General features: G+C 41.9%; 1 protein-coding gene and 1 long non-coding RNA gene across 4 annotated transcripts; one reads left to right on the top strand and one right to left on the bottom strand.

The window, feature by feature from the left end:
- Window positions 1–2,408: 2,408 nt before the first annotated feature.
- LOC123741670 (nuclear body protein SP140-like protein) lies at window positions 2,409–37,245 on the bottom strand. Of its 2 annotated transcripts, XM_045714955.1 has the most exons (16): window positions 36,707–37,244; window positions 16,133–16,307; window positions 15,666–15,902; window positions 15,339–15,458; window positions 13,838–13,971; window positions 8,482–8,529; window positions 8,212–8,268; window positions 7,471–7,519; window positions 7,072–7,275; window positions 6,215–6,354; window positions 5,952–6,020; window positions 4,042–4,172; window positions 3,670–3,787; window positions 3,438–3,512; window positions 3,093–3,236; window positions 2,409–2,873 (listed from the first exon to the last, which is right to left on the bottom strand). In XM_045714955.1, exons 1-16 carry the CDS (start codon window positions 36,848–36,850, stop codon window positions 2,760–2,762), a joined length of 1,959 nt encoding a protein of 652 aa, XP_045570911.1. In that variant the 5' UTR covers window positions 36,851–37,244; the 3' UTR covers window positions 2,409–2,759. The 2 variants fall into 2 exon arrangements, with proteins under 2 accessions (XP_045570911.1, XP_045570912.1); XM_045714956.1 differs by lacking the exons at window positions 8,212–8,268; window positions 8,482–8,529 and having other exon boundaries at window positions 36,707–37,245.
- LOC106600908 (uncharacterized) lies at window positions 18,393–26,223 on the top strand. 2 transcript variants are annotated; one of them, XR_001327914.2, is made up of 3 exons: window positions 18,407–18,583; window positions 18,677–18,802; window positions 25,324–26,223. It is a non-coding gene; the product is annotated as an uncharacterized lncRNA (long non-coding RNA). The 2 variants fall into 2 exon arrangements; XR_006769167.1 differs by having other exon boundaries at window positions 18,393–18,802.
- Window positions 37,246–57,559: the final 20,314 nt, after the last annotated feature.

A 57,559-nucleotide genomic window follows, 5' to 3' on the forward strand; every position in this document is an offset into this window, starting at 1 on the left:
TTAACCATAAACAACGCTCTCAATACAAAGTTTTCTGGAAAAAAAATAAACAGGAAAGAAAAGACTGCAGTTCCGCTTTTTGCCACAAGGTGGAAAGAGTACCTCAATGATGTAATTAGAGTCTCTAGAGCAGCAGCGCCGCGGTGATTGAGCTGACGTCGATCAACAATGAATCCGGGTCTAGAAGGCACCAATGTAACCAGTGCTGTACTACACCGCTGAAACTCTGCGTGGTGTGTGGTTGATTGAGACTATAGAAGTGGACTTTGGAGATCAGGTTGTTTTAATTAAGCAGAATTCACTCTCTGCATCCTGCATCTGCATCCAAAAGAAAATAAAACATTTGTAGAGCACATATGATCTGCGAATCGTCTCCTCTTTCTACAACAGATGCACAATACAAGGGACTGGGATCATTCGAAGAGCTAGCCATCGTTCACACATACAATAGCCTGCTAATACCTTAGCTAGCTATTAACCACATGTTGAATTCAGAATGTTAACATTTTCTTTGGGGTAGGGGGCAGTATTTTGACGTCCGGATGAAAAGCGTCCCCGTAGTAAACTGCCTGCTACTCAGGCCCAAAAGCTAAGATATGCATATTATTAGTAGATTTGGATAGAAAACACTCTGGAGTTTGTAAAACTGTTTGAATGATGTCTGTGAGTATAACAGAATTCATATGGCAGGCAAAAACCTGAGAAAAAATCCAACCAGGAAGTGTGGAAATCTGAGGTTTGTAGTTTTTCAAGTGATTGCCTATCTAATATATTGTGTCTGTGGGGTCATTTTGCACTTCCTAAGGCTTCCACTAGATGTCAACAGTCTTTAGAACATTGTTTCATGCTTCTACTGTGAATGGGGAGAGAATAAGAGCACTTGGAATCAGATGACTGAGAAAATTACATGAGCTCAATCACGTGCGCTCCCGTGAGAGTTAGGTGTGTTCCTTTTAATTTCTGAAGACAAAGGAATCGTCCGGTTGGAATATTATGGAAGATTTATGATAAAAACATCCTAAAGATTGATTCTATACATTGTTTGACATGTTTCTACGAACTGTAATAGAACTTTTTTGACTTTTCGTCTGAACTTACTGCGCGAGCACAGTGCATTTGGATTACTCGACTGAATGCGCAAACAAAAAGGAGGTATTTGGACATAAATATGGACTTAATCGAAACAAAACAAACATTTATTGTGGAACTGGGATTTCTGGGAGTGCATTCCGATGAAGATCATCAAAGGTAAATGAATATTTATAATGCTATTTGTGACTTCTGTTGACTCCAAAATGGCGGGTATCTGTATGGCTTGTTTTGATGTCTGAGCGCTGTACTCAGATTATTGCAGAGTTTGCTTTCGCCGTAAAGCTTTTTTGAAATCTGACACAGCGGTTGCATTAAGAAGTTTATCTATAATTCTGTGCATAACACTTGTATCTTTTAGCAAAGTTTATGATGAATATTTCTGTAAATTGATGTGCTCATTCATCGGAGGTTTTGGAGGCAAAACATTTCTGAACATTACACGCCAATGTAAAATGTTTTTTTTTTATATAAATATGAACTTTATCGAGCAAAACATACATGTATTGTGTAACATGAAGTCCTATGTGTGCCATCTGATGAAGATCATCAAAGGTTAGTGACTAATTTTAGCTGTATTTCTGGTTTTTGTGACGCCTCTCCTTGCTTGGAAAATGGCTGTGTGGTTTTTCTTGTCTAGGTGCTGTCCTAACATTATCTAATGCTATGCTTTCGCCGTAAAGCCTTTTTGAAATCGGACACTGTGGTTGAATTAACGAGAAGATTATCTTTAAAATGGTGTATAATACTTGTATGTGTAAGAAATTTGAATTATGAGATTTTTGTTGTTTTGAGTTTGGCGCTCTGCTATTTCACTGGCAGTTGGTGAGGTGGGACGCTACCGTCCCACATACCCTAGAGAGGTTTTACTATCATCCTAAAAAGTAGTTACAAGTGCATCTTAACAATACCATCCACTTATGAGTAACCTCTAAATATACAACATTATTCATGAACAAAACACTGTGTGTATGATTTTGTGCTTAAAATAATCAAACTTTTCTGAAGACAGAAAAAGCTTGCCTACCTCTCATAGTGCATCAAAATTATTTGAGCACGCAGGGCAAAACGTAAGTACACACTCCCCTACTCCCAGGATGCAGGCATGAATAATAACAAATCAACATGCCATATTAATATGTGAAGCTGGTGAAATTCACCAACTGTTACATTAGCAGCTTGTGCAGGTCCTGCATAAGGGCAGAGACCCAAAGCAGCCGCTGACCTAACTGCCCTGAAGAGGGCGCTGCTGCTCTGTCTGAGGATATTCTCCTCAACAGAACCACGTTCTGGTAAGCTACACAGTCAAACAAGTTGTACAATGTTTTAGAAATTCCTGAGTTTATTTTCGATAGAATCCCTGGACATGAATCTAGTGAGGCCGAACCAGAAGTAAGAACCTGGAAGGTGAGGAATTCTAAGGCTCTTGTATGAGAAGTTAGCAAAGCAACATTTACTGTGTGAAATGCAATGTTATCACCATCATTCTATTTCAATTATTATCACACACACATTTTGACTGCTAGAACAAATGAAAGAAATTCATGAAAGGACTAGATGGATAATAATGTACATGCAAGTCTGTATGAAGGCTGTATAGAAAGACCATTGCATGGTGAATATTCCCTGTTGTCTCATAGTGAGATAACAGTACAGACTTGATGAAGGCTCTACTGGCTGTTGGATGCAGTTGGATGCTGAAGTTGGATGCTGAATGTACTCTTGAACTCTCTCTCAAATAGAACCTTCAATCTTTCGCCCATCCCACGGAACTCTGCATTGTCCTTCATTAAAAAAAGACACAGACACATTTGTATAGAAAACATAATAAACTAGAAATGCAATAAACACAAGTCATTTAGCCTAATTCATATTTGTTATGGAATAAACAAAGACACATTGTTAAAGTGTTATTCATGCAGTAGCACAAGTAAAGTTGACTAGCATAATTCCAAGATTTTCTTGGAGTCTTCACATTGGATACTGCAGTAGTACAGTCTTACCCTGTTAAATGTGGCACAGTTGGTGAAGATAAGCAACACATCAGACACAAAGTGTTGCACTGTTTGGTAGAGATTCTGCTGCAGCTTCTCCACAACCCTGTCCAGCCATATAGGGGTCTTTATCACACTGGTGTAGTTTCTCACCTGGCAATGAAACATACAGATTGAGATATATGTGAAATTTGACACACACACACACACACACACACACACACACACACACACACACACACACACACACACACACACACACACACACACACACACACACACACACACACACACACACACACACACACACACACACACACACACGCACACACAGAGAGAACCAAGCAAACTTACATTGATGCAAGGATCTTTCACAAAGATGTGGTCCTCGTCCGCGTGGTAGAGACACAGCAGGAGGTACTGGCATTCCTATCAGAGTAATCACACCTTTATGTGACTGGTCAAAGCTTGTTTACACTTAATTCTGAATGATTATTTCATGTCAAGTATATAGTGATGCTTATAATGGACATGCAATTGGAAGCAGTTGGACCAATGGTAGAAGTCATTCATTCAGGCTCCTCACCAGTAGGTGGTCTGAGATTCGGCAGGTTAAGGCTTCCTGGTAGGTCATTTGTTTGGGGTAGCGCCACGACTGACTGGTCCTCTGTACACAGAATGTACACATCCACGGACAATCATCCCTGTGATTACACACACACACACACACACACACACACACACACACACACACACACACACACACACACACACACACACACACACACACACACACACACACACACACACACACACACACACACACACACACACACACACATTTCAATAGTGCACAAATAAGCTGACAGATAGGTTTACCTACACAGGACAAACAGACCTCTCTTCTATCAATCTCTTTCTCTCACTCTGTCTCTCATCAACCTTCAACTCTTCTCACCCCAGGATAGCATCATCCACATTAGGAAGATGACATCTCTGATGGAAGGAGCGAGGACACTCATCACAGCATATCAAGCTGCCCTGGCTTCTTCTACAGATGAAGCAGTCGTCATCGTTATCCTGATCATGCTGCCAAGACAGAAAAGAGAGGAAGTTGAGAAGGAATTGGTTAACAATCAAGCAACAACTGTCTGTTTGTGTTAATGAATATCGTACAGATTGGCTTCCCACACCCTAGGGTGTAAAACAAGGACATGCCTTATCACCAACTCTGTTTGCTATGTTTATTTTTGATTTGGCAAAAATAAACGAAACAGTTAAATACTGGAGTAAGATATGATGATGAAATGCTGATTTATATTATTTTAATGGCAGAAACTGAACAAAACCTGTGGAAAATGTTATTACGTGCAGTCAATTGGTTGTCAATTTTGTGGTGGTGAAGACATTCTTGAGTTTTCTAGCAATTATAAATATTTGTGTCTTATTTTGATTAATATAAGACCTTTCAATACAGCACATCTGCCCTGGCTGACTCAGCATGTAGAGCTTTTGGGGGATTTATAGGAAAAACAAAAACACTCAAAGATATTGGTTATGCCACATATTCCAAACTTTATCAGACGTGTGTGTCCTGTTGTGGATTATTCAGCAGGAGTGTGGGGTGCTAAGAGGTATCTCAAAGCAGTACTTATTTTTCAGGTGTCCACAAGTTTGCGCCTATACTGGCAATAACTGGGGACATGGACTGGGAACCCTGTGAAGTGAGATGGAAGGCGTGCATGGTGAGACTTTGGAATAGACTGTTGGATATGCCTATTGCCAGAAAGGTTTTTCAATGGGTTCTGTTCACAGGAGGAGCCTGGGAAACCAAAATGTTGGTTGGCCCTTTTCCAGCAGTCTGACTTTTAACATTTGCACAAAAAACAAATTAAGGGAGACAGACACTATTAAAAAACAACTGATGACGTAATATGAAAATAAATGGGTGGGGGAGATGAATCATAAACCCAAATTGAGAAACTTTTGTTTGATTAAGTGTGAATTTGTGTCTGAGAGATACAGTATATTATGTACAACCTACCTAAAAGCAAGAGATCGCTACGTGGAAGATCAGGGATATTGCCCCTGCGTATTGAAACAGGTCGGTAAAATGGATTAGAAAAAACTAGGTAACTATTGTGACCTCGAAGAAATAGAGAATAACATTCATTTGATCATCTATTGCACTTTCTACCGCGATATATATACTTTTCCTTATTCCAGAAAGCCCACCAGATTTACCCTGGCAATATGTGGCTGAGTGATGAGGAGAAACTGAAATGTTTTTTTGTACATTGTGTATTTCTGTTTTCTGAATTTTTTGACAAAGCCTGGAATAAAAGAAAAAGGGGCGACCAGTAATTACATTCTAAAAGTATTTAGCTCCTATATAGCAAAGTGCATGTATGTGTATAGATTGTCTGTAGGGCTGTCTCACAATCTTATCTATGATCTCTCACTTGAATCTTCTCTTTGTGCAAGATCAGGTTTAATTTTTCTGTATTTATGTATAATTTTTACCGATCTAGGGTTATTATTATTATTATTATTGCTTGGATAACCTTATCTACTATTATGTACTGATTTCCTTTTCATTATTTAGGCGGTGCACACTGCGCAGAACACCAGAAGAATTATCACTGTGAATCATTGTAATGTTTGTTTATGTGTCATTTAATCCTGTAAGGGATGGGTTGCCAACTGATGATTTGACACAAAAATGTCATTCATTCATTCCCTATACAGTGATGTTAAGAAACATCTTGGAATTTCATTATTAGAACTGAAGCATTCGTTTAACCAATGTGATTGGCTGATTGGTAAGTGGGTGCTACCATGTTCCTGAGGATCGAGGGGGAAACTTACCCTGTCTTTGGCCGTGGAGCTGCATAGGTTGCACTTACACAGGAGAGAGTGAATGACCAAGATCTTTCTCTGAAAATGAGAAACAAACAGAGACAGTAGAAGTACTAGTAAAACGTTTTTGAAGAAGGGAAATGTTTTCATCACAGGTCCTTAAAGACCTTGCAGACTATCTTAAACCATTCCTTGAACAGTAGGTTGGTAAGTGTCAAACACACATTTTTTTCTCTCTCATCTTTATCTCTCTGTTCTCTTTCCATCTGTACCTCGATGAGCACGCTGAGTGGTTTCCCGTCCCACTGGATGTCTTTCTTCCAGGAGGGATCTTCCAGAGCTGACCCCACCGTCACAAACTCCACCGGGGTCATCCAGCGCTGGTCCGTGCGGATGCTCTTTCCACACGACCCTGTGTGGAAACAGAGAAGATAGGGGCAAAAACTCAAATTAAACCCTATTATAAACTTAATATACATTTTATATGGCGCATTACAGCTGACCAGAGGGACATAGGGCTATGGTAAAATAACATGTGTATTGTCAACAATAGCTAAAAGTGTGTCATTTACTTTATATTATTACGTTTATTTTTGCAGGGACATTTTCAGTAAAAGTTCCAGTTTTAGACAGTCGGCAAACTTTCTACCGTAGTCCCTGGGCAGTACAGACAATGAGCACATACAGAGCAGAGAGCAACATATGACAACTAACTCTTAGTACGCAGACAGAGAGCAATAACACAATAAGCAACCACACAAAAGATAGATAATTAACAAACAATATCTACACACCTCAGAAACTACAGACAGGTTGTGTGTTGCACAGTTACGTGTGTCTGAAGGCAGTGAGTTCCAGACGTGGGAAGCTCTCAGAGTGAAAGTCGTCTGACTGAAGGTGCTTTTCCTGAAGGGAACTATACAGTCACCTCTCATGGCAGACCTTGTGGATCTGCTGAAATGGGTTTTCTGCTTGATAAAAGCACTAAGTGGGGGCAGTATTTGAGGTGCAGCCAGAGAAAGAGGGTTGCCAACACGTAAAAGTGTCTCCAGTACCTTCAATAGTTTCAAAGACATGACAATAGCTATAGAATGTTGTTTATTAAACCTTCTGAGAATAAAATTTGTACCTGATGCAAACCGATTATTATGTAGCATTCCACTGATGGCTCCACAGGTAACTTTGAAAACAGACTTTTTCACACCACAATGGCTGCGTCCTGTACTGCTCTCTCCAGCAGTGTTTGCCTGCTCTCCTCTCTCTCCTTCCTCTCTTTCCTGCTCAGCTTCTTCTTCCTCCTCTTCCTCATCATCATCGTCATCCTCCTCAGATTCTGAAGTAAAGATAAACAAAGAGGTTTAGGGAAAGATGGTTTATTCTATAAGTGTGAAGGGTCAGGCCTGTGTTATTCACAAAACCTTATAACAACAAAAACACTGAGTTAGAGAGACAACCCCATCCCCTTTACCAGATAGTCATGTCTAAAGGATTCAGAAAGATTCCATTGAGTTGTGATTGGTGTACATACCAGTGATTGAGCCTGCTGATTGGTTGAAGGGAAACAGTGCTCTCTTGGCCTAGATAGGAGAAAAGGGACAGATCAGTTTTCCATATATCAGTCACATAATAGACTCTTCTTTATCTAATATGGTAAGAACATGGACAAACAAAATTATCATTGGTCAAAGTATGATCACGCACAAGAAATATAAATTCATGCCCATATAAATGTCACAATATCAACGGCTAAGGCTAAGCTGTTGTCAAGTTCAGATGTTGCAATAAAACTAATTGATGACTAACATTCATAAACAACATGTACTCAGATGCTATGACGATGCAGCACTTTCTATGCATTTTCAATGGTCCCACATGTTCCCATGCCCAGTATGGTATATGCCCAGTTTGCACCCCAGTATTTCTACTTTGCACATTCATCCACTGCAAATCTACTATTCCAGTGTTTTACTTGCTATATTGTATTTACTTTGCCACCATGGCCTATTTATTGCCTTTACCTCCCTTATCTCACCTCATTTGCTCACATTGTATATAGACTTATTTTCCTACTCTATTAGTGACTGTATGTTTTGTTTATTCCATGTGTAACTCTGCGTTGTTGTATGTGTCGAACTGCTTTGCTTTATCTTGGCCAGGTCGCAGTTGTAAATGAGAACTTGTTCTCAACTTGCCTACCTGGTTAAATAAAGGTGAAATAAATAACTAAAAATAAGGTTGTTCTTACAGAAGCTGAATTACCATGTGTTACCTTTCTATTGATACGTAGGGACCTCCGAACAGTGGATGAGGAACCAGGGTGGTGATCCTGGATTATATTCAGTTGTTAAAGGCAAGGGTATATTTTTTAATTGAGTTATTACAAAGTCATTTTTACATAGAATGATGGTGAACTGTTATATAGATATACAGTATGATGTGGATGTACTAAGCATTTGAGAGCATTTGTTCAACTAAATAGTCAAATGAAGTTTGGCTGTTAATCCAGAGGATGTGGTATATTGAAAGATTGGTCTCCTACCTGTGTACTCTTTCTTCTTTTAAAGTCTGGTGAAGTTAAATGACCTTCCTGATGTTGGTGGGATGGTGATGGGAGGGGGTAGAGAAAGGGGGACAGACATTGCTTTTTAGTGTTGAGTGACTGAATGGCATATCAGTGAAATACCTGTACATTTAGTTTCTTTACAGAAAAACAAAAAGGGTATAATGTGTAGCTATAGTTCGTTGCTCTGTCTGGCCAAAATGTTCTGGTATACTATATGTAATGATAAACCGATATGCTGTGGTAAGAGTAGGGGAGACCGGGGTTGGTTGCCTCACGGGTTGGTTGTCACAGTGCTATTTACTACCAACCGAAATGGAGCTGTGTGAATTCTTCGAAATAACTCATCCACCTGGTCACTTCATGTCAGCATGACAAAAAACATTGAGGTGATCGGAATGTATTTTTTATAAGTACAAGTAAAACAATAAATGTGTGATATTTTCTATTTTCTTTGTTAATGTTTGAATTATGGGAGTATCCATGAACACGTACGTTTGTTGAAAAGAGGAAACGGAGAGCTATATTTCAAACCTATTTCTGAGTCCCTAGGTCAAGCCACGAGTTAACTATCATCTTAAATTATTCAGTCATATCCCAGTCTACCTATTTACTTATTTTTATTAAATGTTTTATTTTACCTTTATTTAACTAGGCAAGTCAGTTAAGAACACCGAACGACTTAAAAAAAATATTATATGAGCAAAAAAATATTCCACTTTATTTGGAATGGCAGGCAAAATTAAACAGGCATATTTATATAATAAATATGAATTCGGAGGGTGGACATGATTAAAGCCTTGAACCTCTCACTAAAGGCTTCAGTCATACAAACGTTGTGCTGAAATCCGGACTGGTTTTCCAGCAGATTAGTAAAAATGGCTCACCCCATGGTAAAAATTGCCTTTTTCCCTTTATTCAGATTACAACTTCTCACTTTCGGTTATTTGAAAATAAAATTATCTCCAGAATATCACTATTTTTAAAACAGGCTATAGAAAGCTGGTTGCAATTTCAGTTTTATGCATCAGAAAAGACAGAAAAAATATTACAACAAATATTATGGTTAATCTCAAATATACTAATGTATAAAACAATTTGTATAATCTTTGTTAATGATATCATAAATATGACTGTTGGAGTTGGCACACATGTGGCTAACAAAAATATTTGGAAATGTCTGCTATATCCAAATTTACAACCAACTGATTGCAGCATTATTACACAAATGGAAGAGGTGTGTGGAAGGGGAAGAAGGTAAGGAAGTTGTCTGTCGACCCTACATTAAAGACAAACATTTGTTAAAGAAAATTGTGATTACAATAAAGTATAGCAGTTTCCTTTAATCTTGCATCTAGCCATTCCGCTAGCGAAACCCCGTTCCGCCAGCGGGACCCCTAGCCAACAGCCAATGGGATCGCGTGGCGCGAAATACAAAACCAACTAAAATACCACAATTCAATTTTCTCAAACAATCAACTATTTTACACCATTTTAAAGATAAGACTCTAGTTAATCTAACCACATTGCCCGATTTCAAAAAGGCTTTACAGCGAAAGCAAAACATTAGATTATGTTAGGAGAGCACATAGACACAAATAATCACACAGCGATTTTCCAAGCAAGGGTATATGTCACAGAAACCAAAAACACAGCTAAATTATGCACTAACCTTTGACGATCTTCATCAGATGACACTCCTAGGACATTATGTTACACAATACATGTATGTTTTGTTCGATAAAGTTCATATTTATATACAAAAACAGCATTTTACATTGGCGCTTGATGTTCAGAAAATGTATTTCCCACCAAAAACTTCCGGTGAATTTACAAAAATACTCATCATAAACGTTGACAAAATACATAACAATTATTTTAAGAATTATAGATAGACTACTCCTTTATGCAACCGCTGTGTCAGATTTTAAAATAGCTTTACGGAGAAAGCACATTTTTCAATATTCTGAGTACATAGCTCAGCCATCACGGCTAGCTATTCAGACACCCGCCAACTTCGGGGTCACCTAAACTCAGAATTAGTATTAGAAATATTGTATTACCTTTGCTGATCTTCGTCAGAATGCACTCCCAGGACTGCTACTTCCACAAGAAATGTTGTTTTTGTTCGAAATAATCCATAGTTATGTCCAAATACCCGTTTTGTTCGTGCGTTCAGGTCACTATCCAAAGGGTAACGCGCGAGCGCATTTCGAGACCAAAAAAGTCAATGTTCCATTACTGTACTTAGAAGCATGTCAAACGCTGTTTAAAATCAATTTTTATGGTATTTTTCTCGTAGAAATGCGATAATATTCCAACTGGACAATAGTGTATTCATTCAAGGAGGAAAAGAAAAAACACCGTGCTCGCGTGAACGCACATATCCAATCTCTTTGTCCTCAGGCAGACCACTCAGTAACTGAGCTCCTATACTCTGCCCAGAGACAGGAGAAGGCTCAATCCACTTTCTGAAGGCTTTAGACAGCCAATGGAAGCTTTAGAAATTGACTAACCTTCATGTCTTAAAGTAATGATGGACTGTCGTTTCTCTTTGCTTATTTAAGCTGTTCTTGCCATAATATGGACTTGGTATTTGACCAAATAGGGTTATCTTCTGTACCTTGTCACAACACAGCTGATTGGCTCAAATACATTAACCTGTTAGGGCTAGGGGGCAGTATTGACACGGCTGGATAAAAAACGTACCCGATTTAATCTGGTTACTACTCCTGCCCAGTAACTAGAATATGCATATAATTATTGGCTTTGGATAGAAAACACTCCAAAGTTTCTAAAACTGTTTGAATGGTGTCTGTGAGTATAACAGAACTCAAATGGCAGGTCAAAACCTGAGAAGATTCTGTACAGGAAGTACCCTGTCTGACCATTTCTTGGCCTTCTTTGCCATCTCTATCCAAAACAAAGGATCTCTGCTGTTACGTGACACTTCCTACGGCTCACATGGGCTCTCAGAAGGCAGCAAAAAGCTGAATCGTGGCTTTGCAGGCTCTGGCTGAAAAAAAGTAGCGCGTTTGGGTAGTGGCTGGTTACAGTACTGTGAGACTCAGGCGCGTGCACGCGTCGACCGAATGCTTTGTTTTCTTTCCTCTGTTTACCTAAACGCAGATTCCTGGTCGGAATATTATCGCTTTTTTTACAAGAAAAATGGCATAAAAATGGATTTTAAACAGCGGTTGACATGCTTCGAAGTACGGTAATGGAATATTTAGAATTTTTTTGTCACGAATTGCGCCATTCTCGTGACCCTTATTTACACTTCGGATAGTGTCTGGAACGCACGAACAAAACGCCGCTATTTGGATATAACGATGGATTATTTTGGACCAAACCAACATTTGTTATTGAAGTAGCAGTCCTGGGAGTGCATTCTGACGAAGACAACAAAGGTAATCAAACTTTTGTAATAGTAAATCGGAGTTTGGTCAGGGCTAAACTTGGTGGGTGTCTAAATGGCTAGCCGTGATGGCTGGGCTATCTACTGAGAATATTGCAAAATGTGCTTTCACCGAAAAGCTATTTTAAAATCGGACACCTCGATTGCACAAAGGAGTTCTGTATCTATAATTCTTAAAATAATTGTTATGTTTTTTGTGAACGTTTATCATGAGTAATTTAGTAAATTCACCGGAGGTTTGCGGGGGGTATGCTAGTTCTGAACGTCACATGCTAATGTAAAAAGCTGGTTTTTGATATAAATATGAACTTGATTGAACAAAACATGCATGTATTGTATAACATAATGTCCTAGGTGTGTCATCTGATGAAGATCATCAAAGGTTAGTCCTGCATTTAGCTGTCTTCTGGGTTTTTGTGACATTATATGCTAGCTTGAAAAATGGGTGTCTGATTATTTCTGGCTGGGTACTCTGCTGACATAATCTAATGTTTTGCTTTCGTTGTAAAGCCTTTTTGAAATCGGACAGTGTGGTTAGATTAAAGAGAGTCTTGTCTTTAAAATGCTGTAAAATAGTCATATGTTTGAGAAATTGAAGTAATAGCATTTCTAAGGTATTTGAAAATCGCGCCACGGGATTCAACTGGCTGTTGCGTAGGTGGGACGAATTCGTCCCGCTTAGCCCAGAGAGGTTAAGAAGGAAAGAAATTCCACAAATGAACTTTTAACAAGGCTCACCTGTTGGTTTGAAATGCATTCCAGGTGACTACCTCATGAAGCTGGTTGAGTGTGTGCAAAGAGTGTGCAAAGTTGTCATCAAGGCAAATGGTGGCTACTTTGAAGAATGTCAAATATAAAATATATTTGGATTTGTTTCACACTTTTTTGGTTACTACATGATTCCATATGTGTTATTTCATAGTTTTGATGTCTTCGCTATTATTATACAATGTAGAATACAATGTAGAATAATAGTAAAAATAAATAAAAACCCTGGAATGAGTAGGTGATAAGAGAATTATCTAATGAAGGTAAATGAATCATTTACCTTCCTGTGGCCTCCCTGTGGCTCAGTTGGTAGAGCATGGTGTTTGCAACGCCAGGATTGTGGGTTCGATTCCCATGGGGGGCCAGTATGGGGGGGGGGAAATGTATGAATTGAAATGTATGCATTCACTACTGTAAGTCGCTCTGGATAAGAGCGTCTGCTAAATGACTAAAAAAAATAAAAAAATTAAAATAAAAATAATAATAATCCATTATGAATTAGTAGTTATGTAGCATGGATAAAAAACTGTAAGTCAATGTACTGAACGTTAATCCCATCAAGTCTAGACATGGGTGTGTGAGATACCGAGAGGAGCCTTCAAGGTTCTCCTAATCTATGGGGAAAGGAACAGGCAGTGCTGGAACAGTGGTAGCAGGTCAAGGAAGAGATACTGTTCACCTACTGTCTGTGCGTATGTGTGTGCATAGGTTATCTACTTTTGGGTGTGGATGTGTGTGCGTAAGCGGAGAGAGGATAAAATGTACATCTTTGTGTATGTTGGGCAGAACGTTCTCTGAATAAACTGTACAAGAACTTTGGCAGAAAGCTGAGTCCTTGCCTAATTATTAACCCAGTGTCTTACAAACTCTGGGGATTAGTCAAGGCTTATTGATTGTTAATTTATAGCATTAGGATAGAAAATTCCTTTGACAGTAGGTGTGACCAAACCTTTAACTATATATATCCCAGAGTGTAGTAGTGTATGGAAGCATTGTCCAAATGACATAGGCCTGATTAGAGTATGAAAAGTGACCAAGCTGTTCAACTTTTCTGTGTTTTATTTGCTGATTTTAAATGTATTGTATCCACGTCTGGTTGAATTGTGTTTTTAAATGGTCAAATAAATGTAATCAAAATATATGCTGTACCTGGATCAGTTCTGCCAGAGTGGTGTCTCTACAGCAGATACTGTACTTCCAGTTGTTACTGCTCTTCTTCCCCCCAAACTCCTCAAAGCCACTTGGGGTGAACCAGCGACCCTGGACCACAATGCACCTCTCCCCTGAAAAAAAACAATGAGGAAGTCAGACATCAACCAGCAACACTGGACCACAATGCACCTCTCCCCTGAGACAAAGCAATGATGAAGTCAGACATCAACCAGCAATACTGGACCACAATGCACCTCTCCCCTGAGACAAACCAATGATGAAGTCAGACATCATACACACCACCACAAATTAAAACCATGCAAAGTGAAATGGACCATAGTACACATGTGCCTGACTGTGATTGAAACATGGGTCTCCTGCACATCACAATACTGTGTTAACCCACTAAAGTCTATGCATTAGATCTGGGCCCGTATTCACAAAGGGTCTCAGAGTAGAACATTTATTGTGAGTGCTGATGGGTAAAAAACTATAGCTATCCTTGAAGCCTTTAGTCATAAGAGTCACACCAAGTCGACAGATATTTAGGACACCTCATGAGCTGACCTAACCAGTTAAGGGTTATTAGCAGGTGTCTTGGTAATAGAAAAATGCAGCGAGTCAGTGGTTTCTGCGCCACATGCAATTACTTAGGTGTGGTTAAAATAACGTTTAAATATTTCTATATGATCAATCCATAAATAATCTAGACCTACTGTACATGTAACAGTATGTCTTGAGCTTTTGACAATGATGTCACATGAGACCTATTTCACAACTATATGCCTAAATACTTATAACCACTAGGCTAATAAATAAACACGTTTTTCTTTTGATTATTTATTTACCTACATAACATCACATTGTTAAAATAATATGTCAAAATTGGGCATGCCTATAAATTGGGCAATTGAAGGCATCTAGGGCTTATGTTAACTTTGTGTTCGATGAAAATGATAGACCTTTAAAACGTTGCACGTTACTGGCAAGTGAATTGATGCCTACTGTGCCAAAGATTTTCAGAGTGGATATAATGGTAATATTAGCAAAATTCCACTTTTAAGAAGCATCAGAATTGGTTAAAAAAAGACATGCATGCCAACATATTAGAGTAGGCAAAGTGATCGTGCCGGCAAAAATAATATCCAACTTTTTACCATTGCAACATTTTATGTAGGCTACAGTCACATTCACCATGGTTGCATGTTACCTATAGAGTTCACAGCTGGTAATGCCTCCTCGCGATTGGTTATTCCCCATTTGCAATGTCAATGAGCCTCATCACTATCTTTCCTTTGCGGTACCTCAAACTGTAATGATTACCAGCTGAGATAAAAATGTATGAGTTGATTTTACTCCTGGCTCAGAATATGTGTCCAAAAATGGATGTAGCAACTGCAGATTGACCCTTTTAATGTCTCAGGCACGGTTATTCTAGCCGAACCACATCCACCAATACACACAAACATATCATATTAAGTCCATTGTTACAACGTACCTGTGGCCAGCTTGTTCCTGATGAGCATGCCTTCCTTATCCCCACAGGTGACTGGGAGCTGGATCTTGTAGATGGGCCAGGTCCAAATGTCAGATTTCTCCCCCTCCCAAAAAGGAGAATCTGCATTGGGACATGTTGGGGACAGTCATTAAGATGTGACTTGAAAATAAAAATGAAAATATTCCCTCCCCCCACTACTTCCTACGCTATGAATGCCGGAGTCAATATTTACTCAAGAAAATGTCTGTTTGAAGTTACAGAGGTACTTTAGACTTTCTGATTGAAGGCCTCCTCTTTCCCCCAGGGAACATGAAGCCTGGGACTCACAGTATTTTAACCTTCGGACTTTCCTCTTCTGACTGGGGGTGGACTGGGTGGACGTGCTGGGCTTGCCCTTCTCTGCACTCTCACTTCTCTTATTCCTCTTTTTCCTTCCTGTCTTCTTCTCCTCCTCCTCCTCTTCCTCTTCCTCTTCTCCATCCGCTGAAGCCTTCTTCTTCTTATCCTCCTCCTCCTCTTCCTTCTCCATCTTCTCTAGCAGTTTCTCATAAAATGTGAACGACCCTACAAGGGATTGGAGGCAAAATTGAGCCAACCATGCAACCTAATTAATGTACACCTAATAACAAATTATAATAAAAGGCCTTGAAACTCAACTTCAAAGTATCCACCATTGTGACTACATTTATATTATACTAGGAGTTAGAATTATATATAGATATTAGGCTATCCATACAAATGCCATAATAATGCCATAATAATACAATAATAAGAGTGAAGACTCCAGAACTGACCATCCAGCAGGCGGTTTCGTAGCAGGCGTAACGTGGGGTACTGCAGCAGGAGGTGGTCCTTGAACACACAGTTCCAGAACACCTTGATGCTGTCGGGCCTCTCTGCCTCCACCCAGTCCAACACCTGGTACACACCCTTCTCCCTCAGCTCCTTACTCCTACACCGAATCAGCTTCTGCAGGAGGGGTCAAATACAAAACCATAGTCAAATTTGTGGGGGTTAACAAATTGTGGCTGGAGTAGAGTGATACTTGATTTTCTAGAAGCAACTGCCATCCCAATCAGTTCATGTGACAGAGTGGAATTCATGGACACACGTCAGGCATTACTAATCAAAGATCATCAACTCCAATCTCCACTCCAATGTCCAGACCTGTTATTTATATTGTTTGTACCCAGCTACTAATAGGACAGTGAATGGTCTTAGTGTACACAGAACACTCTTAGAATTAGTGTTGACCCGATGAACCCTGGAGATCATCAAGGAACCTTTTGCGGATAAACCGGGAAATGGTTACAATCTTTTTTCCACCATTCATTTTTCCCATCATTTTTTACAATCACTTAAAATAAGGGTTGTGTTTCATGTAGGCTTACCCTGGCGTGACGTTTTGATAACTGTGTAAATCTCTCTAGTACAAGGTGACTTTTATCAATATATTTGCCTGTGTCCCCCCCCCCAAATGAAATGCTAATTAGCTACTAATGTGGTCATCATAAAGAACAACAAATGCCATGATGATCTGGATGAGTCTGCCGAATCGAGGCAAAGGTAAGAATCTCTGGATTAACTATCTAATGTTAGCTAAATGTAGTAATTAATAAATTATCTACATTTCTTTAAATTGACAATTCTGTGAAATGTATTGTGCAAGTTTAAAATTGACACATTACCTGTTAGCAAAGGTGTCAGCTAGAAATGACATGCAGGAGCTTGCAGGGATTTGTAGTCTTGCAGGATGTCTACTTTAATGCTAATTAGCACTTTAGAATCTGAGCATAAATAGAACCGAATATATTGATAAAAGTCACCTTCTCCGAGAGAGATTTACAGCAGTCCTCCAGAGGAATTAATGGAATTACTATACAGTAATACAGTATTTCGATTTAATGTTTCAAGGACAAAATTACATGTATTTAAGTATTTTTTGTTGTTATATTGGGGAAAGTAACATTAGTAGAAAAATAAAATAGTTTAAGGAATTTTTTTTCATTTATTTTATTTATGTTTAGCTCACATTCTATAATTTAAAAGTATGTATTAAGGTGTCTGTAATACAATCAACTCGTCAAAAATGTATGTATGGTGGCTTCAATACAGCACCCACTGTCAGTCATCCAGGGTTTATACACATCATTGACCTTGTAATGGGAATTTTAATGTTTGTGCTTTCCTTATAACTAATTTCTATGTTCTATTCATGCGCTGTTCTATAAACCTATTTCTGTGTTCTTGCAAGTGGTTGACTGAACCAATCCTCCTCTTATCAGTAGCTGCAATTTGGCAGTACACCCACACCTTGTTTTGAGAACAAACAAAAGATAGGTCTCAAGGTCTCAGCTTAGAGAGGAGAAGCCTCGTGAGGTGTTGGTCGGTCACATGTTATGAACCAGTATTGATCGGTCACATGAATGAAACAAAACGGTAATGATTAATTAAATATGCTAAATCATGCAAATATAACTTGTCTGTGTATAGCCATATATAAAGACAACTGCTGGGTCTGCCCAGGAGAGCTCCTGATTGACAAGTGTACTATGGTGGATTGAGTTGGTTGGAACCTCTCCAGCACGCTGACAATAAACAATGATTCATTTAAGATTGACTTTGAGTGATTGATTCTGCCGGCAGAGCTTTCCAGTGGGGGTCTGTGAGGAAACCCAGTGGCGCATTTTATGAAGTGTCAGGAGTTCACCTAGGGGTCATGATTGGGGCTGTACCAAATGATTGATGTATTAGAATAATTGATTATGCTTATGTTGTATTAATAGAAGGGGAGGGGTTATAAGACCTCTCCCTCCTTACATTCATAGGGTCCTAGACTACAGATTAACAATATATATAGATTATGAGGTTTAATATTGTTCCACAGTACTTTTCTAGGCTCTCTGCCTTTTATGAAGAAACTGTCTGAGAAATGTGTGACTGTGAAGACAGAACTCTGCAGGGGAGTGTAAGAGATAGGAGACTAGTCAGACATTCCACTATAAATCAACTTGGACATTTACTGATAAGCTTTTAGATAACACACTAAAAGCCTTGTTTATATAGCTGTGTAGGCATGGTTTTGGTTTCATGAGTAGTAGATAATGAAGTAGGCAGTGACATCAAGAGGACTGGACTTCGGGTTTGATAAAATAACATGGAACCTTTTTGATGCAGAACTTACTCAGAAACATGCGTGCTATGTTCCTGTTTGTCAACTTCTGTCTGCAATTGCATTAATAAAGGTTTTTGAATGATTTAATTAAAGATATTGTCATAATGCTAATTTCACCGATGAGCCAATGATTGACAAAGAACAATGAAACAAACCCCAACAGAAGCATGAGGGAAGTTCCTGCCTGATCAAAAGAGGACAAGAACCCGCTCAGACCAGACCCTTACTGTGTGCTGCCCAGGAGGAGACACATCATCCATGAAAAATTGAGGGACGGCACCTGATTTCCGTAAGTCAATTTAAATGAATCTGTATAAAAAGAAAAAGAAATTATACAAAATTAAATTAAGGTGAGAACGCATAAAAAGGTACCCATAGTCTTAGAGAGAAGGCTATTCACTAGTTATATTAAAAAAAAAAAATATCACATTTATTTAACTGCGACCTGGCCAAGATAAAGCAAAGCAGTTCGACACATACAACAACACAGAGTTACACATGGAATAAACAAGCATACAATCAATAATACAGTAGAAAAGTCTATATACAGCATGTGCAAATGAGGTAGGATAAGGGAGGTAAGGCAATAAATAGGCCATGGTGGCGAAGTAATTACAATATAGCATTTAAACACTGGAATGGTAGAATGTGCAGAAGATGAATGTGAAAGTAGAGATACTGGGGTGCAAAGGAGCAAGATAAATAAATAAATACAGTATGGGGATGAGGTAGATTCAATGGGATATTTACAGATGGGCTAGGTGCAGTGATCTGTGAGCTGCTCTGACAGCTGGTGCTTAAAGATAGTGAGGGAGGTAAGAGTTTCCAGCTTTAGTGATTTTTGCAGTTCGTTCCAGTCATCGGCAGCAGAGACCTGGAAGGAGAGGCGGCCAAAGGAAGAATTGGCTTTGGGGGTGACCAGTGAGATATACCTGCTGGAGAGCATGCTATGGGTGGGTGCTGCTATGGTGACCAGTGAGCTGAGATAAGGCGGGGCTTTACCTAGCAGAGACTTGTAGATTACCTGGAGCCAGTGGGTTTGGCGACGAGTATGAAGCGAGGGCCAGCCAACGAGAGCGTACAGGTCGCAGTGGTGAGTAGTATATGGGGATTTGGGGACAAAACGGATGGCACTGTGATAGACTGCATCCAATTTGTTGAGTAGAGTATTGGAGGCTATTTTGTAAATGACATCGCCGAAGTCGAGGATCGGTAGGATGGTCAGTTTTACGAGGGTATGTTTGGCAGCATGAGTGAAGGATGCTTTGTTGCGAAATAGGAAGCCGATTCTAGATTTAATTTTGGATTGGAGATGTTCAATGTGAGTCTGGAAGGAGAGTTTACAGTCTAACCAGACACCTAGGTATTTGTAGTGGTCCACATATTCTAAGTCAGAACCGTCCAGAGTAGTGATGCTGGACGGGCGGGCAGGTGCGGGCAGCGATCGGTTGAAGAGCATGCATTTAGTTTTAGTTGCATTTAGGAGCAGTTGGAGGCCACGGAAGGAGAGTTGTATGGCATTGAAGCTCGTCTGGAGGTTAGTTAACACAGTGTCCAAAGAGGGGCCAGAGGTATACCAAAATGGGGTCGTCTGCATAGAGGTGGATCAAAGAATCACCAGCAGCAAGAGCGACATCATTGATGAATACAGAGAAGAGAGTCGGCCTGAGAATTGAACCCTGAGGCACCCCCATAGAGACTGCCAGAGGTCCGGACAACAGGCCCTCCGATTTGACACACTGAACTCTATCAGAGAAGTAGTTGGTGAAACAGGCGAGGCAATCATTTGAGAAACCAAGGCTGTTGAGTCTGACAATAAGAATGTTGTGATTGACAGAGTCGAATGCCTTAGCCAGGTCGATGAATACGGCTGCACAGTAATGTCTCTTATCGATGGCGGTTATGATATCGTTTAGGACCTTGAGCGTGGCTGAGGTGCACCCATGACCAGCTCTGAAACCAGATTGCATAGCGGAGAAGGTACGGTGGATTCGAAATGGTTTGTTGACTTGGCTTTCAAAGACCTTAGAAAGGCAGGGTAGAATAGATATAGGTCTGCAGCAGTTTGGGTCTAGAGTGTCTCCCCCTTTGAAGAGGGCGATGACCGTGGCAGCTTTCCAATCTATGGGAATCTCAGACGATACGAAAGAGAGGTTGAACAGGCTAGTAATAGGGGTTGCAACAATTTCGGCAGATAATTTTAGAAAGAGAGCGTCCAGATTGTCTAGCCCGACTGATTTGTAGGGGTCCAGATTTTTCAGCTCTTTCAGAACATCAGCTATCTGGATATGGGTGAAGTAGAAGTGGGGGAGGCTTGGGCGAGTTGTTGTGGGGGGTGGAGGGCTGGTGGGGTAGGGGTAGGGGTAGCCAGGTGGAAAGCATGGCCAGCCGTAGAGAAATGCTTATTGAAATTCTCAATTATAGTGGATTTATTGGTGGTGATAGTGTTTCCTAGCCTCAGTGCAGTGGGCAGCTGGGAGGAGGTACTCTTATTCTCCATGGACTTTACAGTGTCCCAGAACTTTTTTGAGTCAGTGCTACAGGATGCAAATTTCTGCTTGAAAAAGCTAGCCTTAGCTTTCCTAACTGCCTGTGTATATATATGTTCCTAACTTCCCTGAAAAGTTGCATATCACGGGGGCTGTTCAATGCTAATGCAGAACGCCACAGGATGTTTTTGTGCTGGTCAAGGGTAGTCAGGTCTGGAGAGAACCAAGGGCTATATCTGTTCCTGGTTCTACATTTTTTTAATGGGGCATGCTTATTTAAGATGGTGAGGAAGGCACTTTTAAAGAATAACTAGGCATCCTCTACTGACGGGATGAGGTCAATATCCTTCCAGGATACCCGGGCCAGGTTGGTTAGAAAGGCCTGCTCGCTGAAGTGTTTTAGGGAGCGTTTGACAGTGATGAGGGGTGGTCGTTGACCGCAGACCCATTACGGATGCAGGCAATGAGGCAGTGATCGCTGAGATCTTGGTTGGAAACAGCAGAGGTGTATTTGGAGGGCAAGTTGGTTAAGCTGATAGCTATGAGGGTGCCCGTGTTTACGGATTTGGGGTTGTACCTGGTGGGTTCATTGATAATTTCTGTGAGATTGAGGGCATCAAGCTTAGATTGTAGGGTGGCCGGGGTGTTAAGCATGTCACAGTTTAGGTCACCTAGCAGCACGAGCTCTGAAGATAGATGGGGGGCAATCAATTCACATATGGTGTCCAGGGCACAGCGGGGGACAGAGGATGGTCTATAACAGTGAGAGACTTGTTTCTGGAAAGGTGGATTTTTAAAAGTAGAAGCTCGAATTGTTTGGGAACAGACCTGGATAGTAAGACAGAACTCTGCAGTAGATTGCAACACCGACCCCTTTGGCAGTTCTATCTTGTCGGAAAATGTTATAGTTAGGGATGGACATTTCAGGGTTTTTGGTGGTTTTCCTAAACCAGGATTCAGACACGGCTAGGACATCCGGGTTGGCAGAGTGTGCTAAAGCAGTGAATAAAACAAACTTAGGGAGGAGGCTTCTAATGTTAACATGCATGAAACCAAGGCTTTTACGGTTACAGAAGTAAACAAATGAGAGCACCTGGGGAGTGGGAGTGGAGATAGGCACTGCAGGGCCTGGATTAACCTCTACATCACCAGACGAACAGAGAAGGAGTAGGATAAGGTTACGGCTAAAGGCTATCAGGACTGGTCGTCTAGTGCGTTCAGAGCAGAGAGTAAAAGGAGCAGGTTTCTGGGTGCGATAGAATAGATTCAAGGCATAGTGTACAGACAGAGGTATGGTAGGATGTGAGTACATTGGAGGTAGACCTAGGCATTGAGTAATGATAAGAGAGATCATTTCTCTAGAGACGTATAAACCAGGTGAGTTCACCGCATATGTAGGAGGTGGAACTAAATGGTAGGTTAAGGCATATTGAGCAGGGCTAGAGTCTCTACAGTGAAATAAGACAATAATCACTAACCAGGACAGTAATGGACAAGGCATATTGATATTAGGGAGAGGCATGTGTAGCCGGGTGATCAATAGGGGTCTAGTGAATGGTTGGGCTGGCTGGAGACATGGCGATTCAGACAGCTAGCAGGCCGGGGCTAGCAAGCTAGCAGACCGGGGCTAGCAAGCTAGCAGAAGGGCCTTAGAGGGACATCTCGACGGGGGAAAGTCTGTTTTAGCCTTCGCGTGCGGTGACGTCGATAGACCAGTCGTGATGGAATAGTAGGGTTCCGAGTAGCAGAGGGGTCCCAAGTCCAATTGGCAAAATAGGTATATTGGCCCAAGAAATTGGCCGATGCATCTATACAGCTAATAGTCCAATATGCTCTAGACAGCTAGCCGGGCGCGTCTAGCAGCTAGCGGGCCGCGACTAGCGGATGGTCATTCAGGGGACATCGTGATGTAGAGGCCAGTTGAGTACCCCCTCGAGCAGATTACGTCGTAGTCTGGATCGGCGGGGTTCCGTGCCCCATACCGGCAGAAGAAGGGGTCCGGGTATTGTAGCCCAGGAGTGGCTGATGGGCCTCTTTAGCTAACCGGGAGAAAGGTCCTAGCATGGGCTAGCTTCAGGCTAATTGGTGCTTCCTCCGGGACCGACGTTAGCCAGTAGTCACTCGGGTAGCAGCTAGCTAGCTGCAATGATCCAGGTGAAAATGTCCAGGAGCTTGCGGTAGGGATATGGAGAGAAAATAGGTCCGGTATGCTCTGGTTTGAGTCGCGTTGTACAAACTGGCGAGAGCTTTCCGAGCTAAAAGTTAGCTGATTACCGCTAGCAGTGGTTAGCTAGTAGCTAGTGAGCTGGCTAGCTTCTGTTGGGGGATTCCGGATTCGAGGTGAATAAAAATACTTTAGAAAAAAAACAGATCCGCACCACATTGGGTGAGGTGGGTTGCAGGAGAGTGTTTTGAAGTTGAGGTTTAGAAAAATATATAAAAAATATATATACATGGGACATGACAAGACGAAGGACAAAGACGACTGACTGCTACGCCATCTTGGATTGTACCGTAAACTAAATGGTATTTTATGAGAAGACTAGAGCGAGGGCGTAACGGTACCATGGAAAGCCCCACTGACAGCTGTCTGTAGGAATTTAGAAGAAATGTCTTTGTGGTCTGCAGCCACTAAAAAAATAACACAAGGTATTTTTGAGTACGTGGTGTTATTTATATGTATAGCAAGTAACGGCAAGAGAACCGTTGATGATACATATTGTGCATTGCAAGTAACGACAGAGAGAATCGTTGACAATGCATGTGGGTAATAAGGAGATTACCGAGTGTGTTTGGGAATAGCACTAAGTGAACGTGGATGGGAAAGTTGTGTGATTGTGAGATATGGCATAATAAGCTGAAATAAATTTAGATAACAAAAGCTGATTGAAATGTGGATAATAAATGAATTGAAATTATTACTATTACGATTGGAATTTGGATATTAAGATTGAAATGTGGATAATAAGAGGATTGAAATTGAGCTATTAATTATTGAGTGAATGAGAGCTGTCAATGGACTAGCTTACGTGTGAAAGAGGTGAATGAATGCCACAACCAGTTCTTTGAGCTGAGTTTTCAAGTTCTGTGTGAGCTGACTAGTAACGTTATCTAGGGGTCTGTCCAACACCGCCATTGGATCTACAGGTAGAGAATAACATGTCTCAGAAATCAGATACGTAACATGTCTCAGAGGATAACATGTCTCATTAGTAACGTGGATAACATATCTCGTTAATGTCACGGATAACATGTCTCATTGGTAACGAGGATATCATGTCTCTGAGGATAACATGACTTTAGATTAGATTATATTCATCAGTGTAGAACGTTATTATGTATGGAGATATTAAAGAAGATAACTATTTTCAAATATGCTGTTATATAGAACTAGTGTAAATATCTAAACCCCTGTATGAATAAAACACTAGTCTAGAGGAGGAATTTGTGATGTAACACAAATGTATAATAGGTTACCAGAGAGAAAGTAACATAATATTGCGTATAATGGGTTATTATGATGATCATGAGAGGCATGAATAGAAAAATAATGATAATATACAACTAGCACACCCAAACGTAGACGTACGTAAGTGGTGAAGAGAGTAGTCTATTCAGAGTGGTCCCGTTATGGATCACTTGTAAGATAAGGTTAAAACATTGTGTGGGACTTGACTTCACCCTAACCAATAAAAACTATAAATGCTTATAAATGCTCCACCATGGTAATGCATTTTTAAATAAGCCCTGTTAAATAGAACCAATGAATGTGGAACATTATTTTCTGTTAACTAAACTTAAAGGGCTACAATTTATTTTACTCCTGCTGGAGTTTTCATTGATATCTCAAATGATGACGTTCTAAACCAATTCGTGAGAAGGCAAAATGGAGACTGCATCTGTTTCCCTATTATCTCAGGTGCCAGACTTATTATGGACAGAGCGCGACATCTACTGGAAACTGAGAAAGTGCAACCAGTTAATACATATTGATCCCCAAGTGAATCTTAACATAATAGATATTTAATAAATATTGAAGCAGAAAGTGAATATCCAACAGAGATTGGTAATAAAAATATAGAGTAACTTTTTAAGGTATACTAAAATGAAAACAATCCCTTCCGACATAGAGAAAGTAATCATGTTTGTTTTGTTTCTTTTAACCCTTGCAATAGGGGGAAAAGCAGAACATTGTTTGAGAGGATGGATGACAGTAATGGATGACAGTTACTTCAAATTAATTGAAGTTTTCCCAACTTTGAGTGATATGTGTATTGCTGTTGTTGTTTTCTTTCCTTTCTTTGTTTTTGTCTTGCTTCAGATTGGGTCTGCTGGATTGTCAGGATTTCTCCCTAAGGATTAGCCCTCTGATTCCCTGACCTGCAATGCCGCAGTGAGATTGTCAAGATGATAGGGGAGTATTTTTTTTTGGGGGGGGGGGGGGAAATGGTTTCAACTGTGTGTTGTTATTCTCTAAGACATTGGTTCTAGAAGTCTGGATTTCCTGAATTACAAATGCCCTAAACTAAACTGTTGTTCTGGTCTGTCCTCTCTCTCTCTCTCTCTCTCTCTCTCTCTCTCTCTCTCTCTCTCTCTCTCTCTCTCTCGGTAATGGCGAAGATCGTATCTAGATGCATGGAAGATCATTTGGCCGATGAACAGTGTGAACCTCAACACCCCCTCTAACTGGCTGAAAATGACGAAATGGCGTTCAGTATGGTCCTTCACCATTTCTAGTCCGAGTCCGAGCCAGCAACCTGTACACAGCAGTTGAAACTATCAACTGCCTTTTCTCTCAGGAGTGTGACATGGTGTCCATGTGGAGTGAGCATGAAGAAAGATCCAGTCCAAAATTCTCTCATGCTGCTGGTGTACTGGTAGGAAAATGGACAAAGACATAATGACTGTAAAGGACAGTGGCGGCTCAAGTGAGAGACATCAAGGGCCATCCATTTTGATCATGTTCCATTAAAAGGATGAACTGAAACCGCTATCTGAAGAAGAACATGAACTGCCAGGAAAGGAGGAGTGCCGTGAAGGGGGGTGGTCAACCGTGCCCGTAATTGATTTAAGCTTGTCCAAAATTGTTTATTTGGGGTATCAGGTTGATTGTGGAGGTCTGCACACTGCAAAATGTATAGTAATTTAGAATAAGAATGCATTGAGATATCAATTTGTCATTACCACAAGTAATTACCACAAATTAAAGTGATAGAACCAATGTGAAGCACTGAGGACTGTCATTCTAAATTAGGGTTGATAATTTATCAATAATTATAATTATGATTTGGAAAGGCAAGGCTTCTAGAGACAGAGCTGTGCCCTAAAAAAATGTGAGGAGAAACACTAGATTGTAGCTTGGGCTAACCTTGCAACAATCTCATTCTTAGCAAGGTTGGTGTGAAACTGTTATAACGTGTTCTCTCTCTTCCCTGTGATACATTATTAACATTCTGTAAGGCGATGTGCCTCTCTGGCTGATAAGATTTCAGCAGCTATCTTGTTTTCTACTCCTCCAGAGGTTGGTGAAACAGTTAGATTGAAGGTTGTTTTCTTTAAACAAGTTGAAGGTAAGGTCATCTAAACATTTACATTTACATTTAAGTCATTTAGCAGACGCTCTTATCCAGAGCGACTTACAAAATGGTGCATTCACCTTATGATATCCAGTGGAACAACCACTTTACAATAGTGCATCTAAATCTTTTAAGGGGGGGGGTTAGAAGGATTACTTTATCCTATCCTAGGTATTCCTTAAAGAGGTGGGGTTTCAGGTGTCTCCGGAAGGTGGTGATTGACTCCGCTGTCCTGGCGTCGTGAGGGAGCTTGTTCCACCATTGGGGTGCCAGAGCAGCGAACAGTTTTGACTGGGCTGAGCGGGAAACCCTTAACTTGCTTAATATTTTGACTAAGTGGATGTCCCAGGGACAGTTAGTGAAAACATAGGTCAATGTGACCCGATTGTGGTAAGAAATATGGAAACAATGGTTAACATTGAGAGATTTATTCACCTCTGAATCTACAGATTCGTTGTGTAAGTGTCATTCTTTTGATACTCACCCCCATTAATAAAGTACAACCTTTATTATGATTATAGTAATGCCATACTAAGTGTATTGTACAACCCATTATGAAGGGTTTGGAATGATGAAGTGTCTGTTTTTTTCCATGTGTTGATTTCCCTTACTAATAGAGTATATAATATTTTGATATAGAAGCGAAACTCTAAATGCTTACATTAATTATCAGACATAGTGATAAGAGGATGGAATGTAATGGGAATTTTAATGTTTGTGCTTTTCTTATAACTAATTTCTGTGTTCTATTCATGTGCTGTTCTATAAACCAATTTCAGTGTTCTTGTCATGCCCTGGTCTGTTTCACCTGTCCTTGTGCTCGTCTCCACCCCCTCCAGGTGTTGCCCATCTTCCCCACTTATCCTCTGGGTATTTTTACCTGTTTTCTGTCTGTCGGTGCCAGTTCGTCTTGTTTGTTCAAGTCAACTAGCGTTTTGTCTCAGCTCCTGTTTTTCCCCAGTTTCTCTTTTTCTTGTCCTGGTTTTTGACCCTTGCCTGTCCTGACCCTGAACCCGCCCGCCTGATCACTCTGCCTGACCTGACCTTGAGCCTGTTTGCTGTCCTGTACCTTGGCCTCTACTCTGGTTTATCAACCCCTGCCTGCCTTGACCTGTCATTTGCCTGCCCCGGTTGTTACAATAAACATTGTTACTTCACATAGTCTGCACTTGGGTCTTACCATGATTCCTGATAGTTCATGCAAGTGGTTGACTGAACAAATCCTCCCCTTATCAGTAGCTGCAATTTAGCAGTACACCCAGACCTTGTTTTGAGAACAAATGAAAGATATCTCAGTTTCAAGGTCTCAGCTTAAAGAGGAGAAGCCTTGAGGGGTGTTGGTCTGTCACATGTATGAACCAGTATTGGTCGGTCACATGAATTAAACAAAACGGTAATGATTAAATAATTATGCTAAATCATGCAAATATAACTTGTCTGTGTGTAGCCGTATATAAGACAACTGCTGGGTCTGCCCAGGAATGCTCCTGTTTGACATGTGTACTATGGTGCATTGAGTTGGTTGGAACCTCTCCAGCAAGCTGACAATAAACAATGATTAATTTTAGATTGACTTTGAGTGTCCTTTTGTAAGAATTGCCACAACAGCCTTTACACAGGGGTTCCTCGAAGACCCTCAAATATCCTTTTCAGAGAGGTTACTCAAGGAACCTTTTTCAACCGGAAAGGTTCAGCTGGTGTTGCAACCCAAAGGTTCTTCCAGGTACCTTCACTTGCAAAATAGGAGGACAAATTTTACCAAAGAAATTCTGTAGACTACAATATGTTTTGTTACTGTTACGATCGTCTGAAGAACTGGACCAAGGTGCAGCGTGGTAGGCGTACATTTTACTTTTAATAAAAATGACACCGGAAAAACAACAAAATACAAACACAAAGCTATATGCAGTACAGAAAGCAACTACACACAAACAAGATCCCACAATCACAGGTGGGAAAAAGGGCTGCCTAATTATGATCCCCAATCAGAGACAACGATAAACAGCTGCCTCTGATTGGGAACCATACTAGGCCAACAAAGAAATAGAAACCTAGATATGCCCACCCAAGTCACACCCTGACCTAACAAAATAGAGAATAAAAAAGGCTCTAAGGTCAGGGCGTGACAGTACCCCCCCAAAAGGTGTGGACTATGGCCGCAAACCTGAACCTATAGGGGAGGGTCCAGGTGGGCATCTCCTCTTGGTGGAGGCTCCGTTGTGCGGGACGTAGACCCCGCTCCGCTTGAGACTCCCCCCACTTCTGTGGAACCGGACCGCCGACCGTCGCTGGAGGCTCTAGCCCGCAGACCGTCGCTGGAGGCTCTAGACTGCAGACCGTTGCTTAAGGCTCTGGACTGCAGACCGTTGCTGGAAGCGACGGGCCATGGATCATCACTGGAGGCTTCGTGCCATGGATCACCACTGGAGGCTTTGGGCCATGGATCACCACTGAAGGCTTCGAGCCATAGATCATCACTGCAGGCTTCGTGCCATGGATCACCACTGGAGGCTTCGGGCCATGGATCACCACTGGAGGCTTCGGGCCATGGATCACCACTGGAGGCTTCGGGCCATGGATCACCACTAGAGGCTTCGGGCCATGGATCACCACTGGAGGCTTCAGGCCATGGATCACCACTGGAGGCTTTGTGCCATGGATCACCACTGGAGGCTTCGGGCCAGGGACCGTCGCTGGAGGCCGAGTGCGTGGAACTGGCACAGGACGCACCGGGCTGGAGAGACGCACTGGAGGCTGGGTGTGTGGAGCTGGCACAACGCGTCCTGGCTAGATACCCACTTTAGCTCGGTAAGTGTGGAGAGCTGGCACAGGACGCACTGGGCTGTGAAGGCGCACTGGAGGCATAGTGCGTAGAGCTGGCGCAGGATACACTGGGCCGTGGAGGCGGACTGGAGGTCTGGAGCGTAGAGCTGGCACAACGCGTCCTGGCTGAATACCCCCTGTAGCACGGCAAGTGCGGGGAGCTGGCACAGGCCGCACTAGGTTGTGCTGGCGAACTGGGGATACCGTGCGTAGAGCTGGCGCAGGATATCCTGGGCCGAGGAGACGCACTGGAGGCCAGGACCGCTGAGCCGGAACAATCCGTCCTGGACAGATGCTCACCTTAGCCCGGCAACTCCTGAAAGCAGGCACAGAACGCACAGGGCTAAGGGTGCGAACTGGAAGCACGGTGCGCAGAACCGGAAAACATGGTATCTGAACCGTGACCAACTCCTCATCATAATTACAGGGAGTTGGTTCTTGTTCCCACCTTTGCTCCGCTCGCCACCCCTTGTGCCCCCCGCAATTTTTTTTTGTGGCTGCCTCTCGGGCTTCCGTCGTCTCCTTGATCCCCGTTTTCCTCACCGTTCCTCTCTCGCTGCCTCCGTCTGCTCCCATGGAAGGCGATCCTTTCCGGCCTGGATCTCTTCCCACGTCCATGATCCCTTACCGTCCAGGATATCCTCCCATGTCCAGGATGTCGTCTCCTCCTGGCCACGCTGCTTGGTCCTTTGGTGGTGGGATCTTCTGTTACGATCGTCTGAAGAACTGGACCAAGGTGCAGCGTGGTAGGCATACATTTTACTTTTAATAAAAATGACACCGGAAAAAACAACAAAATACAAACACGAACGTAAAGCTATATGCAGTGCAGAAAGCAACTACACATAAACAAGGTCCCACAATCACAGGTGGGAAAAAGGGCTGCCTAAGTATGATCCCCAATCAGAGACAACGATAAACAGCTGCCTCTGATTGGGAACCATATTAGGCCAACAAAGAAATAGAAACCTAGATATGCCCACCCAAGTCACACTCTGACCTAACAAAATAGAGAATAAAAAAGGCTCTAAGGTCAGGGCGTGACAGTTACAGTGTTGGATCAGGGTTTTATTCGGTAGAGTAGAGTAAAGTAGAATACTACAGTACAGTATAGTAAGGTGTTCAGTAGAGTTTAAATCAGTAGAGTACAGTACAGTACAGTATAGTTTAGTTCAGTAGAGTCCATTAGAGTAAAGTATTAAACAATACAGATCATTATACTGAACTATACTCTACTATGCTGTACTCTAATGTATTGAACTATACATGCTTTTATTTACTGTACTGTGCTCTACTGTATTGTACTCTACTGTACTGTAGTCAACTTTTCTTTACTGTGCTGTAATGTACTGTACTCTGCTGTGCTCTACTGCACTGTACTGTACTGTGCTGTACTGTGCTGTCCAAACGTGTGAAACACAGATGTCTATGATTGGTTCAGATTTGATCAGTTTCAGACATGGACGTCTATGTTGGGCCAAATCAAGGCCAGTCCGGACCGAACCAAATCTGAACCAATAATATACACTGGCCGTGCTTAGCGGGATTTAATTTATCATTGCTTGGTTAACCCATTTTTTCCAAAAACAAATCCCAGACATGCCACTATGCAAATATTATGCCATTAGTAATCGTAACATGTCATCCATATTACTTTTTAGATTTTATATTGAATAGCATATAAACAAGTATGTTTTAATCTCGGTCAGAATTGTGACTGATGGAAACATGCAGTGCTCTGACTATAATAAATGAAGTCACATTTACCCTTATTCATAAGCCGCAATATCTATATACAGGTCATTCGGAAAGTATTCAGACTCCTTGACTTTTTCCAGATTTTGTTACGTTACAGCCTTATTCTAAAATTGATTACATTGTTGTTTTTCCCTCATCAATCTACACACAATACCCCATAATGACAAAGCAAAAACAGTTTTTAAGACATTTTTGTAAAATAATAAAATAAAAAAACACTGAAATATCACATTTACATAAGTATTCAGACCCTTTACTCAGTACTTTGTTGAAGCACTTTACAGCCTCGAGTCTTCTTGGGTATGACACTACAAGCTTGGCACACCTGTATTTGGGGAGTTTCTCCCATTCTTCTCTGCAGATCCTCTCAAGCTCTGTCAGGTTGAATGGGGAGCGTCGTTGCACCGCTATTTTCAGGTCTCTCCAGAGACGTTTCGATTGTGTTCAAGTCCAGGCTCTGGCTGGGCCACTCAAGGACATTCAGAAACTTGTCCCGAAGCCACTCCTGCGTTGTCTTGGCTGTGTGCTTAGGGTCATTGTCCTGTTGGAAGGTGAACCTTTGCCCCAGTCGGAGGTCCTGAGCACTCTGTTGCTCTTACCCTCAATCCTGACTAGTCTCCCAGTCCCTGCCGCTAAAAAACATCCCTACAGCATGATGTTGCCACCACCATACCTTCACTGTAGGGATGGAGCCAGGTTTCCTCCAGACGTGACGCTCAGCATTGTACTGCAGCCCACTTACCCACACACCTAAACCCAATTACTCACACACCCCAGCCCTGTTACTCCTATGCCCTAACCCTAACACCCACATGCCAATACCCTAATATTGATACAATCAAGTACCCATACACCAGTATCCTAGCCCTAAATGCCCTATTTACCAATCATAAACCCCAGGTCCTTTGCCAATACACCTCATCCCCGTTACTTGCCTATATCAGCCCTGTTACCCACTTTCCTTAGGCCTGTATTCCCCAAGTCACCAACAGTAACCTACAGATAACTGACAAAATAAAGGAAAGAACAATATAATGTGTCTTAATAGGGCGCTGGGCCACCACAAGTCGTCAGAACAGCTTCAATGCGCCTTGGCATAGATTTTACAAGTGTATGGATATCTATTGAAGGGATGTGACACCATTCTTGCATGAGAAATTCCATCATTTCGTGTTTTGTTGATGCTCGTGGAAAAAGCTGTCCCAGGCACCGCTCCAGAATCTCCTATAAGTGTTCAACTTGGTTGAGATCTGGTGACTGAGACGGCCATGGCATATGGTTTTCAATGTTTTTATGCTCATCAAACCATTCAGTGACCACTCTTGCCCTGTGGATAGGGGCAATGTCATCCTGGAAGAGACCACTCCCATCAGGTGAGAAATGACTCATCATAGATTGAAGGTGATCACTCAGAATGGCTGTGTATTTATTGGTGTTTACTTTGCCCTCTAAGATATTGAGTAAACCTAAACCACACCAGGAAAATGCACCCCACACCACAACAGAGCCGCCAGAACTTTAATTTTAAGTGTTTATTTCATTTTTTCAGTTACCTGTATATCCAGCTAGTCAACTAAGCCAGGTTTAAATGTGACAAAGCCCGATTACTCATAAACTGTAACCAGGTCTACCCCTGCACAGCAGGGCCGTAGCTACATATGAGGACACCGAGGTCCGGACCTCTGTGATGTTTTTGAATTAAATAAAATAAATACTTTTTTGGTGTGGGGGGAACTCAGTCGGGGTCTCAACTTGCTGTTGAGAGTTTGAATAGTAGAATAGTACACAAGACGCAATTTTGAAACTTGGTTGTACATCAGCAGTTTTCCTCGTTATGTCACTCACTGACAGTCACTCAATTAGCCCATGTCTCTTAAGTAGCTTTTAAAACTGCAAAAACGTATCCCCACCACATGGCAAAATGTGTAGAATTGAAGGAAATTAGCTGTAAAACTGCAACCACAAAAACGTTATATTAAGCAAACGTATTTGTTTACCTTTTGTTAACAAAATACTTTTTCTGCTCACAGATCCCGCTATACATATTCAATTATAATTTTCAATCCCGGTGCTGAGTTAATGTGAGTTAACATGTAGCGGCTAATTGTATAGTTAATAGGCTATGTGTTTGTAGATCAACTGAGGTGACTGAAGCGTCAGCAACTAATGTGATAATGGTTGTAGTTTTTTTTTGCTTGTTTTGCTGTTCTCCAAACAGCATTTTAGAGTTTGAAAAAAAAAGTCTAAAACTCAGACCCTGGCTATGGCCCTGCACCTCAGCTCCAGTACTCCTACAAACCGGGTCTACACTTTTTATGAGTCCCACAACTAATATAAACTGTATCTACACCTGCATATCTCAGCACACATACCCATACGAACCAGGTTCGATACTCTGATAAACCAGGTACCCTTGTGACTATTCAGCAAGGTCTACCATTGTGTAAGAGACACTAAACAAACCTATTGACATAACATATTTGATCAGTTATTACATTAATTCAGTTTATGGGTCTATACATGGCCAATATTTACAGTCAAAATCACTGCTTTAAACATATTGAATAATGGCTCATGGATAATGGTAAAATCATCAGTAAGATACTTTTGAAAGTATATCCATAACCCAACGAGCATCATGGATTCAACACTGTAATGGAAAACTAATTTATACGGTCATTTGAGGTATTATCAACAGTAAAAAATGAAAAATTAAATGTTTTACTGCAGCATACTATAAATGTTGCATTTTGGTAGAATTACTGTATTTTGAATGGTACTATAATTCCACCCCACAGAAAATCTTTTGACCAATAGTGGGTCTATGGTATTGTTGTTTCTGTACCGTTAACATATTTTGAGGCATACCTTGTAAGAGGCTATATTTATTGCACCCGTGATTAAGAATGCTGTACCAATTTAACTCATATGTGGTTATAGTGCCCCATCAATTTAAAATGTATAGGGGACAGATTGGTTGTAGTGATGGCGCCGGAGGGGAAGGCTGCCGTCTTATCGGCTCTTAACCAACCATGCTATTTTGTTTGTTTTTTCGCGTTGTTCGTAACATAATGTTGCTGCTATCGTCTCTTATGACCGAAAAAAATCTTCTGGACATCAGAACTGCGATTTCTCACATCAAACTGGATGAAGAGTTCTTCTTCAATGAGTCGGACGGGAGGGATATAATACCAGGCCCAGATCCTTGTTATTCGCTGGAGAAGAAAACTGAGATTTCGTGGAAAGAGATCAGGGTGCCTTGTGAGGATCAGGCAATGAGTGGCTAATCTGCCCTTGCCTTCCGTCCTGCTAGCTAACGTTCAATCGCTGGAAAATAAATGGGATGAACTGAAAGCACGTTTATCCTACCAACGTGACATTAAAAACTGTAATATGTTATGTTTCACCGAGTCGTGGCTGAACGACGACATTAAGAACATACAGCTGTTGGGTTATACACTCTACAGGCAGGACAGAACAGCAGCCTCTGGTAAGACATGGGGTGGGGACCTATGCATTTATGTAAACAACAGCTGATGCACGATATCTAAGGAAGTCTTGAGGTTGTATGATAAGGAAGTCTCGAGTATGTCATGATAAGCTGTAGACCACACTATCTACCAAGAGAGTTTTCATCTGTATTTTTCGTAGCTTTCTACAGTACACACCACCACAGACCGATGCTGGCACTAAAACCGCACTCAATGAGCTGCATACTGCCATAAGCAAACAGGAACATTCTCATCCAGAGGCGGCGCTCTTAGTGGCCGGGGACTTTAATGCATGGAAACTTAAATCAGTTTTACCTAATTTCTATCAGCATGTTAAATGTGCAACAAGAGGGAAAACAATTCTAGATCACCTTTACTCCACACACAGAGACGCGTACAAAGCTCTCCCTCGCCCTTCATTTGGCAAATCTGACCATAATTCTATCCTCCTAATTCCTTCTAACAAGCAAAAATTAAAGCAGGAAGCACCAGTGACTCGGTTTATAAAAAAGTGGTCAAACAAAGCAGATGCTAAACTACAGGACTGTTTTGCTAGCACAGACTGGAATATGTTCCGGGATTCTTCCGACGTCATTGAGGAGTACACCACATCAGTCACTGGCTTTATCAATAAGTGCATCGAGGACGTCGTCCCCACAGTGACTGTACGCACATACCCCAACCAGAAGCCATGGATTACAGGTAACATTCACACTGAGCTAAAGGGTAGAGCTTCCGCTTTCAAGGAGCAGGACTCTAACCCGGAAGCTTATAAGAAATCCCGCTATGCCCTCCGATGAACCATCAAACAGGCAAAGCATCAATACAGGACTAAGATCGAATAGTCGTACACCAGCTACGATGCTCGTCGGATGTGGCAGGGCCTGCAAACTACTACAGACTTCAAAGGGAAGCACAGCCGAGAGCTGCCCAGTGACACGAGCCTACCAGACAAGCTAAATAACTATAATGCTCGCTTTGAGGAAAGTAACACTGAAACATGCATGAGAGCATCAGCTGTTATCACACTCTCCACAGCCAATGTGAGTAAGACCTTTAAACAGGTCAACATTTACAAGGCCGCAGGGCCAGACAAATTATCAGGACGTGTACTCCAAGCATGCGCTGACCAACTGACAAGTGTCTTCACTGACATTTTCAACCTCTCCGTCTGAGTCAGTAATACCAACATGTTTCAAGCAGACCACATTTTTTACATTTTACATTTTAGTCATTTAGCAGACACTCTTATCCAGAGTGACTTACAGTAGTGAATGCATACATTTCATTTCATGAATTCTTTTTTTTTTTTTTTCTGTACTGGCCCCCCGTGGGAATCAAACCCACAACCATGGCGTTGCACACACCATGCTGGCGTTGCAAACACCATGCTCTACCAACTGAGCCACAGGGTAGTGCTCAGTTGTGCCCAAGAACACTAAGGTAACCTGCCTAAATGACTACCGACCCGTAGCACTCACATCAGTAGCCATGAAATGCTTTTAAAGGCTGGTCATGACTCACATCAACACCATTATCCCAGAAACCTCAGATCCAGTCCAATTTGCATACTGCACCAACAGATCCACAGATGATGCAATCTCTATTGCACTCCACACTGCCCTTTCACACCTGGACAAAAGGAACACCTATGTGAGAATGCTATTCATTGACTACAGCTCAGCGTTCAACGCCATAAATTACTGTCAAATTCATGATGACACCTTTAAAATGAATTTATTGAAAATTAAGGCACATTGCCTATATAACTAGACCCTTAAAACATTAAACTATTAAAACATTTCAACAATATTTATTTTTTGAAGCTGTTGAATACAGACTTCTGGTGTAAAACTAGGTCTGAACCTTGGAGATTTATCCTTGTCTTGTGACAATTTTGAGAAATCGAATGAAACTTCTCTGAATCATACTTCACCTTAATAATGCATAATATGTGACTTATGTAGGCCTACATGTTTTTGTGACCGATGGGATTAAATGTAACCTTTGAGTGGGTGGGTATGTCTATAGAAATGTTAAGGTCTCTACTGCTCACCTTGTACATTTCTTCCGGAATGAGGTGGTGGTCTCGGAGCTGGTTAAGAAAGGTGTGTGGTTGCTCCATGCACGACATTTCTGTCCTACTACAGTGGAAAAACTGCAGTAACTGCTTATCTGTCAGAAAATCCAACGGGTCCATTGGCGCCGATCGCAACTGCAGTTCCCCTCTTCAATTCAGTTTTCTTTGTTGAAAAAATTGCTATATTTACCAGGTGACTGAATATTATTAACAGTTGAATAATTAAGGAACCTGTTCATATTGGGTTGCACATATAGATTCAGAAATGAATAGGCTATTTACATTTCAGTACAGGCCCAGGGTGGATAGATTCATTCAGACGATCGACGCGCAAAAGCAATCGAGACGAAAATACTCTACATTCCAGTTTAGACGATGGACGCAATCATGTGTTTTCATCTGTAGGCCTACAACATGTTGTTATTGTTATTTTCGAAGATAAAATAGATCTCCCGCCAGCACGGAAAGCCACTTCAAATGACGTTTGGAAAGTGAAAGTGCTCACGTGACGGGCCTGTCCTGGTCGCGCTAGGCGAGACAACAAAATTGCCGCCCCTTACGAGAATAGTCCCAAGTTAGCAAAATGACGTTAAAAAGACCTCTACTATACGTATTTTCAAGACGTTGAAGTTAGGTTCAATTTAGGTTCTGAATGAAAGGTGAAAATATGTATTTTCCAGATGTTGAAATCAGGTTCATTTTTGGTACTGAATGAAAGTTGAAAATACGTAATTTATAGGCGTCTACGTTTGGGCCAAATCAAAGCTGGCCCAGAACAGACAAAATCTGAACCATGTCGGCCCCCAATCGAATTTTATGAATGCCCATCGATATGGTAGACCCACCGGCATTGGCTTTATTAGTCCTGATTGGCTATTTAAGCTCTGAATATCAGCTTACCAACTTTATCCTTAGTTATCCTGAGCCTATATGCAATGTGTTGACAGTTTGGAAAATGCAGAAGTATTTTCTTTTTCGCTACCATTAGCTCGTAAAAGAATATACAGATACAAACTTGAAACCACTGATGTATGGGAAGAAACTCATGGACAGCAGTTGTGAGAAGCCTGGTTGTCCATTCCATATGGTAAATTTTACTTTGACCTGTCCTGTTTTCAGGATATGTTGTTTGTTAACATGTCAGCACATTTTATATTTGATTGGGCGCCATTTAGGTTCGGCTATTTGTTTGGAGAACCCTTATGAAAAAGGTTTCCATCTCATTACATTTTTATCTCTGGCCTGTAGGCTACAGCAAAGGCCACATACTCATTCCACCATATGCTATATCTGCTACATAATTTATGTTAGATTTGTTTTTTTATGGAATGTTGGTGGAGCAGGCTGGGAATGGACAAGATAAATATTTTGCATCCCTGCCTTTGACAAAGAGGGCACTGCTTATCATAGTGCGGCATCAGCGCTCACCTAAAAAGGCCATATGCCACTGGTCGAGAGAAATTGAGCAGAATTATGTTAGGTTTTATGTGTTGTTGGAGTGGCATCTTGGTCAGTTTAGCACAGAAAATACCGCACTCGTCATCTGCCGTCATAGGCCATGAGCGGGTTGGCAGATTTCATGTGAACCACAAAACCGTCCCTCCCACAAACAGGGCATCACAATTTCACACTCAATTCGTGCAAATATGTACAAAAAAAGTATTTCAGCAGATTTCGTGCATTTTTTATTGTTTTTGTGTGGCTTAATTTGTTGGAAAACACACATTTTCGTGCGACTTAATTAGTAGGAAAATACACAAATTTTTGTGCGACTTAATTCAAAGAAAAATACACAAATCTTTATGCGACTTAATTCCTAAGAAAATACATTTTTGGGGGGCAAACTTATTATGAGTTATTAGAGCAATGCATGATGGGCAATGGTGTTCTACGCTGCCTTTTTCTTGTGTCCCACATTTATTTATATTAAAAACAAACGTGTTAACAACCCAATATTGTTAATCAACTAGGTTGTCACTGAATAATTATAATATAATAGTAGCCTTATGTGGTTTTATTTTTATTTTATTGCTGCCAATACTGTTTTCTATGCTTGTTTTCTCTTAATACTTTGGGATACTGGTGCACTTGTTGTCAGAAAGGTCTTTTTTTGTGTGTGTGTAGGTAACAGTAGGTCTACACAATTTTCTTCATAATGCATTTAATACAAGGCTCCACTTATTCATGTACATTACACCATTTGTTTCATAATGCATTTTATACAAGGCTATGTCGAATTTTATGAGGTTTGCCAGATTGGAGAAAAAAATACAGATTTTTATTTAAAAAAAATGTGTGGTATCGATGAAGGTATTTGATTGGGGATTGGGGATATATTTTTATGATGGGAAATTATAATATACACACACACACACACACACAAACACTTACATACATATACACACACTCACTTCGTTTGTAATAACATTTACATTACATTTAAGTCATTTAGCAGACGCTCTTATCCAGAGCGACTTACAAAATGGTGCATTCACCTTATGATATCCAGTGGAACAACCACTTTACAATAGTGCATCTAAATCTTTTAAGGGGGGGGTTAGAAGGACTACTTTATCCTATCCTAGGTATTCCTTAAAGAGGTGGGGTTTCAGGTGTCTCCGGAAGGTGGTGATTGACTCCGCTGTCCTGGCGTCGTGAGGAAGCTTGGTCCACCATTGGGGTGCCAGAGCAGCGAACAGTTTTGACTGGGCTGAGCGGGAACTGTGCTTCCTCAGAGGTAGGGGGGCCAGCAGGCCAGTGGTGGATGAACGCAGTGCCCTTGTTTGGGTGTAGGGCCTGATCAGAGCCTGAAGGTATGGAGGTGCCGTTCCCTTCACAGCTCCGTAGGCAATCACCATGGTCTTGTAGCGGATGCGAGCTTCAACTGGAAGCCAGTGGAGAGAGCGGAGGAGCGGGGTGACGTGAGAGAACTTGGGAAGGTTGAACACCAGACGGGCTGCGGCGTTCTGGATGAGTTGTAGGGGTTTAATGGCACAGGCAGGGAGCCCAGCTAACAGCGAGTTGCAGTAATCCAGACGGGAGATGACAAGTGCCTGGATTAGGACCTGCGCCGCTTCCTGTGTGAGGCAGGGTCGTACTCTGCGAATGTTGTAGAGCATGAACCTACAGGATCGGGTCACCGCCTTGATGTTAGCGGAGAACGACAGGGTGTTGTCCAGGATCACGCCAAGGTTCTTAGCACTCTGGGAGGAGGACACAAGGGAGTTGTCAACCGTGATGGTGAGATCATGGAACGGGCAGTCCTTCCCCGGGAGGAAGAGCAGCTCCGTCTTGCCGAGGTTCAGCTTGAGCTGGTGATCCGTCATCCACACTGATATGTCTGACAGACATGCAGAGATGCGATTCGCCGCCTGGTTATCAGAAGGGGGAAAGGAGAAGATTAATTGTGTGTCGTCTGCATAGCAATGATAGGAGAGACCATGTGAGGATATGACAGAGCCAAGTGACTTGGTGTATAGCGAGAATAGGAGAGGGCCTAGAACAGAGCCCTGGGGGACACCAGTGGTGAGAGCGCATGGTGCGGAGACAGATTCTCGCCACGCCACCTGGTAGGAGCGACCTGTCAGGTAGGACGCAATCCAAGCGTGGGCCGCGCCGGAGATGCCCAACTTGGAGAGGGTGGAGAGGAGGATCTGATGGTTCACAGTATCAAAGGCAGCAGATAGGTCTAGAAGGATGAGAGCAGAGGAGAGAGAGTTAGCTTTAGCAGTGCGGAGAGCCTCCGTGACACAGAGAAGAGCAGTCTCAGTTGAATGCCCAGTCTTGAAACCTGACTGATTAGGATCAAGAAGGTCATTCTGAGAGAGATAGCAGGAGAGCTGGCCAAGGACGGCACGTTCAAGAGTTTTGGAGAGAAAAGAAAGAAGGGATACTGGTCTGTAGTTGTTGACATCGGAGGGATCGACTGTAGGTTTTTTCAGAAGGGGTGCAACTCTCGCTCTCTTGAAGACGGAAGGGACGTAGCCAGCGGTCAAGGATGAGTTGATGAGCGAGTTGAGGAAGGGGAGAAGGTCTCCGGAAATGGTCTGGAGAAGAGAGAAGGGGATAGGGTCAAGTGGGCAGGTTGTTGGGCGGCCGGCCGTCACAAGACGCGAGATTTCATCTGGAGAGAGAGGGGAGAAAGAGGTCAAAGCACAGGGTAGGGCAGTGTGAGCAGGACCAGCGGTGTCGTTTGACTTAGCAAACGAGGATCGGATATCGTCAACCTTCTTTTCAAAATGGTTGACGAAGTCATCCGCAGAGAGGGAGGAGGGGGGGGAGGGGGAGGAGGATTCAGGAGGGAGGAGAAGGTAGCAAAGAGCTTCCTAGGGTTAGAGGCAGATGCTTGGAATTTAGAGTGGTAGAAAGTGGCTTTAGCAGCAGAGACAGAAGAGGAGAATGTAGAGAGGAGTGAGTGAAAGGATGCCAGGTCCGCAGGGGAGGCGAGTTTTCCTCCATTTCCGCTCGGCTGCCCGGAGCCTTGTTCTGTGAGCTCGTAGTGAGTCGTCGAGCCACGGAGCAGGAGGGGAGGACCGAGCCGGCCTGGAGGATAGGGGACAGAGAAAATCAAAGGATGCAGAAAGGGAGGAGAGGAGGGTTGAGGAGGCAGAATCAGGAGATAGGTTGGAGAAGGTTTGAGCAGAGGGAAGAGATGATAGGATGGAAGAGGAGAGAGTAGCGGGAGAGAGAGAGCGAAGGTTGGGACGGCGCAATACCATCCGAGTAGGGGCCGAGTGAGAAGTGTTGGATGAGAGCAAGAGGGAAAAGGATACAAGGTAGTGGTCGGAGATTTGGAGGGGAGTTGCAATGAGATTAGTGGAAGAACAGCATCTAGTAAAGATGAGGTCAAGCGTATTGCCTGCCTTGTGAGTAGGGGGGGAAGGTGAGAGGGTGAGGTCAAAAGAGGAGAGGAGTGGAAAGAAGGAGGCAGAGAGGAATGAGTCAAAGGTAGACGTGGGGAGGTTAAAGTCACCCAGAACTGTGAGAGGTGAGCCATCCTCAGGAAAGGAACTTATCAAGGTGTCAAGCTCATTGATGAACTCTCCAAGGGAACCTGGAGGGCGATAAATGATAAGGATGTTAAGCTTGAAAGGGCTGGTAACTGTGACAGCATGGAATTCAAATGAGGAGATAGACAGATGGGTCAGGGGAGAAAGAGAGAATGTCCACTTGGGAGAGATGAGGATTCCAGTGCCACCACCCCGCTGGCTCGATGCTCTAGGGGTATGCGAGAACACGTGGGCAGACGAAGAGAGAGCAGTAGGAGTAGCAGTGTTATCTGTGGTAATCCATGTTTCCGTCAGCGCCAGGAAGTCTAGGGACTGGAGGGTAGCATAGGCTGAGATGAACTCAGCCTTGTTGGCTGCAGACCGGCAGTTCCAGAGGCTGCCGGAGACCTGGAACTCCACGTGGGTCGTGCGCGCTGGGACCACCAGGTTAGAGTGGCAGCGGCCACGCGGTGTGAAGTGTTTGTATGGCCTGTGCAGAGAGGAGAGAACAGGGATAGACAGACACATAGTTGACAAGCTACAGAAGTGTTGTTTCTTGTATTATTGTCTCCTGTGTCTTTAGAGAACTGTTTCACTTTGATATCCTTTTTCTTCTGTCCTGATTTTCTCTTTCTTTTCTTCTGTTAACTACATATTCTTTGTTGTTCTTCGTTAGCTAGCTAGCTTCTTCCAAAAGAGTCCCTAGCAACTGCTTAGCAACTGGTAAACAATTCAGCTTGCTAAGATAACTACAATTTAATGAAAAATAGTTATTTTTCAAAAGCCTATCTTCTTTGTTTGTTGCTTGTTTTTTCTATAATAACCAACTCTCGACTTTTGTATTCATTATTTTTTATAAAATATTTGTATCTAGTAGTCATGTATTAATTAACTGGTTAAATGTTTGTCGTTTGCATGTTTCAGTACTAATTAACATGCTTATATTAGCATTTTTATACATATTCTGTATTTCCACTGAAGAAAGCAATAATTAATCAACACACTACTATAAATAAATGAACACTAGCTGTTATAAAATGGAAATAAATAGTGAGAAATGCTCAGTCTGAAGCCATTCGGCTATGGGTTTCACAGTCCTACAATAATGACACAAGTTATATCCCCTTAAAATGGTTTATTTACAACCTATGGGGTATAACATGTTGGAAATATTGGCATAGGAGAGTCTGAAATGAAGTAAATACCCTAACCCTAAGCTATGTTCAATGTCAGCAGCAATTTCCAGTGGGAAATGCTCAGTCTGAAGCAATTTGGCTATGTGTTTCACAGCCCTATAATAATAATAATACAAGTTATATCACCTTAAAAAGGGTTTATTTACAACCTCAGGGGTATAACATGTTGGACAAAGTGGTATAAGAGAGTCTGACATATAACCCCTAACTTGAGTTCAGTCTTCGCCAAAGAGAACCAAGAGGGGCCTAGCTTCATCCTTCATGACTGGGAAAGGCCTTGATTCTAGGCTGTAGAGAATCCTACAGCCATCTCATTAGATCAGAACAGGATTGATGGTTTGCTGGATTGCATCCTAAAAAAAGTATAGTTGTGTTTCGCTGCATAACATACTTACATCATGCGGCCATAGTTTACCCACCAGTCTTATAGTTGTTTGTTTGCAACCAGGCTGTGCCCTCCCTCCTAGAGTTTGTTGAGCAGACAAAGAAAGAAGCCAGACACACTCCAACTCAGTTTAAAGTGGGCAAAAGTAGTGACATTCCAACATCTACATAACTTGGTCAGATGTAAAGACTAATAACCTTGAAAACGTGCTAAAGCTTGTTAAATAATAGGCAGATGTATCTAACCAAGCCAACCCCATATGTATGTTCATTTGGCTGCAGATCCAGCCTCCCCAACTAATGTGTTTTGTGTGTGTGTGTATACATTTCTGTCTTGTCCAGATAATAAAGTATTATAATTATATTTTTTTATCCTTCTTCGCAACAGCTGCAGATATAAAGGACAAATTCTGCATCATAGGATTCATCTACAGCCGGCTTTACAATAAGATTGACAAGCTAAAATGGAGGCTTTGAATTATGATTTCATTAAAGCTGAGATCTGCAAAAGGTGAAACAGCTGTTCTATCGATTGTGCAATGATGTACAATGATGTCCAAGGGGGGAAAAAAACATTGTTTCTTTGTTTAAAGTAATGTCTTTGTTGTTATAATAGTTATTTAAATCAGACTCTTGAAGTACTCTAGGAATTTGAGAAGCATTGATTTAGATCATGTGATTAAACTACTGTTAGCTACTGTAATAAGATGCCTTTGGGGGAAAAAAAATTCTCACACAAACCTCATTTGTTTGCTTTTCAGGAAGATGATAAAACGCACAATGAACTCAGAAGACACCCGCCGTGCAAGCACCAGTCCAAAAGCCCCAGTGGAGCAAGCACAAACTGGGTCAAGTCCCAATGGAGAGACAGAAGGAGAGTCCATCCCAGTGTGAATGATCAGGCAAAGGAGGTCTACACCAAAATGATTTATTGCCTTCGAGAACCAGCACCCACAGTCACAGAGTCTGATCCATCTGCAGTTTTTGGGCTGCTACAAAGGGGGTGCTACCAAGACTAAGATAGATGGCCAAAAGTGGAAATCTAGCAATTGCTGCTAAAGTATCTTTTTCAAGATGTAAGTAGTGTGAGAATTGAGAGAGCAGGATATTGAAATGTTGAATGATATATTTATTGATGTTTATGTATTGTTTGTGCATACATTCATTATTAAATCAATTAACCTACAGTGCTGACTCATTACTCTATACTTTTTATTTTTATGGTGGTTAAGTACAAAGAAATAATAATAACGCATGAGATGGAATTCAATAGATTTTAATCGATATAGGCAACAAAGTTGACATACTAGTTTCTGAAATAATTAGGGCTACAGCAAGATGGTGTTAAAATGTGACTGATTATTGGAAAAGGTTCCACTGCAAGTTGAATCCACCCTCCGGCGAGTTGAAGTAGTCCTTGTTCTCGTTTCTGACATTCTTGCCTTCCCTGGCGAAGTTATTGCTGGAACCTACCCTGATATGCAGCATGGACTCTGTAGGAGCCTCGGAGCGCCACTGGCCAGGCACCACCACTCCACTCCCCACTTCCTCCCTGTCCAATTCTGGGGTTGAGTACACCTGTTGTGTGCTCTTCTGCGACCTTGTGAAGTTGTGAAGAGCTGTTGCAGCTAGGACGAGGTCAGGAATGATCTGAACACTCGCCACTGGTGGTCTTGATGCCAAAGGCATTTTCCACACAGCCCCTTGCTCATGAAAGCCTTGCTGGAAAAACTTTAGCTGTGGCATGATTATTTAATTTCTTAGCTATTTGGTGTTGTCTTTTATGACAATTATAGGAAAATAACCAAGGTTAGTGCTCATTTGTAATTGAAGATCCTGCTCGTCTACCAGCTTGGTTCTTGGTTGGGCTTCAGAGTGTTGGCTTTCAGGCCGAAGGCCTTATTGGCCACCACAACATATGGCACTGGCTTTTTTCTTAGGCAAGGGGATTGGGTCCGGCTTTGGGTCCCATTCCTAAGTGCTCAACTATTTTGGATGCAGCAGAATGCTAACACTCATTGATTGCTAACACTCATTGATATAGGCTGTAGCAAAAGCTTGCCAAAGATACATTTACTGGTTGAAGTAAAAGTGTTTTTTTTGAAAGTATAATTTAGTTGATTTGCGATGATGACACAAACATTGTATTAAGCAGAACATTCATAAGAGCCTTAACATTAAGTTATAATCAAAAATCAGTGTGAAATGCAATCATAAGCAACATGTAAATATAGGCCACCAACTAGCAAACATCGCCGCGTGCGGCAATGTTTGCAAACACAGAAAGGTTCCTATTGTCACGTCCTGACCAGCAGATGGAGCTGGTGTAGTAGTTTGGGGTCAGGACGTGGCAGTCTTGTGTGTGTCTTGTGACTCCTGATCAGGAACAGCTGGGAATCGTTGTTCCTGATTGGGAGTCATATATGTAGGAGTTGTTTGTCACTGGGGTTTGTGGGTGGTTGTTTTGCACTGCGTTTTTTAGCCTGCAAACTGTTGCTGCTGTCATGTTTATTGTTTCCTGTGGATGCTTTACTCCTTTTGTTGGGTAATTAAAAAATGAGGATTCACATACCTGCTGCGCCTTGGTTCATTTCAGAAGACAGTCGTTACACCTATAGGCTACTTGATGGCCAACAGATGCAAATGTCGGCCGTCATTCTCCACATTTTATGCAAGCGAGGGAGTTCCATGACTTCCATTTCAAATGTCCACTGAGCATGCGTAAATCACTTCTCTTCCTATGGTTCTCCACAAGGAAAGACGACATTCAAATGCAGTTTAAACCACCTCCTAGCGAATTTATCTAATGCGCTCTAGAGCGCCTAAAGTCGTTTTACTGTGCTTTGTCGCCGTTATTTCTTAATGCGCATCAGTTCTAGCGAGTTAATGTTTTATGGAAATAGGTCTCCATAATGACAATCTAAATAGCCTACCTACAACTGGTTAAAAAGTTGTCACAACGTGCGCTCTTCTCACTAACATGAAAAGTCTCACCGCACAATTTTACTAAAAAAGTGCGGACATTGCAACCCTGATTGGCTCTCTGTAGAATTGCTATAGATGGTTTCGCTGAAAACGTCACGAAAACGATGCGCACGTTTCAATGGGGCAGAAGTCCATGAGTTAAAATTCTGGATGGCCAGATAGCTACCAACAATGACAAGAAGCTGCTATGTTGGGAATCGTAAGTCACTCGTTTCAGCTAGTTTGATCTTGTTCTTGATACCATGTATTGTATTGAGGTGTTTTGACCAGAGGAGAAAGTATGGTGGTATTGTCCAGTACAGCATCCCTGCCAAATAAATAGTGGGGGTATGTTGTACTGGTAAAACATGAGCCTATCACAATAATAAAAACAAAATGTCAAGAAAACTGTAGGCTATTTCACTGTTATTTATCATTACCATATGGTGAATATGGTGAATGGACCTGAAAACAAGTGGTATAGATGACCACAATATTTTTAACATTTTTACATTTTCACCTTTATTTAACCAGGTTGGCTAGTTGAGAACAAGTTCTCATTTACAACAGCGACCTGGCCAAGATAATGCAAAGCAGTTCAACACATACAACAACACAGAGTTACACATGGAATAAACAAATATCAAATCAAATTTATTTATATAGCCCTTCGTACATCAGCTGATATCTCAAAGTGCTGTACAGAAACCCAGCCTAAAACCCCAAACAGCAAGCAAAGCATGTGAAAGAAGCACGGTGGCTAGGAAAAACTCCCTAGGAAAAACTCCCTAGAAAGGCCAAAAACCTAGGAAGAAACCTAGAGAGGAACCAGGCTATGAGGGGTGGCCAGTCCTCTTCTGGCTGTGCAGGGTGGATATTATAACAGAACATGGTCAAGATGTTAAAATGTTAAAATGTTCATAAATGACCAGCATGGTCAAATAATAATAATCATAGTAGTTGTCGAGGGTGCAACAAGCACGTCCGGTGAACCGGTCAGGGTTCCATAGCCGCAGGCAGAACAGTTGAAACTGGAGCAGCAGCACGGCCAGGTGGACTGGGGACAGCAAGGAGTCATCATACCAGGTAGTCCTGAGGCATGGTCCTAGGGCTCAGGTCCTCCGAGAGAAAGAGAGAAAGAGAGAATTAGAGAGAGCATATTTAAATTCACACAGGACACCGGATAAGACAAGAGAAAACCTCCAGATGTAACAGACTGACCCTAGCCCCCCGACACATAAACTACTGCAGCATAAATACTGGAGGCTGAGACAGGAGGGATCAGAAGACACTGTGGCCCCATCCGATGATACCCCCGGACAGGGCCAAACAGGCAGGATATAACCCCACCCACTTTGCCAAAGCACAGCCCCCACACCACTAGAGGGATGTCTCCAACCACCAACTTACCATCCTAAGACAAGGCCGAGTATAGCTCACACAAATACAGTCAGTAATACATTAGGGGAAAAAAGTATATATACATTGTGTGCTAATGAGGTGAGATAAGGGAGGTAAAGGCAATAAATAGGCAATGGTGGCGAAGTAATTACAATATAGCAATTAAACACAGGAATGGTAGATGTGCGGAAGATTAATGTGCAAGTAGAGATACTGGGGTGCAACGGAGCAAGATAACCTCTCTGGGCTAGGCGGGACGAATTCGTCCCACCTACGTAACAGCCACTTTAAGCCTGTGGCGCGATTTTCAAAACCTTAAAAATCCTATTACTTCAATTTCTCAAACATATGACTATTTTACAGCTATTTAAAGACAAGACTCTCGTTAATCTAACCACACTGTCCGATTTCAAAAAGGCTTTACAACGAAAGCAAAACATTAGATTATGTCAGCAGAGTACCAAGCCAGAAATAATCAGACACCCATTTTTCAAGCCAGCATATAATGTCACCAAAACCCAGAAGACAGCTAAATGCAGCACTCACCTTTGATGATCTTCATCAGATGACAACCCTAGGACATTATGTTATACAATACATGCATGTTTTGTTCAATCAAGTTCATATTTATATCAAAAACCAGCTTTTTACATTAGCATGTGACGTTCAGAACTAGCATACCCCCCGCAAACTTCCGGGGAATTCGCTAACATTTTACTAAATTACTCACGATAAACGTTCACAAAAAGCATAACAATTATTTTAAGAATTATAGATACAGACCTCCTCTATGCACTCGATATGTCCGATTTTAAAATAGCTTTTTGGTGAAAGCACATTTTGCAATATTCTAAGTACATAGCCCAGGCATCACGGGCTCGCTATTTAGACACCCGGCAAGTTTAGCACTCACCATAATCATATTTACTATTATAAAAGTTAGATTACCTTTTGTTGTCTTCGTCAGAATGCACTCCCAGGACTGCTACTTCAATAATAAATGTTGGTTTGGTCCAAAATAATCCATCGTTATATCCGAATAGCGGCGTTTTGTTCGTGCGTTCCAGACACTATCCGAAATGGTAAAGAAGTGTCGCGCGCATGGCGCAATTCGTGACAATAAAATTCTAAATATTCCATTACCGTACTTCGAAGCATGTCAACCGCTGTTTAAAATCAATTTTTACGCCATTTTTCTCGTAGAAAAGTGATAATATTCCGACAGGGAATCTCCTTTTCGGCAAACAGAGGAAAAAAATCACAAAGGCGGGGGCGGTCGGGTCATGCGCATAAGCCCAGAGTCCCTTGATCGGCCACTTGAGAAAGGCGATAATGTGTTTCAGCCTGGGGCTGGAATGACGACATTCTGTTTTTTCCCGGGCTCTGAGAGCCTATGGAAGACGTGGGAAGTGTCACGTTAGAGCAGAGATCCTTAGTAAAAGATAGAGATGGAAAAGAATTTCAAGAAATGGTCAGACAGGCCACTTCCTGTAAAGGAATCTCTCAGGTTTTGACCTGCCATTTGAGTTCTGTTATACTCACAGACACCATTCAAACAGCTTTAGAAACTTTAGGGTGTTTTCTATCCATATGTAATAAGTATATGCATATTCTAGTTACTGGGTAGGAGTGGTAACCAGATTAAATCGGGTATGTTTTTTATCCAGCCGTGTCAATACTGCCCCCTAGCCCTAACAGGATAAATAAATAAATACAGTATTGGGATGAGGTAGTTGGATGGGCTATGTACAGGTGCAGTGATCTGTGAGCTGCTCTGACAGCTGGTGCTTAACTTCTTACATCTAGACGTTCCGCTAGCGGAACACCGCTCCATTATCCAATGATAGGGCGTGGCGCGAAATCCGAAAACTTCCATTTTTCAAACATATGACTATTTCACAGCATTTTAAAGACAAGACTCTCCTTTATATAACCACACTGTCCGATTTCAAAAAGGCTTTACAACGAAAGCAAAACATTAGATTATGTCAGGAGAGTACCCAGCCAGAAGTAATCAGACCCCCATTTTTCAAGCTAGCATATAATGTCACAAAAACCAAAACCACAGCTAAATGCAGCACTAACCTTTGATGATCTTCATCAGATGACACTCATAGGACATTATGTTATACAATACATGCATGTTATACAATACATGCATGTTATACAATACATGCATATCAAGTTCATATTTATATCAAAAACCAGCTTTTTACATTAGCATGTGACGTTCAGAACTAGCATTCCCACCGAACACTTCCGGTGAATTTACTAAATTACTCACGATAAACGTTCACAAAAAACACAACAATTATTTTAAGAATTATACATACAGAACTCCTTTATGCAATCGAGGTGTCCGATTTTAAAATTGCTTTTCGGTGAAAGCACATTTTGTAATATTCTGAGTAGATAGCCCGGCCATCACAGGCTAGCTATTTTGACACCCACCAAGTTTGGTACTCACCAAACTCAGATTTACTATAAGAAAAATGTTATTACCTTTGCTGTTCTTCGTCAGAATGCACTCCCAGGACTTCTACTTCAACAACAAATGTTGGTTTGGTTCCAAATAATCCATAGTTATATCCAAATAGCGGCGTTTTGTTTGTGCGTTCAAGACACTATCCGAAGGGTAACGAAGGGTGACGCGCCGGGGCATATCGTGACAAAAAAATTCTAAATATTGCATTACCGTACTTCAAAGCATGTCAAACGCTGTTTAAAATCAATTTTCATGCAATTTTCTCGTAAAATAGCGATAATATTCCGACCGGGAGTCGTTGTTTTTGTTCAAAGACTGAAAATGTAAAATAAACTCTTCACGTGTACGCGTGCACCCATCTCATTGTTCTCAGATCGACCACTATCCAAATGCGCTACTGTTTTTCAGCCATGGACTGCAAAGTCATCATTCAACGTTCTGGCGCCTTCTGAGAGCCTATGGGAGCCTTAGAGAGTGTCACGTTACAGCAGAGATCCTCTGTTTTCAATAAAGATGCTAAAGAAGGCCAAGAAATGGTCAGAGAGGGCACTTCCTGTTTGGAATCTTCTCAGGTTTTGGCCTGCCATATGAGTTATGTTATACTCACAGACACCATTCAAACAGTTTTAGAAACTTTAGGGTGTTTTCTATCCAAATCAAACAATTATATGCATATTCTACTTTCTGGGCAGGAGTAATAAACAGATTAAATCGGGTACGTTTTTTATCCGGCCGTGAAAATACTGCCCCCTATCCATAACAGGTTAAAGCTAGTAAAGGAGATCTGTGTCTCCAGCTTCAGTGATTTTTGCAGTTCATTCCAGTCATTGGCAGCAGAAAGCTGGAAGGAAAGCCGGCCAAAGGAGGAATTGGCTTTGGGGGTGACCAGTGAGATTTACCTGCTGGAGCGCGTGCTACGGGTGGGTGCTGCTATGGTGACCAGTGAGCTGAGATAAGGTGGGGCTTTACCTAGCAAAGACTTATAGATGACCTGGAGCCAGAGGGTTTGGCGACGAGTATGAAGCGAGGGCCAGCCAACGAGAGCGTACAGGTCGCAGTGGTGGGTAGTATATGGGGCTTTTTTGACAAAACGGATGGCACTGTGATAGACTGCATCCAATTTGTTGAGTAGAGTGTTGGAGGTTATTTTGTAAATGACATCGCCGAAGTCGAGGATCGGTAGGATGGTCAGTTTTACGAGGGTATGTTTAGCAGCATGAGTGAAGGATGCTCTGTTGCGAAATAGGAAGCCGATTCTAGATTTAATTTTGTGTTGGAGATGTTTAATGTGAGTCTGGAAGGAGAGTTTACAGTCTAACCAGACACCTAGGTATTTGTAGTTGTCCACATATTCTAAGTCAGAACCGTCCAGAGTAGTGATGCTGGACGGGTGGGCAGGTGCGGGCAGCGATCGGTTGAAGAGCATGCATTTAGTTTTAGTTGCATTTAGGAGCAGTTGGAGGCCACGGAAGGAGAGTTGTATGGCATTGAAGCTCGTCTGAAGGTTAGTGAACACAGTGTCCAAAGAAGGGCCTGAAGTATACCAAAATGGGGTCGTCTGTTTTCAGAGAAAGAGTCGGCCCGAGAATGTAACCCTGTGGCACCCCCATAGAGACTGCCAGAGGTACGGACAACAGGCCCTCCGATTTGACACACTGAACTCTTTCAGAGAAGTAGTTGGGGACCAGGCAGGGCAATCATTTGAGAAACCAAGGCTGTTGAGTCTGCCGATAAGAATGTGTTGATTGACAGAATCGAATGCCTTAGCCGGGTCGATGAATACGGCTGCACAGTATTCTCTCTTATCGATGGAGGTTATGATATCGTTTAGGACCTTGAGCGTGGCTGAGGTGCACTCATGACCAGCTCTGAAAGCAGATTGCATAGCGGAGAAGGTACGGTGGGATTCGAAATGGTCAGTAATCTGTTTGTTAACTTGGCTTTCGACGACCTATATCTATCCTACCCTGCCTTTCTAAGGTCTAGAGTGTCTCCCCCTTTGAAGAGGGGGATGACCGCGGCTGCATTCCAATCTTTGGGAATCTTAGACGATACGAAAGAGAGGTTGAACAGGCTAGTAATAGGGGTTGCAACAATTTCGGCAGATCATTTTAGAAAGAGAGGGTCCAGATTGTCTAGACCGGCTGATTTGTAGGGGTCCAGATTTTGTAGCTATTTCAAAACATCAGCTATCTGGATTTGGGTGAAGGAGAAATGGGGAGGCTTGGGCGAGTTGCTGTGGGGGGTGGAGGGCTGTTGACCGGGGTAGGGGTAGCCAGGTGGAAAGCATGGCCAGCGGTAGAAAAGTGCTTATTGAAATTCTCAATTATAGTGGATTTATCGGTGATGACGGTGTTTCCTAGCCTCAATGCAGGGGGCAGCTGGGAGGGGATGCTCTTATTCTCCATGGACTTTACAGTGTCCCAGAAGTTTTTGGAGTTTGTGTTACAGGATGCAAATTTCTGCTTGAAAAAACTAGCCTTAGCTTTCCTAACTGCCTGTGTATATTGGTTTCTAACTTCCCTGAAAAGTTGACAGTATGAGTTATAATACCCATAAAACCTAGCGGTCAAACGGAAATGGCTCCAATTGTTTTTCCACCATACATTTTTTCCCATAGGGGATTTTAGAAACACGTAAAATAAGGGCTGTGTTTCATGTAAGCTTACCCTGGCAGTCACGACTTCTGCCGAAGTCGGTTCCTCTCCTTGTTTGGGTGGTGGTCAACGTCACCGGTCTTCTAGCCATCGCCGGTCCATTTTTCATGTTCCATTTGTTTTTTCTTGTTTTCAGACACACCTGGTTTCAATTCCCTAATTACATGTTGTATATTTTCCCTCTGTTTCCCGCATGTCCTTGTCAGGAATTGTTTATTTTGTAAGTACTTGTGCTATGTGTTACTGGTGCGCTACGGGTTTTGGACCCATGTGTTTGTTGTTTTGTATGCCGTTAGTTTTACATATTAAACTGCTCCGGTTATTCACCAAGTTCTGCTCTCCTGCGTTTGACTTCCCTGCCACCAGTTACGCACCCCTTACACTGGCATTTTGAGAACCTTCTAAATCTCTCTAGGAGAAGGTGTCTACTATCAATATATTCGCATGTATTTTACTCCCCCAAAAATGAAATGCTGATTCGCTGCTAATGTAGCTATCATAAAGAACTACAAGTGCCATGATGATCTGGATGAGACTGCCTGTCACGTCCTGACCAGTAAAGGGGTTATTTGTTATTATAGTTTGGTCAGGATGTGGCAGGGGGTGTTTGTTTTATGTGGTTCGGGGTTTGTTTGTATATGTGTTTTGTAGAGGGGTGTTTGTTTAGATTAGTCTGGGGTTTTTGGTTAGGTTCTATGTTGTGTATTTCTATGTTAAATCTAGGGTGTTTAGTTCTATGTTTAATTCATTGGGAGTGGGCCTTCAATTGGAGGCAGCTGTTTCTCGTTGCCTCTGATTGAAGGTCCTATATATAGGGGTGTGTTTGTTTTGGGTATTGTGGGAGGTTGTTTGTGCACTGCTATGTTTAGCCTGCATTACTGGTTAGCTGTTGTTCTTTGTATAGTGTGCATCATAAAATAAAGATGAGCATTCACGTACCTGCTGCATTTTGGTCCACTTCCTACGACGGCCATTACACTGCCGAATCGAGGCAAAGGTAAGAATCTCTGGATTAACTATCTAATGTTAGCTAAATGTAGTTTTAAATTGACACAATACCTGTTAACAAAGGTGTCAGCTAGAGATGACATGCAGGAGCGTACAGGGATTTGTAGTTTTGCATAATGTCTACTTTGATGCCAATTGGAATTTTCGAATCAGAGTAAATGGAGACAAATATATGAATACGTCACCTTGTCCGAGAGAGATTTACATGGTTATCAAAACGTCATGCCAGGTTAAGCCTACATGAAACACAATCCTTATTTTAAGTGTTTCTAAAATCCCCAATGGAAAAAAATGAATGGCGGAAAAACGATTCAACCCCTTTCCCTGTTTGACCGCTAGGTTTTATGGGTATTGTGATACCTTCACTGTGGGGCTCTATAGCCTATGCTCCAAAATGCCATGTGGTTCAAGGAGAACTGAAATTTTGCCAAGGCAGAAATGAGTGGCCAACAGCAGTGGAGGCATTAATTCTGCCCTAATGACAATCACCAAATGTCATTACACTTTTAGTTGTTTTTGTGTAACAGATGTCTCTTTCCATTCACCACTTTTTGGAGGCTGGAAGTATGTTGATAGTGGATGAACGTATAAAAACTCAAATAAAGAGGTAGGCCTACCAGTAGCAGTGCTTGGGTAAAATATAAACTAGTTCATATGCCTTGACACAGTGAGATAAAGCCCTAAGGCCGGGACAATAGGAAGACACAGTGGCAGAATGAACTCAACCACACATTTGTTTCATTACAAAATCGGAGAGCACAATCTGTTCAGTGTAGTCCACAAAACATATTGCATGCAACAAACAAAATGTTTCAGACTACTAAACAACTACTGATTTAGAACCGCTGAGAGTTACCACAAGTTGCAAAGGAAACAGGAGCTGCTATATGCATGCTGTAAGGCAGTAGTTAACTTGATCTTTAAAAAATAGCATTGTATTTGTTCAAACACAATTCTCTCCATCAGTTTACTAAGAACAGGTAGCAAACTGATTGGGCTGCTGTTAGAGCCAGCAAAGGGTGCTTTACTATTTTTAGGTAGTTGAATAACTTTAGCTTCTTCCATGCCTGTGGACACACTCCTTTAGGCTTTGGTTAAAGATGAGGCAAATAGGGGTGGCAATACAGTCTGCTAGCATTCTCAATAGTTTCCCATCTAGGTTGTCTATACCTGCTGGCTCATCATTATTAATGAATAACAACCGTGCTTCCCCCTCTTCCACACTAACTTTACCAAATTCAAAACAGCAATCCTTCTCTTTCATTATTAATCTTTAATACACAAATATGATGGTTCACTGGTCAATGGTGTCATTTCATTAAGTTTGTCCACTTTACTGGTGAAATAGTCATTGAAATGATTGGCTATATCATAAGATTTTGTTATAAATTACCCATCAACTTCAATGAATGATGGAGACGAATTGGGTTTTCTGCCCATAAAATAATTTATTTGAACCATAAACATTTTCAATTCAGGGTGCTCTAGCAGATAACTCATTATTATTATATATCAGATAATGTGATATTACCAGGTTATGGCTACTTGGTGAGCACTAGCACTGCTCGCCTGGCTTGCTACCTCAGATTGTGAGCCCAGCGAGTGTCTTGAAAGAGGTATGCAGTACCTGCAGATGGCCATGGCGAAGAGCAAGAGAGCAAGTTTTTTTTCAGAAAAAACACTAACCCTTAACCCTAACCCAAGGTCTATCCCTTAAAATAGTTAGGTAAAGTGCATTCGGAAAAGTATTCAAGACCCCTTGACTTTTTCTACATTTTCTTAAGCTACAGCCATATTCTAAAATTGATTAAATACATTCACTGCAGTCCCCGCTCACCCCGTTATCCACAACCTCCCATTACACCCCAGGTTCCAGGAACTCCACGACCTGGCCCACCCCATCTGCAGCATCCACCCCCAGCCTGATCAGAAGCCCCAGGAAGTGGGCGGGAAGCACCAACGTGACCAGACCATTAGAACTAGACAGGACCTCTGCTATCCAGACCACTGAGAGGGTTGCTACTCTTCTAAGTAGCCTGACGGAGGCCCTTCTGGCTGTGGCTCTCAACACCAGTTCCACACAAAGGTGGTAATCCAGCTGTCTGGTTGGCGGCAGTGACACTGCTTCCCCTGGACTCTCCTCCTTTTCCTCCTCTGTCTTCCAGTCACAGTTCTGCCCATGCTCCAAGAGAGAAAGAACTCCCAGACTCACCACAACCAGCATGGCCCTTACAAACGCCCTCTGACATCCCATGAAGCTCCAGCATCTACCTACCCCTCCTCCTCATATGTCCTTGTTTTTTTCTCCCCTGGATGGAGAACAATCTGTCTCTCTGTTTCCTCTGCCATTGCTTATTTTTCATTAGCAATACTTTTTTATTTGATGGCCTAAACTGTACAGTCAATGAGTTCGAGCTGATCAGTTGTCAAGTTGGTGTCCAATGTTGGTCACTACATTTCAAAGTGTGTTGCATTATGCAGTAAAAAATAACCAAACTTGCGCCAACATGTCCACAGCATAAACTTTACAAAACTCATGTGATCTAAGGTCATGAAGTTTTGACTGCAAGTTTCTGCAGTTGCATTTTACCAACTTCAGCAATCGCCTGCATTGTGGAAGGATCTATATTCTATAATCATTAAGTTGTTTTTGTTTAACCATGCAAATGAGACCAAATACATGAATGTTATGAGGCACTCTCACCGATTAATTGTACAATGCAGGTTTACACACACACACGATTTCAGTTTGTGAGTGTGTGATAATATACTGAACAAAAATATGAATGCAACATATAAAGTGTTGGTTCCATGTTTCATGAGCTGAAATAAAAGTTCCCAGAAATGTTCCATATGCACAAAAAGCTTATTTCTCTCACATTGTGTGCACAACTTTCTTTACATCCCTGTTAGTGAGCATTTCTCCTTTGACAAGACAATCCATCCACCTGACAGGTGTGGCATATCAAGAAGCTGATTAAACAGCATGATCATTACACAGGTGGACATTGTGCTGGGAACAATAAAAGGCCACTCTAAAATGTGCAGTTTTGTCACACAACACAATGCCACAGATGTATCAAGTTTTCAGGAAGCATGCATTGGCACACTGACTGCAGGAATGTCCACCAGAGCTGTTGCCAGAGAATTGAATTTTAATTTCTCTACCATAAGTAGATTTTCGTTCCAGAAAATGTTGTAGTATGTCTAACCGACCTCACAACAGCAGGCCACTTGTAACCACGCCAGCTAAGGACCTCCACATCTGGCTTCTTCACCTGCGGGATGGTCTGAGACAAGCCACCTGGACAGCTGATGAAACTGTGGGTTTGCACAACTAAAGAATTTCTGCATAAACTGTCAGAAACATTCTCTGCGTGCGCGTAGTCCACACCAGGGTCTTGACCTGACTAGTTCGGCGTCGTAACCGACTTTAGCGGGCAAACGCTCAGCTTCGATGGCCACTGGCACGCTGGCAAAGTGTGCTCTTTCATTATAGATTGTAATAGTATTTTCCTGTTTCTCCAGTTTTGCCTTTTGCCTCCAGTACCTTCACTAGCAAATCAGCTCTGAGTGTGCGGTAGATTCTGCTATTATCTACTAGTATTTCTAAAGTAAAAGTTCCTGTGAGACAAGACTGAAAAATATGCTATCTCTGTCTGATTATACTGTACCAACAACTTACACAGTACGATGGGTTTGGTGGTCGTTTAGTTGCTAGCCGCCCATGCTGTGTTGAATATCCT

The sequence above is a fragment of the Salmo salar genome, chromosome ssa03 (genome assembly GCF_905237065.1).
Source record: "Salmo salar chromosome ssa03, Ssal_v3.1, whole genome shotgun sequence".
In the NCBI taxonomy this organism is placed as follows: Eukaryota; Metazoa; Chordata; class Actinopteri; order Salmoniformes; family Salmonidae; genus Salmo; species Salmo salar.

Coding starts and splice junctions, on each gene's coding strand:
- LOC123741670 (XM_045714955.1), bottom strand. CDS start 36,850: ATGGACCCGTTGGATTTTCTGACAGATAAGCAGTTACTGCAGTTTTTC. Junction 6,355..7,071: donor TAATAATCGGTTTGCATCAG/GTACAAATTTTA, acceptor GTTTCCACACAG/GGTCGTGTGGAAAGAGCATC. Junction 2,874..3,092: donor ACTGTGCCACATTTAACAGG/GTAAGACTGTAC, acceptor TTTTTAATGAAG/GACAATGCAGAGTTCCGTGG.